General features: G+C 40.1%; 1 protein-coding gene and 1 non-coding gene across 2 annotated transcripts; both read left to right on the top strand.

Annotated features, from left to right (window-relative positions):
• Window positions 1-6,768: 6,768 nt before the first annotated feature.
• On the top strand, window positions 6,769-8,721 carry LOC116753915 (protein FAM200B-like). The gene is given in 4 exon segments (XM_032631957.1): window positions 6,769-7,300; window positions 7,303-7,680; window positions 7,683-8,000; window positions 8,003-8,721. Coding segments are annotated over 4 exon segments (1,947 nt in total).
• Window positions 8,722-30,041: 21,320 nt separating this feature from the next.
• Window positions 30,042-30,114, top strand: TRNAK-CUU. The gene has a single exon. It is a non-coding gene; the product is annotated as a tRNA-Lys (tRNA).
• The last annotated feature ends 41,975 nt before the right edge of the window (window positions 30,115-72,089 follow it).

The raw sequence follows: 72,089 nt of genomic DNA, 5'->3' as shown, positions 1-72,089 counted from the left end.
GCCCCTAGGACCCCCAGCTTCACAACCCTCCGCACCAGTAGGGCCACCTGTTATGGCGGAAAGGGGGGGTCCCTCGGCGGGCACCAGAAGCCGGAGGGCTGTTTTCCCGGATTCTACTGCTTTACCCCTTAGAGAATATGGCCCCCCCGATAACCACGGGAATAGGCCCCTTCAATACTGGCCCTTTTCCTCTGCAAATCTTTATAATTGGAAGATGCATAACCCTACTTTCTCTGAAAACCCACAGGCTCTTACTGCTTTAATAGAGTCTCTTGTCTTCTCCCACCAACCCACCTGGGATGATTGTCAACAGCTCCTCCAGACTCTCCTCACAACTGAGGAGAGGCAACGGGTTCTCCTGGAGGCTAAAAAGAATGTGTTAGGCGCCAATGGACAACCTACCCAGTTGCCTAACGAGATTGATGCCGGGTTTCCACTCGTCAGGCCGAATTGGGACTTTAATACCCCGGAAGGTAAGGAGCACCTGAAAATGTATCGCCAGGCTCCGGTGGCGGGTCTCCATGGAGCGGCCAGGCGCCCCACGAATTTGGCTAAGGTAAGAGAGGTAACTCAGGGGCCCCAGGAATCGCCAACCGTGTTCCTAGAACGCTTAATGGAGGCTTTTAGACGATTCACTCCTTATGATCCAACCTCTGAGGAACATAAGGCCACCATAGCAATGGCCTTTATTGACCAGGCGGCCCCTGATATTAGAAAGAAGTTACAAAGGCTGGATGGCCTACAAGGTTTCTCCCTTCAGGACTTAGTAAAAGAGGCAGATAAGGTATATAATAAGAGGGAGACAGAAGAAGAAAGAGAAGAAAGAAAGCAGAAGGAACAAGAGGCTCGTGAGGTAAGATGAGATAAGAGGCAAGAAAGACATTTGAGTAAGATACTGGCCACTGTAGTCAGAGGAGGAAACAGTAGAGACAGAAATAGACAGGAAGGGCGAACAACGGATAGAAGGCGGCCATTAGACAAGGACCAATGTGCCTACTGTAAAGAAAAAGGTCATTGGGCAAGAGAATGCCCTAAAAAAAGGAACGGGGGAAGGATCACTAAGCCTTTTCATCTGTACGTGGCCGAGAATAAAGGTATTGCAAAGGGAGTACTAACTCAGAAACTGGGCCCCTGGAATCGCCCGGTTGCGTACCTATCAAAGAAATTGGATCCTGTGGCAGCAGGATGGCCCGCCTGTTTAAAAATAATCGCCGCGGTGGCCGCTTTGGTCAAAGATGCTGACAAACTGACTTTGGGGCAGAACCTAACGATAACAGCCCCCCATGCATTAGAAAGTGTAATTCGCCAGCCACCCGACAGATGGCTAACAAATGCCAGGATGACTCATTACCAAGCCCTGCTGCTAAACTTAGATCGTATTAAGTTTACCTCAGCCACAGGACTCAACCCGGCCACCTTGCTACCCGACCCTGACCTGAAAAGCACTACCGTCATCCATGATTGTCAGGAAGTACTGGCTGCAGCACACGGTAGCAGACCAGACTTGATGGATCAGCCCCTCCCCAACGCCGACGTTACCTGGTTTACTGACGGAAGCAGTTTCCTAGAGGAAGGTAAGCGTCGGGCGGGAGCAGCCGTGGTAGACGGGAAAGAGGTCATCTGGGCAGCCGCATTACCGCAAGGGACATCGGCCCAACGGGCTGAACTAATCGCCATGACTAGAGCATTGGAACTAGCAGAAAACAAAAAGGTAAACATCTATACGGACAGTAGATACGCATGTGCTACCGCCCAGGTCCATGGGGCCATTTACCAACAAAGAGGGTTGCTCACCTCGGCGGGCAAAGAAATTAAAAACAAAGAAGAAATAGTGGCACTGCTAGCTGCCCTCATGCTCCCCACTAAAGTCAGCATCATTCATTGCCCCGGACACCAGAAGGACAATACCCCGGTGACAAGAGGCAACAACATGGCAGATAGGGTGGCACGAGAAGTGGCTCTACGGGAAATCATACTAGAACTATCAGATGAGAGTCCTGGGAAACCAAATGATAGGGGAACAATTACCCCAGCCATAACTAAAGTAACATTATCTCCTCAACAAGCAAAATCCATGCTACAACAGATTCACAGATGGACACGCTTGGGAACCAAAAAGATGGTGTCCCTACTACACAAGACAGGTTATGATACCCCTGGACTAACTAAATTAGCTGAGCAGATTGCACGAGAGTGCATTCCATGCCAACAGGTAAACTCCCATAAAGGAAAACTTGAGGTCGGAAAAAGGCTCAGAGGAGACCGCCCAGGAGCCTATTGGGAGGTCGACTTCACTGAAATACGCCCTGGAAGGTACGGTAACAGGTATCTTCTAGTTTTTATAGATACCTTCTCAGGATGGGTAGAAGCTTTCCCGACGAAGAAGGAGACAGCTAGTGTGGTGGCCAAAAAGATCTTAAAAGAAATTTTCCCCCGGTTCGGGGCACCAAAGGTAATAGGATCAGATAATGGTCCCGCCTTCGTCACCCAGGTAAGTCAGGGTGTGGCCAAATACCTGGGGACTGATTGGAAATTGTGCCTATAGACCCCAGAGTTCAGGACAGGTAGAGAGAATGAATAGAACTCTAAAAGAGACCCTAACTAAATTGTCCATAGAGACTGGCGGTACAGATTGGACGGTGCTCCTTCCCTTAGCCCTGTTCCGGGCTAGAAATACCCCCTCCCGCTATTATCTTACTCCATTTGAAATACTATACGGGGCCCCACCTCCTCTTTTTACGCTAAGGGGAAAATTAAGTCCTGACTGCCAGAATAACACTGACTTATATGCTAGGCTGTTGGGACTCCAGTTGGTCCAAAAGGAGGTGTGGTCCCAGCTGGCAGAGGCTTACCGACCAGGAACACCAGCAGAGGCTCATCCCTTCCAAGTCGGAGATTCCGTGTACGTCCGTCGGCACCGAACCCAGACTCTAGAGCCTCGGTGGAAAGGACCATACATCGTCCTGCTCACCACCCCCACGGCTATAAAGGTAGACGGCATCGCTGCGTGGATCCACGCTTCACACGTGAAGGCCGCACCAGCATCTGCAACATCGGAATGGCGAGCCCAAAAGACCAGCAACCCGCTCAAGCTCAAGCTTCTGCGATCATCAGACTTATAACTTTAACTTTGTTACCCCTACTGACTGTGAGTAATTTTAGTCCTCACCTGCCCCAGCGTTTAACCTGGCAGGTAATTTCCCAGACTGGAGATGTAATATGGTCTGTTAGCAATATCGCTCCCCCATGGACCTGGTGGCCAAACCTTTTTCCTGATGTTTGTAAACTGGCCATAGGGGCTCCCGGTTGGGATTTAGAAGACTATTATGATCAACATAATGTTCCAAAAATTTTATCAACTAGAGCTGATTCCTCCGGAAAGGGTTGCAAAAACGGGATTCGGAGGACTGGGCTCAGAGCTCCTGCTTTCTACATATGCCCCGGGTTCCATCGCCACAGGTCCCTTAATTATAAATGTGGAGGAACTGAAAACTTTTATTGCAAAAGCTGGGGATATGAAACCACAGGAGACACCTATTGGAAGCCCACCTCTGGCTGGGACTTTATTAAGGTGACAGCCAATTATACACACCCAACCAACCCCTTAACTTATAGGCCTGAATGTACTAAATGGTGCCATCCCCTTAAGATTTCTTTTAGTGAACCAGGAAAAAAAGATAAAAAACTGGATAAATGGCCATTCATGGGGAATCAGGTTTTATAAAGAAGGATATGATGATGGATTACTAATGACCATCAAACTAAAAATTGAAACCCCTACGCCAGTTCCTATAGGCCCCAACCCTGAGATAGGGCACTCTTTGCTACCTTTGGCCCCTCCCACAGCGTTACCAGAGATAAGAAACCAAACTTTTGAGCCAAAAGGAATGACAATCAAGCCCAAGACCCCCCGGGACCGAATGCTCTCATTGGTCCAGGCGGCTTTTGAGGTTTTAAATGCCACAAACCCGGAGGCTACCAAATCATGTTGGCTTTGCTATGCTGCTCCTCCCCCTTATTATGATGCTATAGGATATAATTCTAATTATAATAATGTTAACACTCCAGATCAATGTCGATGGAAACAAGAAGGAAATAGTAAATTGATCCTGGCCTCAGTATTAGGAAACGGTACATGTGTAGGAACGCCCCCCTCGTCCCACCGACATCTTTGTGCCAATTTAAGCCTCCCACAGGGCTCAGGGTATCTCCTCCCTCCTCTGGATGGATGGTGGGCATGTAACACAGGATTGACCCCCTGCATTTCTTTAGAGGTCCTTAAAGCTTCAACCGATTTTTGTGTGTTAGTTCAGCTAGTCCCCAGACTCATTTATCATTCAGATTCATCCTTTCTAGATGAATATGAGGGCAGAGGAAGGTTTAAGAGGAAACCGATAACACTCACCCTGGCTGTACTCCTAGGACTAGAAATGGCAGCCGGGGTAAGAACAGGTACAACAGCCCTCATTCAACAACCCCACTATTATGATGCCTTAAGACAAGCTGTAGATGTTGACCTCCGGGCGTTAGAAAGTTCCATAACTCAGTTAAAAGAATCCCTCACCTCGCTTTCAGAGGTGGTAATGCAAAACAGGAGGGGATTAGATCTGCTGTTCCTTAAGAAGGGCGGACTATGTGCTGCACTAAAAGAAGAATGCTGTTTTTATATTGATCATTCTGGGGCTATTACCAAAACTATGGACAAACTTAGGGAGCGCCTGGACAAAAGACAACAGAAAAGGGAAAATCAAAAAGGGTGGTTCCAATCATGGTTTGATAAATCTCCCTGGCTTACTACTTTAGTTTCCACCTTGTTAGGGCCCCTCATTATTTTATTGTTGCTCTTAACTTTTGGACCATGCATTCTGAATCGCCTGATAGCCTTTATTAGAGAACGCATTAGTACGGTACAAGTTTTAATGCTAAGGCAACAATACCAAAACTCGCAAAAAGAAACTGAAATTCCATGATTGAAATTAGTTACAAAAAAAAAAGGGGGGGAATGTGGGGCCTTTAGGGACTTTCCACCCCCTCACTTGTTCCCGTAAACCAATTCTTCTCCCTATCGTGCGCCACTCCTTCTCCCTATCGAAACCAATTCTTCTCCCTATCGTGCGCCACTCCTTCTCCCTATCGAAACCAATTCTTGGAGTTTTTCAGTTGACGGGGACTTTCCAGACAGCGGGTAATTTTCCAGTTGCCCGTAGCAGGTATACGCCCTAACCGCCACAATGAACAAACAACTATAACGGCCAGAAGGTGGGACAAAAGTTCCTAAGCCAATGAATTCAAAAGTCACCACATTTACCCAATCATTGTGAGAATATACCCGCCCTATGAGTAAATAAACCTATAAAAAGTATGTGATTCCGCTTTTAGGGGTTCCCCATCGGCCTCCTGCGTGAGGTTCAGGGAACCCCGGTGCATCGGCTCCTAATAAACCTCTTGCGTGTTGCAGCGGCTCTCGACTCTTGGCGGTTCTTGGGCGAGTTGGAATCCCTCGTAGACCGTTTGGGTCTAACAATAGTAAGCATATTTGACTGTGTTCCTGTTTCATAATTATATCATTTGAATTTAATGCTCAGTTAATGTCAACTTTGAGATTATGATAGTTTCATTAAACATATTTTATGCTATAGTATGTGTTGGTCACTGGTTAAGGCTACGGCAATAAGGACACTAAAGAAACAAAAAAAATTTTAGTTTTATATGAGGTAAATCATTATGCAAACATTCAACTTTATTTTATGGTCTGTTTATATTTCATAATTCCCTTCCATGATGTCAATGGTTTTCATTTAAGTGTATGAATGCAACATACAATATGCAAATTGTTTTGTGTGGCTGTTTCAATAACAAGAAAACAAATAAAATGAAAGTAAAAGGGGCTTTTCCGGCTGGAAGTGGGATTTCTGTGGGTGCCGAGGCTAGACTGGAAGTGGTGCTGTATAGGGAATGGGGGCAGAGGCGCACCCGCGGGTCGGCAGGCGAGGCGTGAGGCTCGTGGCACTGGGCTGGAGGTCAAGGATGCATTCCAAGACAGTTCTAAAAATATGTCACCAGCTCCACCAGCTTATAGTTGATCTAGCCATGGAAAACCTCATTGGAACCTCATGAGACCAGACCATACGGGCACTCTTAAAAACCCTTCCCATCAAAAAGTATCAGGAATCGGGAATGATACATACCTACCACTTCAAGAAAGTTCCTATATCAGCCAACAGTTTAGCAAATCAGCTAGTTTCTTTGATCATCAAGCAGACGTAGTCAAACCACTAACACAAAAGAAAGTGTCTCTATGTCAGTGTTTTTCACATTATGTATGTGACCCATTAAGTAGGTCATGAAATCAATTTTGTGAGTCACGACGAACATTTTTAAAAACAAAATAAAATATAAAATATCAGAGTGCTTTGCATGAATCCTTTGCCAGAAGTATATACCTTGCAAGGAATACTAAAGTCAGTTTCAATATGTGGAAAGATATTTGATGGAGGCAATATGATGAATAGAATGTACATTGATTGCCTAAGAAATGGTTTTTCAATCATATGCCCACTGATGTCTTATTTGGTTTTCATAATAACAAAGTTGATGTGCAGTCTAGTTGTATATTATCATGACTTGCAAGTGGATATAAAGTCTGAGATGTTCCACTGAGATTCAGTTGCAAACTGCATTTTTTGGAAAGATGTTATCTAGCCTATAAATATATATATATATATATATAAGTGACAATTATAATTTTTATTCAAAATTGCTTTTAAAATGGATCATTTCTTTTTTAAAAGAAAGAGGAATAATGAAGCGAAATATGCAGAAGCATGTTCAAGTTCTACTGCTGGATCTGGAAGTGTGAATAGTGACAATATTGAGAATAATATTGACTCTAATCTGCAAACATCAACTTCGTTTGAGCCACATTTCAAAAAGAAAAAAGTAGCTGCAATGCGTTATAATGAAGATTATTTTAAATACGGTTTTATCAAATGTGAAAAACCCTTTGAAAATGACAGGCCTCAGTGTGTTATTTGTAATAAGATTCTTGCAAATGAAAGCTTAAAACCTTCAAAATTAAAAAGGCACTTAGAAACACAGCATGCTGAACTTATGGATAAGCCTCTTGAATATCTTCAAAGAAATAAAATAGAGGTAAAGTCATCAACACCATTTCTTAGCTGCTCTACTACTGTTAGTGAGAAAACCTTATTATCATCATATTTAGTTGCATATCATGTGGCAAAAGAGAAAATGGTTCACACAGCTGCTGAAAAAATTATTCTTCCAGCATGTTTGGATATGTGCGTACAAGTTTTGATGATAAATCTGCTGAGAAATTAAAAACTATTCCTAGTGATAACACAATATCTCTTCGAATTTGTACGATTGCCGAACAGTTAGAGGCAATGCTTATTACTCGGTTACAGTCGGGAACAGATTTTGCAATCCAGCTTGATGAAAGCACAGATACTGGAAGCCACACAGCACTTTTAGTCTATGTCAGATATGCGTGGCAAGGTGATTTCATGGAGGATTTTTTGTGTTGTTTAAACTTAACCTCACACCTAAGTGGATTAGATATTTTCACAGAATTAGAAAAGTGCATTGTTGGTCAGTATAAATTAAACTGGAAAAACTGCAAAGGAATTAAAAGTGACGGAACAGCAAACATAACTGGAAAACAGCAATTTAAAAATTGCTAGAAGTTACTAGTGCTGCATGGAATCATTGTTTTATACATCGTGCAGCGTTAGCATCCAGAGAGATTCCACAGAAGCTCACGGAAGTATTGAAAAAGGCAGTGAAAGTTCTTAATTTTATTAAAGGAAGCTCACTAAATAGCCGACTTTTTGAAACATTTTGTTCAGAAATTGGAGCTAATTATACCCACTCACTGTATCATACCAAAGTTCGTTGGTTGTCTCAAGGGAAAATACTAAGCAGGGTTTATGAACTCAGGGATGAGATCCACGTTTTTCTCGTTGAAAAGAAATCTCATTTGGTTTTGAGGATGATATTTGGGTAACGAAACTGGCATATTTAACTGATATTTTTGGCATCCTTAATGAACTAAGTTTAAAACTACAGGGGGAAAACAGTGACATATTCCAACAGGCCGAACATACCCAAGGATTCCAAAAGACATTATTGTGGCAAGCAAGTCTTAAAAGCAACTGTCCTAGCTACTACATGTTTCCAATGTTTTTGCAGCACATTGAAGAGAATGTTATCAATGAAAACATTTGGGAAGAAATAAAACTAGAGATATTGTTGCATCTCACTTCTCTCTGTCAAACCTTTAACCATTTATCCCCAGAAGAGAAATTTGAAACATTAAGACAAAATTGTTGGGTAAAAGATCCATTTGCTTTCTGAAACCCAGAATCAATAATTGAGTTAAACTTGGTGCCTGAAGAAGAAAATGAATTACTGCAGCTCAGTTCTTCATATACATTGAAGAATGATTATGAAACATTAAGTTTATCAGCATTTTGGATTAAGATAAAGGAAGACTTTCCTTTTATAAGTAGAAAGAGTATCCTGCTATTATTACCATTCACAACAACTAGTTTGTGTGAACTAGGGTTTTCAGTCTTAACCCAGTTAAAAGCAAAGGAAAGGAATGGATTAAATGGTGCAGCAGATATACGAGTAGCATTATCCTCCTGTGTTCCAGACTGGAATGAACTTATGAACAGGCAAGCACACCTACCACGTTAAATAAATCTTTTTTTTTTAATTGGAGTATAGTTACTTTACAATGTCATATAAATAAATCTTACCTGGTTTTTATTTTTGCATTTCTTATTTTGTGATTTTTTTATGTGTTGTATTTAAATGTTAATAAAGCACTGTATGTGATACCTTTGTTTTTATTTTGTTATGTTTTAATACTAATAAAATCATAATGTAATTTTTTTAAAAAAAGGAAGTAAAAGGGAAAAATTTGCCATCTACAACTTCAAAGGAATATTATCATATCAATATGCTTAATCTAATTAGTGCATAACTATGTGATTCTCTGCCTCTTTATTACTTTTTTACCTTTGGAGTAAAAATTCTTTTTAAAATCCTAGCTTCAAAGAGCTTTAATATGTCCTCCATTCTAGGAGCTTCAGTGTACTTCAGTAAGTCTGTCTTACATCCTCAATTCCAATGGCTTCAATACACTTGAGTAAATCTCTCCCACAGCCCCACTTTGAACCTTGTCTTCAACTCCAACATTTAACCTAAAAATACCTCTCTCTGGGCCTCCCTGGTGGCGCAGTGATTGAGAGTCCACCTGCCGATGGCAGGGGACACAGGTTCGTGCCCCAGTCCGGGAGGATCCCACATGCCGCGGAGCGGCTGGGCCTGTGAGCCATGGCTGCTGGGCCTGCGCGTCCGGAGCCTGTGCTCCGCGGCGGGAGAGGCCACAGCAGTGAGAGGCCCGCATACCGCAAAAAATAAAAAAAATAAAAAAATAAAAAAATAAAAAATACCTCTCTCTGACTAAAGTTTCTATCACGCTAGCTCTCTCTTTCCTACACCCCACTTTTAGACTTGGACTACATGCCACTGACTCCTCCAATGATCCATGCTAGCCTCATGTCCTTCCCTGTCTAACCGGGACACTGTGCTTTACCACTTGATGTATCATCTCTCTCCAAGTTTACCTCCCTAGACTTCTGCCCAGTTTCACAAGAACTTCAACACAATTTATTAAATTTTTTGTTGGTCTTCTCCCTCATTATTCACTTAACATTCACCTCGAGTTCCCAATCTGACCCTAAACTCAGTCTCAGCAGATGGTCTTGTCTTAAACACCACTGCATAAATTGTTAAGTCTCAACAACTTTCCTCCCTTTGTCCATGCTCAGAGAAAGAAACATGCCTCCATTCCTTCACAATCAATTCTCTACCGTTTCATCATCTCATGCCTCCCCAATCTTCTACTACCTTGGAGACCTTGCCCTATTTCTATCTCTCCTATAGGTTCAACCTCTCTCTCTCTACTAAATCCTTCCTTTCAGATTACAAGCATGCCCATCTTTCACCCATTTTTTTTTAAAAAAGCACAATAAAAAAACATCTTCTCGTGCCATAGTGGCTCACTCTCATCTCTACCTACTATATGAGTTTACATTGCACATCATATTTTTCCCACCTTACCCTCACTCTATCTCCCTTCAGCCAGTTAAACTCAACTCACATTCTGGGCATCAGTACATGTATCATTTTCTTGGGGAAATCATTCTTGCTGCCCAAGATGGATCAACGTCCTTTGTCAAACACGTTCAATAATCTGTGTTCCCTTCTTTCAGAGATTTATCCCAATTTGTAATTATATGTAATTACCATGATTCATTTATTAATTTTCTCCCCACTACTCTTACAGCTTTGGGAGAGGAGGCACTATGTCTGTCTTTGATCAACAATGTCCCTTCAGTGTATTACATAGATCCTAGAACATATTTGGTGTTCAATAAATGTTTGTAAGTGAATGAATAGGTTCATTGATTATTTCTCTTAGATACATCTTTTAAAAGTTTATTGTAGCTCTTAAATCTAGACAAACAAATATGAGTCTTTTAGGAAAAATAAAACACCTACTTTTTTCTTCATAGTAGTGATGCTAAAAGGGGGAAAGCAGGAGGAAGCAAGATGGCGGAGTAGAAGGACGTGCTCTCACTCCCTCTTGCAAGAACACCAGAATCACAACCAGCTGCTGGACAACCATCGACAGGAAGACACTGGAACTCGCCAAAAAAAATACCCCACATCCAAAGACAAAGGAGAAGCCACAATGAGATGGTAGGAGCGGCACAATCACAGTAAAATCAAATCCCATAACTGCTGGGTGGGTGACTCACAAACTGGAGAACACTTATACCACAGAAGTCTACCCACTGGAGTGAAGATTCTGAGCCCCATGTCAGGTTCCCAACCTGGGGATCCGGCAAAGGGAGGATGAATTCCTAGAGGATCAGACTTTGAAAGCTAGTGGGATTTGACTGCAGGACTCTGACAGGACTGGGGGAAAAAGATTCCACTCTTGGAGGGCACACACAAAGTAGTGTGCACATCAGAACTCAGGGGAAGGAGCAGTGACCCCAGGGGAGACTGAACCAGACCTACCTGCTAATGTTGGAGGGTCTCCTATAGAGGCAGGCGGTGGCTGTGGCTCACCATGGGGACAAGGACACTGCAGCAGAAGTTCTGGGAAGTACTCCTTGGCGTGAGCCCTCCCAGAGTCCGCCAATAGCCCCACCAAACAGCACAGGTAGGGTCCAGTGTTGGGTTGCCTCAGGCCAAACAACCAACAGGGAGGGAACCCAGCCCCACCTATCAGCAGTCAAGTGGATTAAAGTTTTACTGAGCTCTGCCCACCAGAGAAACAGTCAGCTGTACCCACCACCAGTCCCTCCCATCAGGAAACTTGCACAAGTCTCTTAGATAGCCTCATCCACCAGAGGGCAGACAGCAGAAGCAAGAAGGACTACAATCCTGCAGCCTGTGGAACAAAAACCACATTCACAAAAAGACAGAAAAGATGAAAAGGCAGAGGGCTATGTACCAGATGAACGAACAAGATAAAACCCAGAAAAACAGCTAAATGAAATGGAGATAGGCAACCTTCCAGAAAAAGAATTCAGAATAATGATAGTGAAGATGATCCAGGACCTCAGAAAAAGAATGGATGCAAAGATAAAGAAGATGCAAGAAATGTTGAAAAAAGACCTAGAAGAATTAAAGAACAAACAAACAGAGATGAACAATACAATAACTGAAATGAAAACTATACTACAAGGAATCAATAGCAGAATAACTGAGGCAGAAGAACAGATAAGTGACCTGGAAGACAGAATGGTGGAATTCACTGCTGCAGAACAGAATTTAAAAAGAATGAAAAGAAATGAAGACAGCCTAAGGGACCTCTGGCACAACATTAAACGCAACAACATTCACATTATAGAGGTCCCAGAAGGAGAAGAGACAGAGAAAGGACCCGAGAAAATATTTGAAGAGATTATAGTCCAAAACTTCCCTAACATGGGAAAGGAAATAGCTATGCAAGTCCAGTAAGTGCAGAGAGTCCCATACAGGATAAACCCAAGGAGACACATGCCAAGAAACACAGTAATCAAACTGGCAAAAATTAAAGACAAAGAAAAATTACTGAAAGCAGCAAGGGAAAAATGACAAATAACATACAATGGAACTCCCATACGGTTAACAGCTGATTTCTCAGCAGAAACTCTACAAACCAGAAGGGAGTGGCATGATATACTTAAAGTGATGAAAGGGACTAACCTACAACCAAGATTACTCTAACTGGCAAGGATCTCATTCAGATTTGATGGAGAAATCAAAAGCTTTACAGACAAGCAAAGGCTAATGGAATTCAGCACCAGAAAACCAGCTCTACAACAAATACTAAAGGAACTTCTCTACATGGGAAACACAAGAGAAGAAAAGGACCTACAAAAACAAACCCAAAACAATTAAGAAAATGGTCATAGGAACATACATATCGATAATTACCTTAAATGTGAATGGATTAAATGCTCCAACCAAAAGACACAGGCGAGCTGAATGGATACAAAAACAAGACCCATCTATATGCTGTCTACAAGAGACCCACTTCAGACCTAGGGACACATACAGACTGAAAGTGAGGGGATGGAAAAAGATATTCCATGCAAATGGAAATCAAAAGAAAGCTGGAGTAGCAATACTCATATCAGATAAAATGGGCTTTAAAATAAAGAATCTTACAAGTGACAAGGAAGGCCACTACATAATGATGAGGGGATCAATCCAAGAAGAAGATATAACAATTAAAATTTTTATGCACCCAACATAGGAGCACCTCAATACATAAGGCAACTGCTAACAGCTATAAAAGAGGAAATTGACAGTAATACTGTAATAGTGGGGGACCTTAACACCTCACTTACACCAATGGACAGATCATCCAAAATGAAAATAAATAAGGAAACTGAAGCTTTAAATGACACAGTAGACCAGCTAGATTGAATTGATAATTATAGGATGTTCCATCCAAAAACAGCAGATTACACTTTCTTCTCAAGTGGACACGGAACATTCTCCAGGATAGATCATACCTTGGGTCACAAATCAAGCCTCAGTAAATTTAAGAAAATTGAAATCATATCAAGCATCTTTTCTGACCACAATGCTATGAGATTAGAAATTAATCACAAGGAAAACAAAAGTAAAAAACACAAACACATGGAGGCTAAACAATACGTTACTAAATAACCAAGAGATCACTGAAGAAATCAAAGAGGAAATAACAAAATACCTAGAGACAAGTGACAATGAAAACATGATGATCCATAACCTTTGGGACGCAGCAAAAGCAGTTCTAAGAGGGAAGTGTATAGCTATACAACCTTACCTCAAGAAACAAGAAAAAGCTCAAATAAAAAATTTAACCTTATACCTAAAGGAACTAGAGAAAGAAGAACAAACAAAACCCAAAGTTAGCAGGAGGAAAGAAATCATAAAGATGAGAGCAGAAATAAATGAAATAGAAACAAAGAAAACAATAGCAAAGATCAATAAAACTAAAAGCTGGTTCTTTGAGAAGATAAACAAAATTGATAAACCATTAGCCAGACTCATCAAGAAAAAGAGAGAGAGGACTCAAATCAATAACATTAGAAATGAAAAAGAAGAAGTTACAACAGACACCACAGAAATACAAAGCATCCTAAGAGACTACTACAAGCAACTCTATGCCAATAAAATGGACAACCTGGAAGAAATGGACACATTCTTAGAAAGGTATAGCCTTGCAAGACTGAACCAGGAAGAAATAGAAAATATGTACAGACCAATCACAAGTAATGAAATTGAAACTGTGATTAAAAATCTTCCAACAAACAAAAGCCCAGGATTAGATGGCTTCACAGGTGAATTCTATCAAACATTTAGAGAAGAGTTAACACCCATCCTTCTCAAACTCTTCCAAAAATTGCAGAGGAAGGAACACTCCCAAACTCATTCTATGAGGCCACATCACCCTGATACCAAAACCAGACAAAGATATTACAAAAAAAGAATATTCCAGACCAATATCACTGATGAATATAGATGCAAAAATCCTCAACAAAATACTAGCAAACAGAATCCAACAACACATTAAAAAAGGATCATACACCATGATCAAGTGAGATTTATCCCCGTGATGCAAGGATTCTTCATATATGTAAATCAATCAATGTGATATACCATATTAACAAATTGAAAAATAAAAACCATATGATCATCTCAATAGATGCAGAAAAAGCTTCTGACAAAATTCAACACCCATTTATGATAAAAACTCTCCAGAAAGTGGGCATAGAGGGAACCTACCTCAACATAATAAAGGCCATATATGACAAACCCACAGCCAACATCATTCTCAATGGTGAAAAACTGAAAGCATTTCCTCTAAGATCAGGAACAAGACAAGGATGTCCACTCTCACCACTATTATTCAACATAGTTTTGGAAGTCCTAGCCACGGCAAACAGAGAAGAAAAAGAAATAAAAGAAAGAAAAAGAAATAAAAATTGGAAAAGAAGAAGTAAAACTGTCACTGTTTGCAGATGACATGATACTCTACAAAGAGAATCCTAAAGCTGCCAGCAGAAAATGACTAGAGCTAATCAACGAATTTGGTAAAGTTGCAGGATACAACGTTAATGAACAGAAATCTCTTGCATTCCTATACACTAATGATGAAAAATCTGAAAGAGAAATTAAGGAAAAACTCCCATTTACCATTGCAACAAAAAGAATTAAATACCTAGGAAAAAACCTACCTAAGGAGACAAAAGCCCTGTATGCAGAAAACTATAAGACACTGATGAAAGAAATTAAAGATGATACCACAGATGGAGCGATATACCATGTTCCTGGATTGGAAGAATCAATATTGTGAAAATGACTCTACTACACCAAGCAATCTACAGATTCAATGTAGTCCCTATCAAATTACCGATGGCATTTTTTATGGAACTAGAACAGAAAATATTAAAATTTGTATGAAGACACAAAAGACCCCGAATAGCCAAAGCAGTCTTGAGGGAGAAAAACGGAGCTGGAGGAATCAGACTCCCTAACTTCAGACTATACTACAAAGCTACAGTAATCAAGACAGTATGGTACTGGCACAAAAACAAAAACATAGATCAATGGAACAAGATAGAAAGCCCAGAGATAAACCCACACACCTATGGTCAACTAATCTATGACAAAGGAGGCAAGGATAGACAATGGAGAAAAGACAGTCTCTTCAATAAGTGGTGCTGAGAAAACTGGACAGCTACATGTAAAAGAATGAAATTAAAACACTCCCTAACACCATACACAAGAATAAACTCAAAATGGATTCGAGACCTAAATATAAGACCAGACACTATAAAACTCTTAGAGGAAATATAGGAAGAACACTCTTTGACATAAATCACAGCAAGATCTTTTTTGATCCACCTCCTAGAGTAATGGAAATAAAAACAAAAATAAACAAATCGGACCTAATGAAACTTCAAAGCTTTTGAACAGCAAAGGAAACCATAAACAAGACGAAAAGACAACACTCAGAATGGGATAAAATATTTGCAAATGAATCAACAGACAAAGGATTAATCTCCAAAATATATAAACAGCTCATGCAGCTCAATATTTAAAAACAAACAGGGCTTCCCTGGTGGCTCAGTGGTTGAGAGTCCGCCTGCCGATGCAGGGGACACAGGTTCGTGCCCTGGTCCGGGAAGATTCCATATGCCGCGGAGCGGCTGCGCCCGTGAGCCATGGCCGCTGAGCCTGCGCGTCCGGAGCCTGTGCTCCGCAACGGGAGATGCCACAGCAGTGAGAGGCCCACTTACTGCAAAAAAAATAAATAAATAAAATAAAATAAAATAAAAAACAAACAACCCCATCCAAAAATGGGCAGAAGACCTAAATAGACATTTCTCCAAAGAAGACATACAGATGGCCAAGAAGCACATGAAAAGCTGCTCAACATCACTAATTATTAGAGAAATGCAAATCAAAACTACAGTGAGGTATCACCTCACACCAGTTAGAATGGGCATCATCAGAACATCTACAAACAACAAATGCTGGAGAAGGTGTGGAGAAAAGGGAGCCCTCTTGCACTGTTGGTGGGGATGTAAATTGATACAGCCACTATGGAGAACAGTATGGAGGTTCCTTAAAAAACTAAAAATAGAATTACCATATGATCCAGCAATCCCACTACTGGGCATATACCCAGAGAAAACCATAATGCAAAAAGACACATGAACCCCAATGTTCGTTGCAGCACTCTTTACAATAGCCAGGTCATAGAAGCAACGTAATTGCCCATCAACAGACAAATGGATAAAGAAGATGTGGTACATATATACAATGGAATATTATCAGCCATAAAAAGGAATGAAATTGGGTCATTTGTTGAGACTTGGATGGATCTAGAGACTGTCATACAGCGTGAAGTAAGTCAGAAAGAGAAAAACAAATATTGTATATTAATACATGTATATAGAACCTAGAAAAATGGTACAGATGAACCGGTTTGCAGGGCAGAAGTTGAGACACAGATGTAGAGAACAAATGTATGGACACCAAGGGGGGAAAGCTGTGTGGGGGTGGGGGTGGGGGTGTGATGAATTGGGCTATTGGGATTGACGTGTATACACTGGTGTGTATAATATTGATGACTAATAAGAACCTGCTGTGTCAAAAAATAAATTAAATAAAATTCAAAAATTAAAAAAAAAAAGTAAAGGCAACCCAAATACCCTCAAAGGATGAATGGGTAAACAAAATGTGATGCATCTATACAATGGAATATTGTTCAGCCATAAAAAGGAATGAAGTGCTGATTCCTGCTACAACATTGATGAACCTCAAAAACATTATGCTAAGTGAAAGAAGCCCGACTATAAGGGCCAAGTATTATATGATTCCACTCATATGAGTTATCCAGAATAGGCAAATCCTTAGAGACAAAAGCTAATTGGTTGTTGCCAGAAGCTGAGGGGCAGCAGGGGGAAGAAAGAGTGACTGCTTAATGGGTACAGGGTTTCCTTTAGGGATAAAAAAATGTTTTGGAACTAGAGACGGGTGGTGGTTGTACAACATGTGAATGTACTAAATTCTACTGAATCGTAAAAAAGAATTATAAAAATAAAAGGGAGAAAGCATGTGTAGAGAGAGAAAAAAAGGATTAGCTTGGGAATTGGGAAACCAATTCTCTGCCTCTGTCTCCCTATTCACTGTGAGAAATAAATGTGAATTTCTTGAAGCTTATTTCTTCCACTGAAATTGTCTAATTTTCAAATTATTGTCCACTAAAGCAATTAATGGGCTATTCCTAGAAGGAAACTTTGAAAAAAGTTTTATATATCTACACATATTTTGAAGTTCCTTTCACTTATCAAGCACCTATGAAACAAATGTTAATTTGACCTATTGACTTGTTTTAAAATAAGATACTATGTAATAGATCATACATCCATGGTGACCTTCATTCCTGAATATAACTACTTTAATATGCTACAGAAAAAGTTTTCTTTAGCAGCCCAACTTCAAGTACACATTGAAACTAGGGACTTCAATACCATTTAATTTCTCTGATGAAAAGATGATGAATGTGGTGTAAAAATATGATAAGAGAGTGTCTATTTCTAGTTGGAAATTTTAACAATCTATTAGTAATTAATTTTCCATGGATTTTCCATTTTTCTTTTTCCTAGAAGATATGGTTTCATTTTTTTTCCCAAGTAAGTTTCAAAGTGTGTCTTTTTCAATACTTTTATATTCTTATAATGCATCTCCCAACAAACTGTGTCTGCCTTGGATTTGTCTAAAATAAAGGATAAAAAATTAAAAACTAACACTTTAAAAAAATTTTATTATGAGTTTACCAAAATGAAACTCTCATCAAAGAAAACTGTATCTCTCTCCCTCTCTTACTATTTTTTTCTTTTGTGAATATTAAGTAATAGACTGGCTGGTACTCCAATAGTTCTACCACAGAATAAATTTAAGTTAAATTCCTGAGGTAGGTTTCATCTGGTACTCCTATTTCTAAAGACACCACCATGTGGAAAGATGTTCTAAACTAATAAATGTAAACCTGAAGGAAAACACTTGGCTGAACATACATAGCTGGTCTTTAGACAAAGAGTTCAATTGTGCTTTATGAAAGTAATGCCACTAAGCAAAAAAGACAGAGCCCTTTTTAAAGTCCTCATAAGTAACTGTGTTAAGTCTCATATCCAGAGGACTGAGATTTCCAAATGACATTTAGCAACAATGCTGACTATAAGAAAAGAGACATACCTCAGCAAAATATTTAGGTTGTAAACGTTTAGGGAATTAAAGAGCTTATAAGTGGTCATTAACACAAAGGGATGCATAGCTAAAGAAATAGAAAATGAAGCAGGAACTGTTAATGTTTTTCATAGTCAGCATATAAACCAAAGAATGTGGTTTGTAATGATCATGTATGCATAGATTTGTCTTTAAAGACACTGTGGTAAAGCCAATGTCAAAGTAAGCTCAGCGTGCTGGAACAAACACTTCTGTACACCACCGACCTACTAACAAAGGTATCGACCTCAATTTGCCTTGAAACTCTTAGCCTGTGCCAAACGAGAGTCATCTTTGAAGATTAAAACTAGGCAGCATTCACCAGTCCAGCTGATGCTCAAAACTAATATTGAGCATGGTGGTTCCTCAAAATATTAAACATAGAATTATCATATGGTTTCAGTAATTCTACTTCTGGAATTGGGTTTATACCCAAAAGAATTGAAAACAAGGACTCAAACAGATATTTGTACACCAAAGTTCATGGCAGCATAATTCACAGCAACCAAAAGGTAGAAAGAACCCAAATGTCCATTAAATGGATAAACAGAAAAATGTGGTATACACATACAATGGAATATCATTCAGCCTTAAAGGGGAAGGAAATTCTGACACATGCTACAACATGGATGAAACATAGACATTATGCTAAGTGAAATAAGAAGCCAGTCACAAAAGGACAGATACTACATGATTTCATTTTTATGAGGTACCTAGAGCAGGCAAATTCATAGAAACAGAAAGTGGAATGGTAGATGCTAGGGACTGAGAGAAAGGAATGGGAGTTGTTGTTTAATGGGTACAGAGTTTCAGTTTGGGAAGATGAAAAAGTTCTGAAGATGGACAGTGGTGGTGGATGCCAACGATATGAGTGTACTGAAATGTGACTGAATATTACACTTAAAAATTATTAAAATGGTAAATTTTATGTTATGGATATTTTACTATTGTTTTAATCTCATATAAGAAATAGCCATATAAAATTTAGAAAATACTGATAAGCAAAAAGTTCTCATAATTTTACAAGCCTCATGTAACTACTGTTAACTGTTAATGTAGGAGGAAAAAACCCTAAAACCAATGATTATGCTAAATTGACACACCTATTCACATCCCTCAAGGAAAAAAAAAAAGTGGAATAGTTTAAGCAACAGTTTTAAACCAAGTTTAAAGGATCTTAAAACTCATCTTTTACATATGGAAAAAAAGAAATAAAAAAGAGTTCCAGAGGGGTTAAGGAACCTCCTCAACTTCATAAAACTGAAAATATATCTTGACTCTTATCTAGTACTCATTAACAAAATATCTATTTTATAAATATTTTATCCTACCTGGGAAAAAGCTGAGTCCTAAACAAATTAAGTCTATCCATGTAGCCAATGTGTTTCACATTTAAAGCCTTGCTGAAGAGATATAAATAGTCCAAGGCTGTAGCACTTTAATAATTAGCAGATAGAAAGGAGGTGGAGAGGACCATTTAGATGACAGCAGATCTTCTATTAGGTATACAAGTACCGGAAATGATGTAAATTTGAGTCAAACATTATTGTTACTGCTTTGTGTTTTCATCTCTTTTTTTCCCATATATATAGATTACTCATTGTCATATGGTTTCTTGAAAGCCTGAAAGTTAATCTTTAATGTGGAAAGGAAAATTGGTTAACACACTGAGAGCTTGTGCCGTGGCTCTTAATACTTCACGTGCTCTCACTGCAATAAGAGGGAAAGAATCCACTTGATCTGGAATATGGCCCCTGGAAATTGAACTTGACTTGAGCTTTAAACAAATATACACACTTTATGTGCACTGTTCAAAATTGAGGTTTATCAAGAGTATATGTCTATTAACCACGTGCTAAAAAGAAGAGTTGGGAGGTCTTTAAAATACACATATCTGCATTTATCACACAAACTCGATCCAACTTATTTTTGTCTGTGTGGATTCTTCCATTCACACTTCATATCCCAGAGAAAGGCTAAGTAATTTGTTACTTAAAAACAAAACAAAACAAAAAATCTTGATGACACTTCTTGGTTAGGTCCCAACATTATTAAGGTATGAGAGGACAGTGTAGTAACCGATTCGGGAAGGGAATGTGCTCTCTTCTCAGTGACCCTTGGCCTCATTTGTGACCATGTTTGCTCCTCCCCTGAATGCTTATCACTCCCGTGACCCGAGAGGAGAAATGATTCATCTCCTCAAAGATGAACTTTCCAGGGTGTTTATTATTTGGCATTTGGCTGACTCACACATACAGCAGAATTTTTTATTACTCTTCCTTTGATTTCTGTTTAATGCTTAGGTTCCCGAACATGACCTTTTTCGCCTCCCATGAATTGTACATGCATTTCCTTAGGAAGAAATGCCCTTCCTCAAACACTACTCTCCTGGTGAGCACCCTCAAGTCCAGCTTAGTAAGGAACCTCCTCTGGGAAGCTTTGCAGGCACCTCCCTCCTATCTCTCATTGGATTGATCACACACAGCCCTGTGTTACAGGGGTGCCCTGACACGGACGTCTATTGTTCCATTTATTCCACTACATTGCAATGTTCTTACACTCATAAAAGAAGAAATATGGGCTAATTTTTGTCTCTGTATTACCTGCACCTAAAACAGTATGAAGTACTAACAGATCCCAATTAATTTTTGTTAAATGTTGATTATTTGAACTCTAAAAAGTAGTCTATTACTTTACCAGAGAAGCTGAGATTTAAATCTAGGTGTGTGTCCAAAGCCAGTATTTCCTCTCCAGCATGCTATCTGTGTATCTGTTCACTAAACCCCATTTCTTCTGCCTTCTGACGACACAGCTAGATTTCATTTCCCAGCCTTATATAAGTAGAAGTGACATATGCCCCTTCAGGGTCTGGCCCCTCAAAATAAGTTCCTGCCAATCTTCTACCACTATTTCACCTCTTGTTTGCTGGCTAGATTCAGTAGATCCAATAGAGGGATCTAAGACCCTAGAAAATGGCAGAGCCACCCGATAGAGAAAGCCTAGGAGACCAGGAATACCCAAGTAGAACTATTATGTGAGCAACAAATAATTTCATCTGGCTGTAAGCTCCTAAAATTTTTGAGGCTTTTTTCAGCAGTTTGCCTACCCTGATTAATACAATTCCAGAATTGTAATTTTCATACCTTTTTTGTTTTCATTTTTTAAAGCTATATGTACACTGTGGAAATTTTAAGATATAAAAAGAATAAAGAAGAAAAATAGTTCTCATCACTCAGAGATAAACCCTGTTTTATTTTTCTTATATATCTTCTCAGTCTTCTTTCGGGGAGTGGGGGAGTGGGGCAGTGGGAGGTATAGATATAATAAAGAGAACAAAGAGATGTTATTTAAAAGATGGAAGCAGAGGTTTTCTTGAAGAGAACTTTTCATTTTGTTCCTTAATGGATTCTTTTATTTTGAAGTGATGGGCCCCAGGGCATAGTATGGAATGATTAAATTAGATTGCTTTGCATAATAAGTAAAAGGGTTTTGAGATTCCCTGGGCCATGCAGGAGCTTAAGAGAAGAGTGAAGGAGCCAAGAGGAGGAGAAAGGAAAGGAGGCTGGTGAGGAAGAGAAAGGTTCCATCAGGACAGGAGAAGGCTAGGACCTGGACCTGGGAGAGCAATACCAATGAGAACTTCCCAGCACTGGGAATTCCCGAAACACATTTAAGAATAAGAGTGTGTATTATTTGGTCCTAACATTTTTGCCATGGTGTGTCCTGCTGGCCCATGATGCAAATCCTTTGCCATTTATACCCCTGAGTGTTTAATAAAGTCTCATCTCTATGAATGTTTATATGAGTGGTGTTTTAAGAAAGAAAATCAAGGGAAATGGCAAGAAGTGAGACGTAATAGAAATTACAATCTCAGAGGGGGCAGGATGTCAGAGAAAGAGATGACGAAGAAAAACTTGGCACTGGGGACTTCCCTGGTGGCGCAATGGTTAAGAAGCCACCTGCCAATGCAGGGGACATGGGTTTGAGCCCTGGTCCGGGAAGATCCCACATGCCAGAACAACTAAGCCCATGCGCCACAACTACTGAACCTGTGGTCTAGAGCCTGCGAACCACAACTACTGAGCCCTCGTGCCACAACTACTGAAGCCCACGGGCCTAGAGCCCATGCTCTGCAACGAGAGAAGCCACCGCAATGAGAAGCCCACGCACCACAACGAAGACTAGCCCCTGCTCGCCACAACTAGAGAAAGCCTGAGCACAGCAACAAAGACCCAAAGCAGCCAAAATTAATTAATTAATTAATTAGTTAGTTAAAAAAAAACTTGAGACTGCTTCATCAAATAACATGTCATGTACATTTGCCCAATCTTTAATGTCTCTGAAAATATGCTTTTTAATGGCTGCCTGCCATTCCAGTGTATGAACGCACCATCACTTACTTAACCTTTCCCTATTTGGTGCATTTAGATCGTTTCCAGTTTTCCACTGTTAAACATACTTCCTCACGAAACACACGCATGTATAAAATCTGGGTCCAGATTTTCTGGTTTAGCCAAGGTTTGGTTTGTTGTAATGAACAAAAAGTCACTCAGATCTGCTTAAGTAGAGAAGTGCAACTTCATATAAGGATCCAGCATTACTGCACAAAACCCACAAGCTCATGTATTCAGTCTCATGAGGAACCGGTACAGGAGGTACTGCAAAATCACCAGAAATTGCCATCTCATTGCTTCTTTCAGAGGATACCCATTTTCTCTGCCTCTACACATGTGTATGAGAGAGAGAATTTACAATTGATGTTCATATTAAATAATGTATAAAAGATACACAGTAAGTTCTAATAGCAATCTCCAATTCCTTCTAAGAAACTTCTAGATGTCATATAACTAATGTGACTAGGCTACTTTCCTTACCTGTCCTGTATCCTATACTTATGTCTCTTTTTCTCATGTGTATTCTTATTCCATGTGTTTTCAATGGGAGTCCTGTTTCTCACTTCAGGCCCAAGAGGCCCTGAAGTCTTATTCATTCACTGTTTATCAGCTCCAGAAATGGCTACTTAATACTTCCAACCCAGTTGTCTCTCTCACTTGAGGGCTCTGTCCCTGTGGAATGACTGCTACATTCTCTCTGCAGAAGGAGCCTTCTTTGGTATGAGTGGTGGGGGCAGTGACAGTGGTCTGTGTCTCCTCCATAACCTCAGTCAACTTCTGCTGTCTTTGTGTCCACATTGGCATCTAATGTCTGGCAGGCTTTTGACTTCATCCCTGTTCACTACTATGGTTTTCCATTTGTGGTCCATGGAGGTGTTTACCTTGTTTTTGAGTTGGCAAGATCCTCACAGATATCTCCTTATAAAGATTATCTATCATTGCTCTTTGAAGCAGAGAGGATGTGTTCTTAGCCTGGAAGTCCTCTTTGCTTAATTCTTCTCATCCTTGTACGTATTGACTTTCCTCAAGCACTATGACATGGGGTCTTCCCCCAGTGTCCAGAGAAGGAGGGCATGGGCTGGGCAGATACCACAAAAGATGTCTATACACATCCTTAGGATAAATTCTTAGAAGTGGGATTTTTGTTTGAAAGGTATGACACATAGCTTTTGATATGTATTGTAAAATCACCCTTTAGAATGGTTAAATCAAGTTATGCTTCTACTAGCAGTATGAGAGAGCAGCCAGCCCTAGGCATTCTCAGGAGCTGTAATTGAAATCGGCATTTATTCAACATTACTTCTGATGAGGTCAAAATCACGCATCACCTTTCCCTTTCATCAGGGTCATACTTCAGGGAAAGCCACACTGAGATAATAGTTTGGCACTTCCTAGATGGGGATCACAGAGTTCTCTTCCTGTCACTTTGCATCTTTGGACTACCTTCACATTCTTACATAAACGCAACTGGGCATATGGGATGTATAATATTGTGTTTTATAATAAGAAATATGTATTTGATCTTTGTTTCTGGCATAGAACTCCTAAAACTCTTGGAATTTCCTAAATGATAAAAGTCATAAAAAGTGTTTTGATATTCACAACAAACCCCTTTTAACCACACCTGAATTTATGTTAATGAGGTGACTTTTGGAAAGCACCTAAGGATGGGGGCCCATTGTCAGGAGAACCAACCATGTGATCAGAGGGTTGGAATTTTCAGCCCCACCCCCTGACCTTAAAGGGGAGAAGGGCTGAAGGTTGAATCAACTGCCAACACCAATGATTTCATCAATCGTGCCTATGTAATGAAGACTCCATAAGAACACAATAGGACTGGGTTCAGAGAGATTCTGGGTTGGTAAGCATGTAGAGATTAGGGGAGAATGGCAAACCCACAGAGCCCCTTCCCACATACCTTGCCCTATACATCTCTTCTATCTGGCTCTCCCTGAGTTATGTCCTATTATAATAAACTGGTAATATAGTCGTAAAAGGTTTCTCTGAGTTCTGTGAGCCACTCTAGCCTATTAATAGAACTCAAGGAGTGTGTCATGGGAACTTCAGATCTATAGACGGTCGATCAGAAGCACAGGTGAAAACTTGAACTTGCGATTGGCATCTGAAGTGGAAGCAGCGGGCAGTCTCGTGAGACTGAGCCCTTAACCTGTGGGATTGGATGCTATCTCCAGGTAGGTGGTGTCAGAGTTGAATTAATTACTTGGTGGTGTTGGAAAAAACATATACCAAAGAATGCATAGTTATTATTACATAGAATCTGTGGACTAAGCATTAGTAGTTTAGTACAAATTTTACCAGAATATATGATGCTAGATCCAGGTCACATAACACTCTAAAGGCATATAGGCATATGCTTATAAATTTTTATTATTCATAATTTCTAGACTAAGCTTTCTTTTTTTTTTTTTTTTTATGCGTTACGCGGGCCTCTCACTGTTGTGGCCTCTCCCGTTGTGAAGCACAGGCTCCGGACGCGCAGGCTCAGCGGCCATGGCTCACGGGCCCAGCCGCTCCGCGGCATGTGGGATCTTCCCAGACCGGGGCACGAACCCGTGTCCCCTGCATCGGCAGGCGGACTCTCAACCACTGCGCCACCAGGGAAGCCCTAGACTAAGCTTTCTAAAGGCTATGTTTACAACCATCCAAAGCAATTATGCTGGAATTTTAGGAGATTTTATTGAGTATAAGACACTGCCTCTGGCATTTCCTCCAACCTGGCTGGGTCTCCTCCTGGAGGGCATGGCCACATAACCCCACATTTGACCTTAAGGAGCTGGGAAGTTAGGCTCACTAAGCATACCCAGTTGATAACTCCTGTTTTGTTTTCATTTGGTTTTGGTTTGTTGGTTTTTCTTTTTTTCTGAGCATGTGTTCTTTGCATTTTTCTCAATAAATCATAATTTTATACGACTTAGGGTCAAAGGGCTCCCTTCCACCGAGCCCCCATGGGACCACCATAGTGCTTTTACACACATTGTCTCACCAAATCCTCATAATAACACTTGAATAGATATTGTTATTCTTCCCATTTCACAAATGAGAAAGCTCAGGGTGCTCACCTTATAGAAACAACCAACATAAATTATGTAGTGGGAGTTTGTTGTTTCTGCCTCAGGCTCAGGTTCCCCGTTCGTGGTATTTGCATCCGGATTTTGTTTTGCAGCAAGTTCTTGTCAGTCCGTGGAATGCAAGTGTGTAGACTCCACATTACATTTGGGGGTGTCCACGTGACTCAGACAGGCCACTCCACTGTCTTCTGGATGCAGAGAATGGTTCAGGGTTGGACACCATTAGGAAGGAGTAACTTCTTCCTCACTCTTGATAGTTCCCTTGTGTCTTAAGGACATTCAAATATTGTAACCAGCCCTCTTTTCCCCCTTTCCTCACTCCACCCAAGGAGAGGTGAAGAGACTTACCTGATTGTTACAGTTGGGAAGAGAACACTGGACATGTTCATCTCCACAACTCCAGGTATTCTCTTAAGAGCCAGGTCTGTGGAAACAAGGGGTCTGCTTTGCCTCCCAAGGGACAGGCTGAGCCCTTACAGGGGGAAGAAAGGCTGCAAGAAAGGCTTGGGCCAATTTACTATTGTCATGGCCTGGTGGCTAATCTGCAGTAGTCTCGGGTTCAGTTGTTAAACCCATTTTGTTCTCACACTAAGATAAATTTTAAGGTTTTTGGAGAAGACCTATAGTTTAATAAATCAATAAGGTGCTGAGGGCTTCGCTGGTGGTGCAGTGATTAACAATCCGCCTGCCAATGCAGGGGACATGGGTTTGGTCCCTGGCCTGGAAGGATCCTACATGCTGCGGAGCAGCTGGGCCCGCACCGCAGCTGCTGAGCCTACACTCTAGAGCCCATGCTCTGACACAAGAGAAGCCACGACAATGAGAAGCCCACGCACCGCAATGAAGAGTAGCCCCCGCTTGGCTTGCCTCAGCTAGAGAAAGTCCATGCACAGCAACGAAGACCCAACACAGCCAAAAATTAAAACAAATAAATTAATTAATTTAAAGTAAAATATGCTGCTCACAAGCATATCTTCTTTTATCTCACTTTTTTTTTTTTTATCAGGAGGCCTGATTAAAAGCAAATCAGGGCTTCCCTGGTGGCGCAGTGGTTGAGAGTCCGCCTGACGATGCAGCGGACACGGGTTCATGCCCCGGTCCGGGAAGATCCCACATGCCGGGGAGCGGCTGGGCCTGTGAGCCATGGCCACTGAGCCTTCGGGTTTGGAGCCTATGCTCCGCAACGGGAGAGGCCACAACAGTGAGAGACCCGTGTACCACAAAAAAAAAAAAAAAAAAAAAAAAAAGCAAATCAATATAGGGGGAAAAAAGGGAAGCACCTGTACCACCACCGTTAACTGCAACACTGATCACTGAAGCCAAACCCTCAGCCTTTCTGCGGATAAAGCTCTGAGTGCTCCTGACCTCCTGGCATATCTTGTCGACTAATGCAGTTCATGGATGGATTGCCACTTCAGCTGATGTCTTGAGTTTCTGCAGCTGATAGAGCAGTGGTTCTCAAACTTTAATGGATACAAGATACTCAGCTGTACTATTTGTTTTACTGGTTGCAGACTGTACCCCCAGAGATTCTGAGTCAATAAATCTGGGGTAGGAACCTTTCATTGATCACACACCCTAGATGATTCTGAGGCAGGAGGAGCTCCACGTACCTTGTTTTAAAAATAACAGGCTAGGGCTTCCCTGGTGGTGCAGTGGTTGAGACTCTGCCTGCTATTGCAGGGGACGCAGGTTTGAGCCCTGGTCTGGGAAGATGCCACATGCCATGAAGCAACTAGGCCCGTGAGCCACAACTACTGAGCCTGCGCGTCTGGAGCCTGTGCTCCGCAGCAAGAGAGGCTGCGACAGTGAGAGGCCCACGCACCGTGATGAAGAGTGGCCCCTGCTCGCCACAACTGGAGAAAGCCCTCGCACAGAAACGAAGACCCAACACAGCCAAAAATAAATAAATAAATTTATTATAAAAATAACTTGCTATCTTACTATGTTGTAAATATCTGGTTCAGGCTGTGAATCTGACAATGTGATATGGGCTCTAATTGGGGAATAGTGGCACAGATGAGAGACTAATTTTGCTCAGTGAAAAGGAAAGGCAAGAGGAGGGTAAGAGAGACTCCCAAATATTTGACCTCTAATTTAAAAGATGAGAAGAAATTTTACAGCTAGGAAGGGGCAAGAAGAGAAAGAATGAGGAGGGAGGAAAGTGCATACAGAAGAATGACAAGTACGATAGCAAAATACGAGACTATCCTGTGGGCTTGTGGTTCCCAAATACAACAGCTGCACCAGAAATCTCCTAAGATATTTATCAAAATGCACATTCCCAGAGCCTCCAACAGACTGACTCAATCGAATCTCTTAGGCAAAGACCTGGGTATCTGGACTTGTAACAAAGGTCACCAGACATTCCGATAAGCAGACAGTATGGGAACTATTGGTAGACCAAGAACTGGTCCAACCTGAAACTCTAGGTCCTTAAGAGAATACAGCATCTGAGAGTTAATGTCAGGAAATATCCAGCCAGGGGATAAAAATATAGCCAAGAAGAAATTCCAAAGCCAGTAATAGGTCAGTCAGAAATTTTCCACAGAGAAAGGGATAGATTACAAAAATGGGAGTTAGGTAAATGAGCTGAACTTCAAAAACCAGAAGATGTAGACAAAGAAGGCAGTTTCTAGAAATAAAGACAAAGTGAGACTGAAAATCACCCTGTGAGAGATCAGGCAGAGGTAGACTTCCTGAACTCTACAAGGTACTGTGCAAGGAGATGGCTTAACAGCAGCCTTAATGTAACTGACCACTTCCACCTGGAGTTGAAAAGACATCCAGTTCAATTAGCTGCTGAAAAGACAAATCTGAGGAAAAATCAGGATTTTCAGAGATTAGAGATTACGGAGTTCCGAGATTATGGTTCAGTAGATACCTGACTTTTAAAAGACAGAGTGAAGAGACACTCAATCATCAAGAGGAGAAAAGGGTAGTGTGAGCTGTCTCTCTTCATTTTATAAATTACCAGAGCCACAGGATTCAACTCCTAGTTCCCCTTAATCTATGCATATAGAACTGTTCTTTAAACTACCAGTAGGTGGCACTGTGGTTTTGGTTTAAAAAAAAGCGTATTACCAATGATAGTAAATTTAGTACCCTGTTTTAAAAAAAAGAACAAGACAAACTTGTGTTAAGGAAAGACTAAAACCAAATTAAAATACCAGATCAATATCTGAAGGCTTATGTATTGTCCTTACTCAGAATTCTACACACTACGCTAGTTTTAATTTATGACCAATAAATTGCATAATTTAGCCAGAAATGGAACAGATCATCAAATCGACAAACATAAAAATCTGAAGGATGTCAAATATGGTTGTAAGTTAAGAGATGTTTATTTGCAGTAAAGCAGCTAGCAAATTTCCATGTGTATTCTGATTTTTGTGAACCTTAGGTTCTATTGCCTTCATGGGCTCTTTCCTCCAGAAAACATATAAACTATAAAATATTTTATGATTGCTTTGATATAAAGACACATATACTCCAGGCTAGATTAATCATTAAATGTTTTCCTTTTTTTTTTTTTTTACTGAACTTAAAACAGTTAAAATATTTTTGTGGGCCCCTATACCCTGTGTCTACTATGTCCAATGAATAAGTCCACCCTGGCTCCTTTAAGTTATCCTAAGAAATGAAACCTAGAGAATAAAACTAGGAGAGAATGAGGGTGAGCATGAACATAGCCTAAGTTGTCCACAGCAAAAGTGAAATTTCTTTGAAGCTTTGAGCATTAGCTTAAAGTTATATTCAAATATTGCAAGAAGTATGCTTAAAGTTACTTCCCATCAGGGAAAACTAAGGAAAACAAAACTTCTTACCTGAGTCACTGGTCAGTGGATAAGATGCAATTGCAATGAGTTGATTCTTCTCTGAGAGTTGTTACTCAGGAATTCCCTGCTGAGGGAAGCAGAATTAAGTGTACACACAAGACACTGATCAAGGGCAGTTGCAACAGGAAAGTCGAACCAATTTATGAGAAAGAATATTTTCATTCTGAGAGTTCTAGGTTTCTATTTTGTCAAGGGGGGAAGAGTGAAAGCAGAAGGGAGCTGCTGTTATTTTTCTCAGGATCTAATTCTGAAAAAGAAAGTATATGAATTTGAGAGTCTACAGTTTTAAGTAAGGGTCCACACAGTATAATAATAGCAACTTTAAATAGAATCCAGGGAATTCCCTGGTGGTCCAGTGGTTAGGACTCGGTGCTCTTACTGCCGAGGGCCCAGGTTCAATCCCTGGTCAGAGAACTAAGATCCTACAAGCCGCACGCAGTGTAGAATGAATAAATAAATAAAATCCAAAATCCAAGAGTCAGAGACCCCGAGAATAGGAGGGGCTGATAACAGAGATTCTTGGGGAAGCAAAGAGAGCCATTCTAGGGCATTCTGAGAGACAACAAAATAAGGTGAAGCGGTGTTGGGTGTCTGGAGCCAGGGATCCCTATCAGGGATCAAGGGTCAGGAGTGTGGAGCAACTCTCCTAGGGCAGTGATAACTTTGAACACCATCCTTGAGGTGGAGATTACTTCAACTGAACCTAACTCTCATGATATTTTGCTAGACTTTGGGTACAAGTATTTGATGGATAATGTTTTAGTTTTTCATTTGTGCTTAATATTTTACATATTAAAATAATAATTCATCAAAAACTTTCCATATTGTCAAACAAAAAAGTCCTTCATTCAGTTTGGAATGACATGATTTGCTTCATTTGAACTCTAATTTTCTTTCAATGTTCACACTTCACAAAGATTATGGGGGAAACACTTATATAATTAATCCTCACCATGACCATTTTCAAATATTTAGAGCTACCAAAAAGGAAAAATCTTAAGAATGGAAATAGTGGATTTCTGGATTTCCTGTTGTAATAAGAAGTTAAAGTCAAATTGGGATGTACTCAAATTCCAAAACAAATACTCAATTATTTATACTCAACTTAAAGACTGTTGGCACTGAAGCACTTGTGTAGGCAAAGACTTCCCAGAACCTGCGGCATTAATGATTCAGAGAAAAAAAAAAAACTTAAAGAATGATGGTCTTCTATTCAGGAGTAATTCTCAGGGGATTTGAGTCAATGCAAGGTCTCAAAGAGAAGATGGTGAAAGAGTAGCCCGCTGTACTCTCTATTTTTCTCAGAGCGTGTACCGTTCCCCCCCTCCCAAGCTTTACCCCATGAGAGGTGGAGAAGGAGGGAAATAATAGTCAGTCTACCAGTTCCTGCTCTTTCAGACACCTGAGGAACAAGGCGACCTAATGACTTTAGCAGCAGTCCTCCAGTTCCAATACACAAGTCTGAACGTTGGATCTGGGGAGATTGGAGTGGCTGCAGGGTTCTTAGGGAGTACTTTGCACATGAAGGACAAGCAGTATAGATTGTTTATGCCAAACATTCCTGACCTGTGGCAGTTTCACTCTCACCTGCATAAGTCTAATGTAGGTCACATAGCATTAAACATTCATCTACAATTCTAGCCATTAAGCTTGCACTACATCCATCACAGAGAGTGAATTCTCTGATGACCAGCCATTAAGCGAGGCAGTACAGGGTTTAGGATCAAACCACCTGGGTTCAGACCTTGTCTCTGTTACTTATTAGTTGTACAGCCTTAGGTAAGTGGCTTAGCTTCCTTAAGCCTCCAGTTTATATCTATAAAATGGAGATGACGATAATAATACCTACATCAGAAATATCTAATGAGGATTAAATGAAATAACCCATATCAAAGTTCTTAGCTCATAGCACCTGGCAAGAATAAGAGTTCAAAGTTGGATATTAGCCATACTGCTTGTTATTCCAGGAAACGGCACTTCAGGACACGTCTGTTATAGATGGCTGAGGCCATCTGGATATTACACAGAAAGAGCAGGGACAAAGGAGAGTTCCCCCATGCCCCTGCCAAAAGCAACTTGAAAGTTCAACGTTCAGTGGCAGTGAACAAGATGTAAAGATCAACAGCCGTTTCCTCTGGAACCTGGCCAGTAATCTGACGTCTGGAAATTGGCTCAATTTGTGGGTAGAAATAAACAAATTTTCTTCCCTGTGACCTTACAAACCAAACTTCATTCTAACCCTCGTTTCTTCCTAATCCCACTTACCCAAAATTTATAAAATAATTTCCTCACATAAGCCCATGTGGTACTTTTTGGGTATATCCTAAATCGCAAGGTTATGAATCATTGTGTGAATGCTAAATATTTCTATTCCATTACAGGATTTAATAACAATGATAAAGAAATGCTCTATATTAAAAATAAAATTAACCTCTTGATTTCAAATTCTGGCCTTTTTTTCCTGTCACAGACCACTTCTTATTCCACAGCATGTTACTATACTACTATTTATAAAGCATTCTTAGTCAATATTTATTCGATTCAAAATCATTATAAAGGCTAGAGTTGTTGCGCCCTAATTTCAGTTCTACATGTTTTCCACCATACGCAATTTGTTTCAAACAAAATAGAAAGATCCCTACCCCCACAATCACTTTGCTTTTTCTTGTTTACAATAGGTCATTTCATAAGTGTCCTTTAAGGCCTCTCAGAGATGTAGAATCAAGGAGCATAAGAAATGAAGTCTGTTTCACAAGTGGTATCCAGCTCTATTCATTGAGGCTACTTGAAGAATTTTTTTTAAATCCCTTGCCTCAAGCCTGTGCTTCTATCCTTTAATTTATGCTGCACACCACCTAAACTGAAGTTGCCCAGCCTGGTCACAGAAATACTGTGAAAGTTTTAGCATAATCAAGCAAACACTTTGATCTATTCCTATTTCAAAAAAAAAAAGTCATTGAATACTTTCTGTTTCCAGCGTTCTGCTAGGTGTTGCTTATATAGTGATGAATAAAACAATTATAGTCTCACCTTCATGAGGCTTATCATTTAGTTGTGAAGTCAGACATGAGACAAATGAACACAAAAGTAAATATATAATTACAAATTATAGTGAGCCAGAAAGAAAGAAAGAAAGAAAAGACAGAGGGAACATATGTGATTATAACAAGGGGGCACCCAATTTACGCTGAGGGAGTCAGAGAAGATCTCTCTAAAAACAGAATATGTTATTTGAAAGCTAAAGGATTCACAGAGTTTAGCTAGGAGAAGATTTGGCCGGGGGGGGGCGGTCTTCTAAGCAGAACACATGCAAAGGCCCTAGGACAACAAAGAACTTGCCACGTTAAGAAACTGAGGAAGTCTAACATGGTGGAGCTTAGTGAGCAATGGGAAAAATTCTATAATATGGACTTGACCTCATATACCTCTTCTGAAATCAATTTTTTTCTTTAATCCGGAATGTCTATTCAAAAAACCATATTGCTAGATAATTTACAGTGTGGTTCCAAATTTCAAATTCTCATCAAAATTATATTACAAATAAACCTGTACTCAAACCTGCCAACTTCCACACTTCCATTCACCACTCCCCTACGGTCTGTCCCTGTTAAATGATGCTTACATTTTTAAAATTATTTATCGAATGATCTAAAATTAGTGGAGTAGAAACATGAAACAATTTTTGTTTTACTCCTTTTCACCATGCACTATAAAATCTCTCTTTCCTATATTTTAACATCTTAAGCAGATTTCATAGGTTGGTGGTCACATCCAGCTGTTAATGTCTAACCTTACCTAATCCAAAATTTAAAGCGTCAATCTCAGTCCAATTCTGTGTTGGTTCCTTTCCCTCCTGGCACCTGCCATATTTGGCCGGAGTGATCAGGGAAGGAGAAGGATAATTCTGATCATTCCTTCATCCTATCCCACGCCTGGGTTCTTTCTTCCTCCAGTGTATTGGTGAGAGCTAGGGCTTCAAAGATTGCCACGGGCTAGATCCTGAAGAATCTTCTATGTCAAACTAAAGAACTTGGCCTTTATTTTTAAGGAGATACAGAAAACATTAAAGGAGAATTACACAAATAGATTTTCACTTTAGAATGACCCCTTCACCACACTGTAAAGAGTAGATTAGAGGAGACAAACAAGGATTTGGGTTACAAAGAGAACACAGGCCTCTTGAAATCTCTGCCAAAGCTCCCTTCATATGTTTCTTCTCACAAACTTGTCTCAAAATGCCATGTGACCTCCACTGGCTTTGAAATTCTCCTGAAAAATCCTTCCTCTAAACTTGGGCAAGTCTGACCAACCATTTTTAGGACTTATTAAACCCCACTATGAGGAAAAGGGCATTCTGCTTTATTAATCTTAGCTGAAGGGTAGTAAGATATTCAAATAGAGCTCTTTTGTCTTGGAGTTTCACCAGTGGCCCTAAAGTCTAAGCATAATGTCCAAATTAAGAAGCAAGACCTCCGAAGCAATACATCCTAAGGACTGTGAAACTGAGTCTACCAACATTGCTTAATCTCCCACCTCCACTTCTGTAAATATTGAAACTGAAAAAGCCTATAAAGGGAGGGCCTTTGGAAATTGTTCTGGGTGCTACGGAGGGGAGGAGATGGGGAAGGAGGGGAAAAAGTACTTTCCTTCACCTTAATCCAGGTGACAGGAGCTTCTCTGAACCTCTCAAAAAACTTGGCCTACAGCCTCTGAAGATTGGGAGACCAGAGACTGGACTCTGCCTCTGTTGCAGGAAGTCCAAAGATGCAAGGCTGTAAATATTATTAGTCTGTAAATAGCAGAGAGAGCTGCGTTAGCAATATTTACAGTTCCAATGACAGTAGGCAAAGGAGTTTGTCTCCTGGGACCCAGATGTGGATCCAGGGTCAGAAAGGCAGCCTGGTGTGTGAGAGGTGAGCCTGGAGAAGCCAAAGGCCCCCAGTAGGGAGACATATTGCTGGAAGCTTATGGCTAAAGGGGGACTCAAAAGGAGCCAGATATGGGAACATTACTTGTTTAAAGGGAACTGCAGTCACAGGTCCTTTAGCAGGAGGGTCCCAGGAAAAAAAAGCACCCCAAGAGAATAAGAGTCAATAACTGTCTAGCTGTCATCTTTGACACACGTCTTATCTATGTCCCCTGTCCTTAACCCTGGGTATCCTTGTGACTCTCTTTTAACCAGCTGGATGTGGCAGAAATGACATTGCAGGACTTTTGAGGCTAGGTTAGAGAAGGCAATGCCGCTCCCACTTTATTGCCAGATACAACTATATCAGACAAGTAAAACTTTCTTACCTCTTATCTTTCTTCTCCAGAGAAATGGGAAATCATACCTAGGAGTGGAAGAGGAAGTAGAATTACAAAATTTTAAAGAGGTAGAGCATGCTTCCCCCATTCCTGGTCAGGCCTAAGCTGGGGGACAGGAGAACCCTAAATTAGATAAGAATCCTAAATTTTGATACTATACTTGACAACAATTTTTATTTGCTAAAATGAGACTTTCTTGTGATTGAAGGAACCAGAAAGCCCTTCTACCTACCAAATATTTCATCCAGGGCAGGAAAGAGTAAGTCCAAAAGCAGATTTGAAAGGAAAGAATAAAAATAATTCACACACTACTGAGTCCAGTTTATTTGATAAAATGTGTACACGATTTATGATATGTTTTGAAGCAGACGTAAAACAAGAGCTATGGAGTCAACAGAGAGCTGGAATTACATAGAAAGCAAAGGCCATAGAGTGACTATATCAAGGCCAGCTAAAATCCCTGGCCTGCTCAGGGTTAGGACTTTTTATGAAATAAATAAATTAGCTAGTGTAATTGTTTGGACAAGTCATAAAAACAGAAGAAAGCAAAACTGGGTTATACTTGCTCTTCTTTATTTTATACTTTTCTGTTAAAACTTTTTGTTTTTTTTTTTTTTTTTTTTTTTTTGGAGGGGGGTAGGTAATTCCTGGAAGCCCAGTGGATGTTGAGTAATATGGGATTAATTTTAAAAGCATAAATTATTCTATGTTGTGGGAAGACACACATGACCAGTAGATGAAGTGGCATTTCTGCATGCAATCTGTTTTCTATTTCTTTCCAAAAGCAAGACAAAAAGCTTGTTTTTCCCTTATGCGGTCTTTTACAATATGTCCTATAATTTAAATTTCCTCTAAAGAGATATGTGTTCCTTTTTTCTTTTAATGATCAGAAATTTTCATGTCAAGAAAGATATAGTGCCTATATCCCCTCCTCAAAATCTGGGTGGGCATGTGACCCATTTTTAACCAATAGAATGTGGCAGAAGTGACATTGCATGACTCCCAAGACTAGGTCGGAAAAGGCAATACAGCCCCCACTTTGTTTGCTGAGATAATGACTTTGGGACCCCTGATGCTACAGAAAGGGGATTACCCTGCGACTGCCATACTTTGAGGAAGCCAAGGCAACAAGGAGAGTCCAAGTGGAGGTGGTCCACTTGACACCCCTGTTGATGTCACAATTGACAAATAATGTCAACCACCAGGGAACTGAGAGAAGACACCCAAGTGACTCCAGCCCTCACCCCTTGAGCCATCTCTAGCTACCAAGTCTTCTCAACCGAGGCCCCAAAGTATGAGCCTCTGCTTTCAAGCCATTGAACTATGCCTCATCCACATTTCTGAACCTCAGAATCTGTGAGCATAATAAAATGTTTATTTTAAGCTGCTAATTTGGGAGTAATATGTTACACAGCAGTAGTAAGTACAACAATAGAAATTTTGCAAAATATTGACTGACCTGGGCAATTTCTAGAATTCACAAGCTCCACCAGTTGCTTTATCCTATAGTTCCAACTTTCCCTTATACATCTGTCATGCATTGAGTTCTGTCCCCCAAAATTTCATATGAAGTCCCAGCCCCAGTACATCACCTTACAGAGGATGGTCCTTTACAAATTCTCAGACAGCTGTCTGTCTCCCCTGAGTATACTCTTCAACAAAAGAAGCTTCCCCAGGCTCATGCAGACATTCCTTATATGATATGATTCCTTGTCCCTTCACCACCATGATTATTCTCCTCTGAATTTACGTCCATTTATGCCAAAACAAGAAATAAATTTCCTATAATAAAAACTGTACAGTTGGGCTTCCCTGGTGGTGCAGTGGTTGACAGTCCGCCTGCCGATGCAGGGGACACAGGTTCGTGCCCCGGTCCAGGAGGACCCCACATGCTGCGGAGCGGCTGGGCCCGTGAGCCATGGCCGCTGAGCCTGTGCGTCCAGAGCCTGTGCTCCGCAACGGGAGAGGCCACAGCAGTGAGAGGCCCGCGTACCGCAAAAAAAAAAAACCCAAAAAACTGTACAGTAAAACCACAGACTACCTCACAAAGCAGTGAGTTTACTGTCATTGAAAGAAGAGCTTTGAAGACCCACAGGTGCTGTAGAGCAATTACTAAATCAGAGAACATATTAGACTCTGTCCTCAAGGATACCTTTTGATTTTATGATTTAATAACGTATTAGACACCTGAGATTCAGTTTATATTCTCTCGTGAACTGAGTAATAAATGAAGTACAAAAGGGGCACACAATTAAAAATTCTGATGATAGTATATTTTAGTAAGGCTTCACAAAAGAGGAAAACTGCAGAACTAGAAATGAGGACATTCTGAACGATAAACAGCAAGCTAGTTATTTATCATAGCATCTCATTTACCTTCCCTTTGGATAAGCTAGGTCTTTAATCCTACCACCAATGCTCATGAGAACATTTTTACAAAAGCAGGTTTATGGAATTAGATCTAATTGCTTGATTCTTTTTATTGATGTTGAAATCAGAAAGCTCAGAGGAAGATTTCTTTCACACGGTTAGCCCCGTGGCATTTTCATACAAACCTATCTATAGATCAATCTCTAAAATATGGTACCTTTTAGTAAAACATATTTGAATAAAGCCTTTACCTTTGAACAAAAAATGAAAAGGCTGAAAGGAAGTTATTGTGTGCCTGACCCAATGCACAACTAGGCTGTGAATGGTTCTAAGCCGTCCAGCTTCCTGCATTCCTTAACAATGCTGCTGAGCAAGAGAACTTGTCTACAGATAGAGAATTCCTAAGATTCTGTGTGCCTACGTTCAAACTCCTATTCTGCTCATAAAGCTAAATGAGCTTCAACTGTGACACTTGCTATAAAATAGCAAATACAGAATATCATACCCTCAGGATACCAATATTTCTGTCATGATCCCATCTTTGCTCTGGAGATAGGGGCTTTTTCCAATTCACAAGCTCTTCACTCCTTGAAAATACTCCAGAAAAGAGCAGGGTAGGGGTCAGGGGAAAGAGTTGCCTAAGGAGAGTGAAGGGGCCTTGTACTTTTGTATGATTTCTCAAAAAAGTGGCTTCATTCCTTAGCCCAAAATAAATTTAAATTTAACGTCAAAGATTTAAACAAAACAAAACAGAAACCACAAAATATCCAGGAAAAAAAAATGAGGGATTCTTTTTTAATCTTGAAATATGACCCTTATAAACATGACCCCAAACACAAAATCCATAAAAGTAAACTGTTTAACATCATAAATTTCTAAACTCTCTGAATGACAATAAATAATCAAACAAAACAAAACCACTGGCAACAGTTTCTATATGAATAGAAACTAATATAAACAAACAAAAAATGCTTAATTTCATTCATAATTTTTTAAATGGAACTCAAAGTGAGGAAATTGCATATTTTACCTATCAGATTAGTATTCATTTTAAAATTAAAAGCCAGTGTTGTCACGAGTGGAAACAAATAGGCCTTTTCATACACTGTTAATGAAGCAGTAAATTGTTGCAAAAATTTCGAAGGGCAATTTGGCAATATCTATCTCTGATGCTTTTCATCAGTTTTGGAAAATATTGGCCATTATCTATTTGAATATTGCTTCTGTCCCATTATCAATCTTCTTTTAATACTCCTATTATGTATATGCTACCTAAAATAATCTTGAAGAACAGAGCTGAACAACTTACACAACCACAGATCAAAAACTATTATAAAATTATAGTAATTAAGACTGTGATAATAATGCAAGTATAGACAAACCAACTATGGTAGGCAGAATTCTAAAGATACCAACTTCCACTTCAAGATCACTATTCACTGTTATTTAACCAAACCTAATCAAAATACTGCTGTGAAGGAACTTTGCAATATTATTATGGTTACTAACCACCTGACTTTAAAATGGAGAGATTATCCTGGATTCTCCAGGTGGGCCCAATATAATCACATGAACCCACAAAAGCAAAAGAGGAAGGCAGAAGAGCGAGTCAGAGTTACAGCAGAAGGGGTAGTAAGAGAGATTCTAAGTGTGAGAGGAACTTGACTTGCTGTTTCTGGAGGGCCACACAGAAAGCATGAAAAGGAATGCACAGCCTTGAGAAGCAAAAACTAAACCCCAGCTGACAGCCAACAAGGAATTGGGGAACTCAGTCCTACAACCACAAGGAATTTAATTCCACCAACAATCTGAATGACCTAAGAAGCAGATTCACCTCCAGAGCTTCCAGATAAGAGGCCAGCCCTGCCAACACCTTGATTTCAGCCTTGTTAGACTTTAAACAGAGGACCCAGAAGAGCCACACTGTCCCTAGGCTTCTGACTCACAGAGCTGTGAAACTTAAAATAGGTGCTGTTTTGAGCCACTAAATTCATGGTAATTTTCAATGACAATGTAATATATTCTCAACATGGAATACTATATAAAAAATGAAAATGAATGATCTACTACTATATCTAATGATACAGATGAATCTCAAGAGCAATGAGTGAAAGAAGCCAAATACAAAAACAGCGTATAATGTATGATTCTCTTAAGAAAAATATAAAAGCTGATAAAACTAATGTATGATGTTTAGAAGGACAATAGTCACCTGTGGGAAGATGGTGAGGGTTTGGTTAGTGACTTTGGAACACAAGGAGAGCTTCTGCAATAGCAGTAATATTCTGTGTCTTGATCTGGGTTTCATGACACGGAAGTGTTCAGTATGTGAAAATTCATCGAGTTTTACAATTACAATATCACTTTTCTGTATGTTTATCATACATCCATAAAATATTTAAACAATAGTGGAAGCTAATGTTTGCAGTCCAATTGGACATTCTCAGTAACTTTACATCATAAAAATATTTTATATATGCAAAAAAGTGGTAGAGTCATGAGTAATTTACATTTTTTTAATTAAAATTGTTTAAAATTAAAATATACAAAAATAGGCACTGTACTTTTTCTTAACAGTCTTTTTACATCACGTTTGTTTTTGTACTCTTATCTCATTTCTTTTATAAACTGTAGTGTACTAACTAAAACATTAGTCACGCCTTTAGAGCACTCAAGCTAGGTTCATCATCATGGTTTTATAAGGATATGAGAAAACTGGAGATGATTTAAGTAATGAATCATAATTTATTCTTGAAAACCTGCCAAATGTTTTAGATCTTGGTTCCTGTCTTCCCTTTCAGGTTGTAGTCCCTAATATCTACAAATAATCTACAACTGCTTTTTATTTGCTTTAGTTCTAGCTTTTTATATTCCTTTCCCACACTCCATCTGATTGACTATATTTGTTACATCTTCAATCTCCCTGATACAATTCACACCACTGGGCTGGACTGTTTTCTGCATCAGTGCCTCTGGATGCCTTCTATCTGATTGCAGGCCAGACTTTCCACAACATACCCTGAAGGATCGTCATCAACTCAATATTTTCCTCATCCCCATATGCAAGTCCTGGCCCTTCTCTATCTCCTAGGTTCTGCCCTTTCATGAGATAAGATTCATCTGAAAGAAGACTTTTGATAAATGAGCACACTATAAAATGAGAACCCAGATCAAGACACAGAATATTACCAGCATGTCTGATAGGACAGTTCACTAAAAGTTTGGATGAGAATCTATTAAAATCATTTATTCATTTAATCAGTATTTATAGTACATCTACAGTTCCAGTCAGGCTTCCAGGTGCTGGTACTACCCTAGAAAATCATAAGGCCCAATTTTTGGTCCTAGCTCTGCCACTTTCTAGCTATCTGATCTTAAATGCATTATTTAACGTTTCTGAGCCTTAATTTCTTTACATCTAAAAATGTGTTAAAACATTTCTAAGATTCCATAACTATCTAAGGAAAATCAGATAAGGCTTACTTAGAAAATATGGGTTGGTTTGGGGGTGGGGAGAGGCGTGGGGCAAAGACTTCCAGTTAAGCAGAGTTAATTGACCAGGTTTTTTTTTTAATTTTATTCTCTTTTCATAACCCCCACAAAAAAAAAAGAAGAAGAATTAAAAGGAGATAAACTATGAGAAAAAAAAAGAATGGACGACAGCAGACAGAAAATATTTTAACAAATTTAGTGGAAAAGAAGATGGAGAAGGGATAAGTAACTTAGCAGTGTGACCTAAGTGTCTGCAGAGAGGTATACCAGTAAACCAGTCAGTTTGTAGGCTAGAGGCTCAGGGCTAAGACAGTCCAATTCACATGGAAAAGGGTGGGGGTGGGGGAGTGGGAGTGGGGGGAGGGGGGTGTCAAGCTGAAGCCAGAGCCCAGCTGAAGGTCTGTATGTTTGTACATTAAGCAGTTGGCAGTCTAGATCTCCTTCCCACCTCACCCATCAAGGACTAGAAATGGACTCAGAGAAGCACTGGACTCTCATGAAACCAGAGAACAGTGTGGCGGGTGGAAGGCTGAAAACAGAGGAGAGGATTAAGAGAAAATCTGAATACCAGAAGCGGAGACTTTTTTCTATCCTACTCTCTACACTACTTTTTTCCACCCTATTTTCAACAGCAGCTGGACATGCAAGCCAACTCCCTCACATTTACCCCTCCTCCCCAGTTCATGCTGCATTTAAATATATTCAAAACGTTGTTGCCGTGCATGTGACAGAGATGTAATATTTGGAAAAATTAGCAAGGAAATCTGACAAATGAAAAGATGAGAGAATTATTAACTGCAGGGAAAAGTATTATATAAGAAAGAGGAGTGATGTCATATACAATGTGGCTTACATTTGCACAGTCATAATAATGTAAACACTGAGTTGATTTAACCCAAATTTATTGTGTTACTACATCGAGCAATGTAGTAGAAGGGAAGGAGAGTGGTGGGACTTGGGAGTGTGCTAGGTATGATCGTTTGATCTTCAACATACATTCTCACCCTTTCAATGTACCCCCTTAATCACAGAGGCTAGGAAGATAAAAATGACTACATTTCCCAATTGGTCTTGACGCTACAGTTCTGCATATAATTTAAGCTCTGTCATAAGATGCACTTGCTTAAGACTTGGAAGGCAGAAGTGAGGCAAAGCCCATTTCCTTGTAGCTGTGGTTACTGGTAAACAAGGTTGGACAGATAAGAATGTTTGCAGTGGGCAGACTTCACATTCCAATGTCTATTCAGGACTTAATGGGTGTGTCATGCACTCTGCAAGGTACACCATTGAACCCAACAGTCCTGTGTGGTCTTTGCCTCCACTCAGTTGTTGCCTGCCCACCCCCATAACAATTTGGTAATCACCTAATTCCCTGCTCTGAATCCCTAGCCCAAACCAAACACTGAGAAAACTTAAGTCCTAAATGACAAATTGAGAAATAGCAGTATGAGCACATTATTGAGAAATCTAGAATTTCTTTTTTTTAATTGATTTACTTATTTGTTTTTGCCTGCGTTGGGTCTTTGTTGCTATGCGTGGGCTTTCTCTAGTTGCAGCGAACGGGGGCTACTCTTCATTGGGGTGTGTGGGCTTCTCATTGACGTGGCTTCTCTTGTGGAGCACAGTCTCTAGGCGCCCGGGCTTCAGTAGTTGTGGTTCATGGGCTCTAGAGCACAGGCTCAGTAGTTGTGGCGCACGGGCTTAGTTGTTCTGAGGCATGTGGGATCTTCCCTTACCAGGGTTCGAACCCATGTCCCCTGCGTTGGCAGGCAGATTCTTAACCACTGCACCACCACGGAAGTCCTGAGAAATCTAGAATTTCTTACCAGGGAAATCAGTTAGCAGAGTGAGAGTGAGTAGAGTAGCATTGGAGAGCAGACCTGGGGATACACAGAAGTGAATATAATTTATAGATTATACTGCAGGTATCCTAAAAGCATAAACTATGTCTGGCTTCATTCCCCTAATATTGTTGCAAGGTTAAAGGTAATACTGAAACAGGAGGGAAGGAGGCAGGGCACAGCCTTTGAAAGAATGACATAGCCCGAGGACATGACATAAACTGATTAGAGCCAAATGGATCCAAGATGGCAGACGAGTCAACTTCCATTAGACCTTGAGCCTCAGTATACATTCACTGTGACACATCATCAACTAAATGACACACCCACAGGCGCCATGACAGTTCCAAGGTCAACCATAAGGATCAAAAAGTGGGCAGTGGCCCAATTCCTGGAAATCCCCACCCCTTCCTGAAATAGTTGGAATACTCCTCCCACTCATTAGCCTATGAAATTACCCACCCCTATAAAAACTGACAACCCCATATCCTGGTGCCTTTCTCACCTTCTGAGATGGCCCACTCTCTGTCAGTGCAGTGTGCTTCTCTCTAAATAAATCCACTTCTTACCTACCACTTTATCTCTCACTGAATTCTTTCTGTGATGTGACATCAAGAACCTGAGCTTCATTAAACCCTGAAACCAGGTGTGTGATCTCACTTGGAAGACTGTGGGTTTTGGCCGGGTTCCAGTCCCAGTACACGGGTTCAAGTCCCAATCTGAGGGTGCATGGTTTCAATATTACTATAGGGCAGTTTTAAACACCTACACAGATGCCAATTCTCTTCTCCAAAAATTTTTCTTGTGTCAGGTTTATAGTATTCATACAGCCAAAGGAGGAGGTACATCCAAGTATTTCACAATATATACGTCTCACCATACATCTCTTCATTGTCCTCTGAAAACAAAAGAAATAGTATGTGTTAATACAAACAAAATGTTTTGATGCTTTCTTTTTACCCCATTAACAAGGAGTTTTACTCTCTCCCAAATCTCTAAGAATTTTCAGGAAGCTTAAGGTCCTATGATCATTTCTGGTTCTGCATCTACTGAATTACCACTTTGCATTTGCTAATTCTTCAGCCCAAATGGGTTCACACAAGGAACTCACCTTCTGTTTTTGCTTTCTCTGTCTCATCCCTTCAACCACCCAAAACAAACATTTATGTACACACTTTCACACATGCTTTTGAGAAGAGCTGACTTTGTCAAGTTCTGGGGAATATAGAGGGAATTTACCCTGGAGAAATATAAACATCTGAAAAATAAAGTTTTAAATTCTTGTTCCTAAAAAGCCCTGTGATCATTTCTACAACTGCCTCCTGCTTTTAGCTCTTCTCTTCCTGGTACCAACCCACATAGGAAAAAAAAAATTCATATTTTCTTATGTGGAAAAACTGAAGTCACTCCAATTCTCTATTTCAAACTCATCTCAGGGCCTCCCATTACACAGCCCAGGAGTCAGTAGAAACTTAGAAATTACCGCTGTCCGTTCAGCCACAGCACATTTTCAGAACAGAGCCAAAGCTTTTCCCTATTTTTGTCCCAAGGTAAGGTGTAGAAGGTTTTTAATTCAAATGGTGCAAAGGATGACTTTCTGATTATCAGGACAGTAAAATAACAAGAGGAATGCCAAAAGGAAATCATAATGTACCATACTTGAAAATACTATAAAAAAGATAAATAGTAATCTCTCCCGGATGGTTTATGTCAGGTTTTGACGGTCTTTTTGCCATTGGGTGGTAAATCTTCATTCACTGCCTCCTTCAGGAGCCCACAGAATAAGATTAGGTAAAGAAAGCCCAAGTTATCCTTGAAAATAAATCCCTTCCTCTGTGTCTGTGTGTGAGTGTTTTTATTTAATCATGTCTTCATATCGTTAACATTTTTTCTGCATGGCAAACATGTCATAGGCACTATCTCTCAGTTTTCTTATTTTGATTTCTGCATAAGTAGTCATTGGATTATAACGTAACTCAAAAGTATTTTCATTCAGGAAGCCAGTTTCTGAAACTGCAAAGTGGTAAATATTTTATTCTTTAGACAAGTACACTTATTGAATGTTTCTAGACCCACTTTCCTCATTAAAGATTGAAAGAATCTGAAGACTGAAAGGTTAAATACCTTGAATACTTATTTATTACTTTCATTTATTAATGAGAAATATATAAGTGAACTTGTGATTTTCAGGCTTTTAAAACACCTTGAGTCATAATTAACATATTCTAAAATTTGCCCATTGTAAGTATACAATGATTATTAGTAAATTTATAGACCTGTACAATCACCATCAAAATCTAATTTAAAAACATTTCCATCACCCCCCAAAATTCCCTGGTGCCTCTTTGCAGTCACTCCCATTCCTACTCTCAGGCCCAGGCAATAACTGATTTATTTTTTGTCTCTGTAGATTTATCATTTCTTAAGATTTCTTATAAATAAAAGGATGCAATATGTAGTCTTCTGTGTTTGGCTTCTTTCACTTAACATAGTGTTTTAAGGTTCACCCATATTGTGGCATGTATCAGTAACTATTCCCATTTATTACTGAATGTACAGGTAGATATACCACATTTTGTTTATCCATTCATCACTTAATGGACTTCTGGGTTGTTTCCACTTTTTTGGCTAATATAAATAACGCTGCCATGAACAGTCATGTGCAAATTTTTGTGTGAACACATTTCCAGTTCTCTAACAGCTGGGTCATATGGTAATTCTATGTTTAACTTTTTGAAGAACCACCAAACTGTTTCCAAAGTAGCTGCACTATTTTTGCATTCCTACCAGCAACACATAAGAATTCCAATTTTTACACATCCTCACAAAAACTTGATATTGTTAATCTTTTCTATTATAGCTATTTTAGTGGGTAAGTAGTAATATCTCATTGCGGTCTTATGTTGCGTCTTCCTAATGACTTAATAATGTTGAGCATCTCTTCATGAGCTTATTAGACATTTATATATCTTCTTTGTAAAATGTCTAGTCATATCTTTTCCCCATTTTTAAGTAGGGTGGTTTGTCTTCTGGTTACTGAGTAGTTGTGTTCTTTATATAGTCCAGATGCAAATACTTTACCAGATGTATTATTTGCAAATACGTTCCCCCAATCTGTGGCTTGTCTTTTTAAGACTTTCAGGTTTTGAAATAGGGGGAAAAATGTAATGGACTCAATATTATATAAGAAAGATACTTAATCTCCTAATAATTTTATTCTTTTAAATCCTCAAATGCAAATTTTAGAGCTTCTGGGTAATAATGCAGACCAAATTTTCTAACTGGAATTAAAGTCTACCCCCTAGAGGATGAACTGTAACACAAGAAAAACCTTTTATAATATGTTTTGATATAAGACTAGTAGCATACTAGCCTCAACTGGCTAACTGTCTTGTGGAGGGTAGGGGCAGGGGGGATTGCGGGGGGGACAGGGGGGGCGGGGACGGGGCGGGGGGCTGGGTGGGCAGAAGGAGATCCTAAGTTGTATCATTGCCAATTTCCATGGTGTAAATACTTCCCCTTGGACCTTTCAAGGTACTAATGGTTTAACAACCAGCTCACAAATTCCTGAATATTCAGCTATTGACTCTAGAGAGCCAGAAAGAGCTAGCCCTAGCACACTACTGAAAATCCATGATTAGACTGACAATAAGAAGTCTTGAAGAGAAATCCCTTTAAAATTTGAAACAAACAAACAACAACAACAAAAAAAACTACTGCTCTGAAGGAATTTACAGATTACCAATAAAGAAGTCACTGATCCTTTACATAAGAATGAAAGGGGGGCTTCCCTGGTGGCGCAGTGGTTGGGAATCTGCCTGCCGATGCAGGAGACACGGGTTCATGCCCCGGTCCGGGAGGATCCCACATGCCGCAGAGCAGCTGGGCCCGTGAGCCATGGCCGCTGAGCCTGCAAAAGTTCTACAAAGGATGAAAATGAATATAGAAATATTCTCTAAAGCAGAAAATGGAGAACATTTTATAACAATGGTATCACTCCATTAATCAGGCAAACTGACTGGAGCAAACTATGGTAGCTATGGGGAATTCATTCCATATGGTTTGGGTAGTGCTGACCTGTCCCATCTTTCTACAGCTGCAAACACACAACCCTGGCCCTCCAATCAGAATATTTCACCCCCTTATCCTCTGAGATTAGTTCAGAAAAGGCAAATGAACCAATCCAGAGACCTACCTAGAACTTTCACTGGAAGGAGGTGTACAGGTATGCCCTGCTTTTGGAAGGTTTGCTTTATGCCACTTCACTTCTACTAAAGACCTACATTAGTACCTGTTTTTACTAACCAAAAGAAATCCAAAGAGGACTTCTGCTTTTACGAAAAAAGGCAAAAAGTGAAAATAGCATTCAGGGTTTGTTTTGCAGCGAGCTGTTACAAAGGAAGTTGTGCACTCTGAGCAGTGACAGTGGCACTGCCAAGCTCCCTCCCTAGGAACTACATTCAGTATCTCATCTAGCCGCCAAAGCTTTGAACTGTGTATGTGAGCATCTGTGCCTTATGGAGATTTATTTTGTGCATTCACTAGCAAGAGGTGTCCTAAAATAATTGCTTCTTTGCTTTACACTACATCAGCTCACGAAACGTTTCATAGGAATGCTCTACTATTGGATAGCAAGGGAAACCTGTATTCTGTTAGCTGAGGTCACTAGGCAGGAGGACAATGAAGCCTGGAGTTGTAGTTTCTCAAATGGTGAACCATTTTTCTCCCACTATTTAGTCATCAGATTTGAAAGGGAATTTTTTAAAAATCAATTATCCCATCCCTCTTTCTACAGTGCAAAGCGTTCCCCCTAGCTACTGGTCTAGAAGTGATCCAGTCAGGGCAAAGGCCAGAACTTTCAGTCAGTGGTTAAGGAATTTAAATGCTCTCTTTTCCAGAAAGTGACCCAGTGGCCTCTAGCAGTCATGAGAAAAGTCAAGCTGAGGATAAACCAAACACAGGGAGGATGGCAAAGCCTAGAGAATTTCAGAGAAAGATCCAGAATCCTGGTGAAGCCTTTCTTGAAGAAGTTGTGTGGACAAATCTTTTTTGTTTTAGTTTTTGCTTTTCAGCCAGTTTATATTCAATTTTCTATTACTTGCAACAAAAGCAACTTATCTGGTTGAACATCTTTCTGTCCTGGTTTGTTTTGTTTTTTAACTTTTCTGTATTATTTGACTCTGCCAGTCACTTTTTGGAATTTTGTCCTCCTGGGGCTTCAATCTTTCACTCGTCTTCTGCTCTTTAAAGGCAATCAGCACATCCCTGGAAACAAGCATGGAAAGACATGTACAGCACAGCACATTGTTGTTGATCCAGGTTCATCTCTCTTTTTTCACCAGCAACCTCATTTCACACAGGTCTATGTGACCCAGTTTTGGACTGTATCCTCACTCTAACATTTACTGACCTAAAACAAATAGAGTGCCAGTTATTTCTCCAGCAAAAATGAGTTTATTCAGGGTCAACAAAGAATTGCATGAGCAACCACAGTGAGCTACATTTGAGTACCCTACCCCCACTCCTCAGCAAAAAGGAAAGGAAAACTATTTTAGAGAGGGGGAAGGGAAGTTGGGAGGTCTATAGTACACAAAGAGTCTATTGGAGGAATTGAGAGTTCAAAGTATAGTGGCTTTTCATTAGCTAACTCGTGACAATCTCTCATTCGTTGAGCTCTCGCCAGGCAAGAAGAGGAAGTCTTTCTTCTTCCTGTTGGTCTCCACTATCACCCTAGGGTTTGAGCGCTCCCGCTTCTGGACTCCCAACACTATTTTAACTGAAGTTTCAGTTGATTAATTTTTACTTGCCCCCCTTTTGATCAAGATTTCTCTCTCTCTCTCTCTCTCTCTCTCTCTCTCTCTCTCTCTCTTTCTCTCTGAAAGCATTGCTCATTGAGAGTTAGGTTTTCCAGTTTTTAGCAGTTTTTTGTCCCTTGATGCCAAGAAGGACCTTTTCTGGGTATAGTGTCCCATGTCAGAGGAAAAGTGAATAGACTGGAAACTTCTTGAGGTTACATGTGAGTAACAATGAGGGATAGGAGGGAGAATTTTCAGGTATTTTTTATCTAAAGTTTATATGGGATCAAGATCATAGACATTGAAGATCATCTGAAACATTATGTCATCATCAATGGTTTGGCAGACAAACTTCAAACAGGCCTGGTCTGGATAGCTTGGAAAAGCTGTATCATCAGATGCCATCTGCTTTAATTCCAGAAAATCTTTACTTTCAGGTCACCAGATGATATGCAGGTCCAGTCATCGTTCAGCATTTTCTTTAGGTATGTCACATGAATCCAAGAATCTGTTCCCTGGAGTTTGACAGCACAAGGATTGGTTTAGCAGTATCTGATAGGGGTCTTTCCAGTGAGACTGAAGAGTCCTTCTGAAGGTATCCTTTCCAATAGGCAAAATCTCCAGGTTGCAAAGTGTGATGCTTAAGGTCTTCGTCTCCTGAGATCACACCATGATAAGATTGCTCTACCAAAACATGGTTATTTTTAATAGAAGCAATTAGGCCTTTGCATTATTAAAGTATCTCTCCATTTACCTGTTGGGGGGTTAAAAGAGGCAGGAGCCAAGAGACTGTGGGGCATCCTGTGACTGTCTCAAAGGGTAAGAGTTTATAAGTTCCAAAAGGGGTGAGTCTCAGATTTAAAAGGACCAATGGCAATGCTTTTGGCTGTGGTGTTTAGAGGGCATCTACAAATTTTGCCAGTTGAGTTTTAATAATGCCGTTAGTGTATTCAACTAAACCAGAGGATTGAGGGTGGCAAGCACAGTGAAAGTGTTGTAAAACCAGACAAACAGTACAGATGTGAAAAAGTACCTGACCAGTAAAATGGGTTCCTAGATCATGAAATTCAAGAGGAGTTCCCCAGGTAAGGATAATCTTTTCCAAAAGGATTTTAGCCACAGAAGAGGTAGTAGCCTGTCTGCAAAGGAAGGCTTCAGTCCAGTGTGAAAACATACAGACATGACTAAAATATATTTATATCCATGAGACAGACACAGTTGTATGAAATCCATCTGCTAGATCTTTAATGTTCCATTAGACAGTTTGAAATTTTGGGAGCAGTACAAACATGCTTCCCTGGGTTGTACTTCAGACAAATGGGATAAGTGAGGTAGGCAGTTTTTGCAGCCTTGTTAATGGTTCCCAACCAATATTGATTTATGAATGCTACCATTTTGTCAGTAGACCAATGGTTTAATGCATGTACAATGGTTAGGAGTGGGAATGACAGAGTCTCTGATAGGACTGGGTTGTTATTTTGTCCAAACCAGAGCTTTCTCTCTCTCTTTTGTTTTAACTCCATATCCCCTTCTAATTGCCACCCATTTTTTCTGCTTGCTTTTTTTTTTAAGAGGCATTGAAAAAAATTTTTTAATTGAGATATAGTTGATGTACAATATTGTATAAATTTCAAGTGTACAACATAGTGATTCACAATTTTAAAAGGTTATGTTCCATTTATAGTTATTATAAAATATTGGCTATATTCCCTGTGTTGTACAATATAGCCTTATAGCTTATTTATTTTATATATAGTAGTATGTACCTCCTAATCTCCTACCCCATCTTGCCGTTCCCCCTTTCCTTCTCCCCACTGGTAATAACTAGTTTCTTCTCTCTGTGAGTCTGTTTCTTTTTTGTTATATTCAATAGTTAGTTTTACTTTTTAGATTCTACATATAAGTGATATCATACAGTATTTGTCTTTCTCTGACTTATTTCACTTAGCACAATACTCTCCAAGTCCATCCATGTTGTTGCAAATGGCAAAATTTCATTCTTTTTTATGTCTGAGTAGTATTCCATTTTGTGTGTGTGTGTGTGTGTGTGTGTGTATACATAGAGAGAGAGAGAGAGAGAGATGTGTGTGTGTGTGTGTTGTGTATACCACATCTTTATCCATGCATCTGTTGATGGACACTTAACATTGCTTCCATATCTTGACAATTGTAAATAATGCTGCTGAACATCGGGGTGCATGCATCTTTTCAAATTAGTGTTTTCTTTGTGTGTGTGTGTGTGTGTGTGTGTGTGTATGTGTGTGAGAGAGAGAGAGAGAGAGAGAGTGTATGCGATAAATACCCAGGAGTGGAATTGCTGGGTCATGTGGTAGTTCTACTTCTAGTTTTTTAAGAAACCTCCATACTGTTTTCCATAGTGGCTGTACCAATTTACATTCCCACCAACAGTGCAAGAGGGTTCCCTTTTCTCCACATCCTCACCAATATTTGTTATTTGTGCTCTTTTTGATGATAGTCATTCTGACATCTGTGAGGTGATATCTCATTGTGGTTTTAATTTGCGTTTCTCTGATGATTAACAATGTTGAGCATCTTTTCATGTAGCTGTTGGCCATCTGTATGTTTTCTTTGGAAATATGTTGACAAAATTCAATATTCATTTATGATAAAAACTCTCCAGAATGTGGGCATAGAGGGACCATACCTCAACATAATAAATGCCATATAATAAACACACAACTAACATAATAATCAACAGTGAAAAGCTGAAAGCATTTCCTCTAGGATTAGGAAAAAGACAAGGATGCCCACTCTCATCACTTTTTTTCAACACAGTATTGGAAATCCTAGCTGTCAGACAAGAAAAAGAAATAAAAGGAATCCAAATTGGAAAGGAAGAAGCAAAACTATCAACTGTTTGCAGATGACATGATATTATACATAGATAATCCTAAAGATGCCACCAAAAAACTACTAGAGCTAATCAATGAATTTGGTAAAGTTACAGGATAAAAAATTAATATACAGAAATCTGTTGCATTTCTATACACTAACAATGAACTATCAGAGTGAAAATTAAGGAAACAATCTCATTTACAGTTACATCAAAAAGAATAAAATACCTAGGAATAAACCTAACTAAGGAGGTAAAAGACCTGTACTCAGAAAACTATAAGACACTGATGAAAGAAATTGAAGATGATATAAACAGATGGGAAGATGTACTGTGTTCAGGGATTGGAAGAATTAATGTTGTTAAAATGACCATACTACCCAAGATGATCTACAGATTCAATGCAATCCCTATCAAAACACCAATGGCATTTTTCACAGAACTGGAACAAATAATTTTTAAATTTGTATGGAAACACAAAAGACCCCAAATAGCCAAAACAATCTTGATAAAGAACAGAGCTGGAGCAATCACACTCCTTGACTTCATACTATACTACAAAGCTACACATCAAAATAGTATGGTACTGGCACAAAAAGAGACAAAGATCAATGGAACAGAATAGAGAGGCCAGAAATAAACCCACACACTTATGGTAAATTAATCTATGACAAAGGGCGGCAAAAATACACAGTGGCGAAAAGACAGTGAGACTTATCTCTTCAATAAGTGGTGTCGGGAAAACTGAACAGCTGCATGTAAAAGAATGAAATTAGAACATTCTCTGATGCCATATACAAAAATAAAATCAAAATGGATCCAAGACCTAAATGCAAGACTGGAAACCATAAAATTCCTAGAGGAAAACATAGGTAGAATACTCTTTGCCATAAATTCTGGCAATATTTTTGGACTGTCTCCTAAAACAAAGGAAATAAAAGCAAAAATAAACAAATGGGACCTAATTAACCTTAAAGGCTTTGGCACAACAAAGAAAATCATCAACAAAATGAAAAGAAAACCTACTGAATGGGAGAAAATATTTGCAAATGATATGACCAATGAGGGGTGAATATCCAAAATATATAAACAGTTCATACAACTCAACATCAAAGAAACCCCAAGCAACCCAGTTTTAAAATGGGCAGAAGACCAGAGCTTTATCTCTTTTATCAAACAATTGTTGAATTTCCAATCTTATTTTTCCCTTTCTGAGGCCAATTGTTGGGCTTCTCTAGCCAGTTTTTCTAAGTTATCTTTTGGGGAAATATGCCTTTGGACCACAGCAGAAGTTTGGCTTCTGTTGGTTCCTTTATAGGCAGCATAACTTGTGGAAATGTCAGCAAGGTTATTTCCCTTAGCTTCCAGAGAGTCAAGTTTAGAATGCCTCAGAATATTAATAACAATTAAAGTATTGCATCCAATAATTCCTGAACATAGGGGCCATTTTAAATTTTATTTCCACTGGAAGTAAGGAAGCCACATTGCTTCCACAACATTCCAAAACCATAAAATATTCCAGAAACATACCTACTATCAGTATAAATATTGGTAATTTTGCCCTTGGCTAAAGTACAAGCCTGTGTAAGAGTGTATAATTTAGCCTCTTAAGCCACAGTAACCACAGGTAAAGATGTTGTCTCTACAATATTGAAAGAAGTTGCAATAGCATACCCAGCACAATATTTAAATGAGAACCATCAGTGAACCATGAGAAATCAGCATTACCCAAAAGAATTTCTTACAGGTTATCACAAGGAGTCAAGTGGTCATAAGTCAGTGTTAAGCAGTCATGAGGGACTTCATCACACAGAGAAGAGTATCAGGGTTAAGTTGCCAACAATGTAAAGAGTTATGTAAGTGCAGTTATGTGAAGTGCAAACGGCCTTCATAGGAGTGAGCTGGCTAAGAACTGTTGCATGTGATGAGAATTCAGGAGGGCTTCTACTGCATGAGGTACAAAAATAAAGGGATCCCATAATGATTTTCTCAGTGGCCTTAACCAAAAGGGCAGTGGCAGTAATGGCTCTAAGGCAAGGGGGTTATCCCTGTGCCACAGGGTCAGTTGCTGGCCATAATACCCTCTAGGTCAATGGTAGTCCCTGTGTTTTTGAGTGAGTACCCCAAGGGCGTTCCCTTCATTATCATTACAAAGAGGAAAAAGGGAATCTGATCATTGGGATGCCAAAGGATAGGTGGGTTCATCAAGCTTTGCTTTAAGGTCTTAAAGGCCATGTCATCCAGTTCTTCCCATAAAATTGGGTTGTTGTTCTTAGTAAAACAGAGATTTGGCCATAAGAGATTAAGATTTGGCCAATAGATTGGCCAATCTTACGGCCATAAGGTTTGGCCTATTTCAGCAATAACTAAGTAGCCCAAGAAAACCTTGCAGTTGGCACTTAATTTGGGGTTTTGGGAAACTTAGGACACCGTGAAGTCTATCTCAGTTTAGGTGTAGCCCTTGTTCTGATATCAGATGTCCTAAATGTCAGTCAAACCCAGGTTTGGGCAAATGGCAATTTTTCCTTGGTGAATTTATGTCCCTTTAAGACTAAAAGCTTTAGCAAATGGATGCTATCTTCTTGTGACGAGGCTTGAGAAGGAGAGCAAAGAAGAAAATCAGCCACGTATTTCAACAAAGTAGAAAACCTAGGGAACTTTATATCATCCAGGTCAGCCTTCAGGATTACTGAGAAATACTCAGTAAAACCCTGAGGCATTACTGTTCAGGTGAATTTTTTTTTTCCCCAAGTGAGCACAAAGAGGTACTGGTCAACTTTATCAACTGGAATACTAAAGAATACACTGCATAAGTCAGTTACAGTTAAGAATTTGCTGGGACTTTCCTGGTGGCACAGTGGTTAAGAATCTGCCTGCTAATGCAGGGGACAGGGGTTCTATCCCTGGCCCGGGAAGATCCCACATGCTGTGGAGCAACTAAGCCCGTGTGCCACAACTACTGAGCCCATGTGCCACAACTACTGAAGTCCGTGCACCTAGAGCCCGTGCTCCATAACAAGAGAAGCCACCACAATGAGAAGCCCGCACACCACAGTGAAGAGTAGCCCCCCGCTCACCACAACTAGAGAAAGCCTGCGCACAGCAACAAAGACCCAACGCAGCCAAAATAAATAAATAAATTTTTAAAAGCCAACGCTGTCCCAAGAATTTGCTTTTGGTGGAAGTGGGTGTTAGTAAGAGTGTGAGGGTTAGAAACAGCAGGGTGTGAAGGCAAACCTCCACCCTTTGCCCTTAGGTTTTCTGAGCAGTAAAACAGAAGAATTACAGGAACTAGTACAAGGGATAATGAGGCCTTGAGCTTTGCAATTTTCTATTATGGGCTTTATATCTCCAAAGGCTTCTTTACTTATAGGATATTGATTATTTCTGGGGAGAGGTTCTGAGGGACCTATTTGAATCTTGATGGGAGGTGTGCCGTGAATTTTGCCAGGATCACTTGGAGATTTTGTCCATGAGGAGGGTGATAGATTATTCAATAGGGACAAATTGATCAGTGTTTCCAAAATCAGCTATAGTACTGCAAGAGATGGAATGGATAAAAGACATCAAAGGGTCATTTAATTCCCTTGGTTGGCTGCTTTGACGACTATTGTCAAATCCTAGAATTATTTCCTCCTTTTGGGAGAAAGAAATTCTGGCATGATACTGTTCTAAGAAGTCTCGGCATCATAAATGAATGGGGTGGTGGAACTAAGGAGAAAGGGGTGTGTATTTCTCAAAGGGCCTTAATAAAAGGGAATAGGTTCAGAGACAGGAATCTTTTGAGGTTTGTTAGAGATCCCCCACTATCTGAACTCTTTTAGTACTCTGAGGCAGGGACTCTTTATAGTAGTGGGATGGAGCACCAAGAGTGTGGCTACAGTGTCAGTTAGGTCTGGAAGAGATTCATCCCCAGTCCGGAGACATGTTCTTGCAAGCCAGTTAAGAGAGAGGCCTGGGAAGAGCCCCGGCGGTTCTTCAAGGCTCTGTCATTGAGAATTGGTAGGGCGTTGAAAAGACTGGTTCAAGGGCTGAAGGAGCTTGAAGTACTTACATTTATAGCAATCTCTTTTCCAATGTCCTGGCTCTTTGTAATAATACCAGAAACTAGGAGGACTTTGTTTTTGTTTAGGGGCCTTCATTTGCTGGAGTTGAAGAATTTTAGCGGTCTTCTTTTAGAGGACTCATCTAGGTTGTGAGAGAGCTTGTTAGCCAGATTAACTAAATCTGGAGTGGACATAGTTTTCCATTGCATTCTGGTCCTTTTTACTAGGAGGGAAAGGCCCTGGTTGAGCTCATTAATGAACAGAGTTAAAAGCTATCCAGGTGGAATGAAGGAAGGAAGACCAGAATTCTCTTTAAAAATAATTTGAAGTCTATTGTAACAACTACGAACAGTTTCATCAGATTTTTGTGTGCAAGCCTGAATTTTGCTCCAGTCAACAGGCTTTGGAGAAGTCTAGGAATTGCCCAATGAAGTTGCCTACTGATTGCATAAGCCTGATCACATAGTAAGTTAACAGACTGGTCTTCTGGTTATAATTCTAGAGGCTTTCAAAGTTTTTCCAATTAGTGGTTTTCATGCAATGCCGGGCCTGGCCTTCATTAACAAGTATATGAACTAGCAGATATAAGAGAAACCAGGTTGAAGAGTTTGAATGACTATATTAAATTCCTCAGCAAATCTGTGAGGATCTTCAATTACTTTGAGAAAATCTTTGACTATGGCTTGCAGTTCAGCTTTAGTCCAGGGCATGTAAGAAATTAAGGGTTTAGCCTCTAGATCCTCAGAAGGCTTAATTTTAATGGGATAGTTCTGATAGGTTGAAAGGGAAAGGTAACAGGGAGAGTTTCAGAGAAAAGGGGAGGTTTGACAAGGGAATTAGTATGGGAGAACTGAGGGTAGAGAGGAGATGTAGGTGGTATAGAATGGAAGGAGGAAGATGGCACCAGAGTTCGGGGCTGAGCAAGAAGAACCAAGGGAGATGAAGAAGATGGCACTGGAGGCAGAGCCTGAGAAAAGCAGCAGGGGAAGAGGAGCATGAGGCTTCAGAAGCCACCTTACCTTTCTTTAACCGTTTGTTTGCCTCAGTTAATCTTAAAACCTTAATTTGAAGGGCTTCCCTGGTGGCGCAGTGGTTGAGGGTCCGCCTGCCGATGCAGGGGACACGGGTTCGTGCCCCGGTCCGGGAAGATCCCACATGCCACGGAGCGGCTGGGCCCATGAGCCATGGCCGCTGAGCCTGCGCGTCCGCAGCCTATGCTCCGCAATGGGAGAGGCCACAACAGTGAGAGGTCGCGTACCGCAAAAAAAAAAAAAAATCTTATTTTGCAGAGAAGTAATTTTAGGCTCCTGATAACACTTGGAAGCCTCAAAAACCAATCAAAATAAGCATTCTGTTCAGTTTTGGAAATTTTAGAGCTATAGTGTCAAATTTTGTTTTAAGAAAAGTAAGTTTGGGGGTTTCAAAAGTTCCCCATGATAGCCAATAATGTTCTAAGCTGCCTTTGGTTAGGTAAGTTAGAAATTTAGTTAGAAATGTACATGAGGGAGGGTCGTGGTTTTTAAACATAAAATTGGCCAGGGTCCATGTAGGGGAGGGCGCCCTCAAAATATTTAGATAATTGGGATCTCGTTTCTCAGAAGTTTTTCTCTAAAGAATAATTTTCAAACAGTTTAAACAGATCAAACAGTTCAAATAGTCTGCAGGCCTAATACAAGCCAGTCCTAAGGAACAGTCTGGTCCCAAAAAAGCCAGGCTAAAGGCTGCACAGCACAGTTCATATGAAATAGTCTAATTTCAAGGGGGTCAGGCGAAAAGCTTAACAAGCACAGTTCCAATAAAACAGCCCCTACTGCAAAGAGAATTGGGCTGAAGGCTGAAATGGCACAGTTCCAATGAAATAGCCCATGTTCCAAAAGGAATAGGCCAAAGGCTAGCCAGTTCCAGGAGGAACAGCTCCTGTTTCAAAAGGAATCAGGCTGAAGGTTAACACAGTTTTGAAACAGGAGGGAAGGGGGTCAGGGCACAACCTTTGAAAGAATGACATAGCCCAAGGACATGACATAAACTGATTAGAGCCAAATGGATCCAAGATGGCAGATGAGTCAACTTCCACTAGAACTTGAGCCTCAATATACACTCACTGTGACACATCATCAACTAAATGACACACCCACAGGTGCCATGACAGTTCCAAGGCCAACCATAAGGATCAAAAAGTGGGCAGTGGGGCTTCCCTAGTGGCGCAGTGGTTGAGAGTCCGCCTGCTGATGCAGGGGACATGGGTTCGTGCCCCGGTCTGGGAGGATCCCACATGCCGCGGAGCGGCTGGGCCCATGAGCCATGGCCGCTGAGCCTGCACGTCCGGAGCCTGTGCTCCGCAACAGGAGAGGCCACAACAGTGAGAGGCCCGCGTACTGCAAAAAAAAAAAAAAAAAAAAGTTTGGGCTTCCCTGGTGGCACGGTGGTTGAGAGTCCGCCTGCCGATGCAGGGGACACGGGTTTGTGCCCCAGTCCAGGAGGATCCCACATGCCATGGAGTGGCTGGGCCCGTAAGCCATGGCCACTGAGCCTGTGCGTCCAGAGCCTGTGCTCTGTAACGGGAGAGGCCACAACAGTGAGAGGCCCACGTACCACAAAAAAAAAAAAAAAGTGGGCAGTGGCCCAACTCCTGGAAATCCCCGCCCCTTCCTGAAATAGTTGGAATACTCCTCCCACTCATCAGCCTATGAAATTACCCAACCCTATAAAAACTGACAACCCCATATCCTGGTGCCTTTCTCACCTTCTGAGATGGCCCACGCTCTGTATGTAGAAAGTGTTTCTCCCAAGGCTGCTCTCGCCTTCTGAGATGGCCCACACTCTATCAGTGCAGTGTGTTTCTCTCTAAATAAATCCACTTCTTACCTATCACTTTATCTCTCACTGAATTATTTCTGCGATGAGACATCAAGAACCTGAGCTTCATTAAATCCTGAAACCAGGTGTGTGATCTCAGTTGGAAGACCGTGGGTTTTGGCTGGGTTTGAGTCCCAGCCACGTGCACTCAAGTCTGTCAGGGTTTAGGCTGGGTTAAAGTCCCAGCACGTGGGTTCAAGCTCCAGTCTGAGGTGCACGGTTTCAGCTTCAGTTGGAACCACCTATTGCCAAAGTGCCAAATGAGTACCTGTATACAGAATAAGGCCTTAATAAGAAAGGGTGAAGTCTTAAAATAGATTCCAAATAAAACCTGAAGAGTTTCAAAACACAAAAAAGCAGAGGCTGGAAACCAGGCTCACTCTCAAACCCCAGGGTCTTCAAGAAAAGCAGCAACAAAAATGTACTCAATGTAAGTACCATACCTGTTTGCTTACCAGCATTGAAGTCATGAAGGGTCTTCTCTGGATCCCCATATGGGCCACCAAAATGTTGACCTAAAACAAATAGACTACCAGGTATTTCTCCAGCAAAAATGGGTTTAATTGGGATCAACAAGGAATTGAAATTTGGGGTCTATAACCACGGTGAGCCACATGCAAGTCTCCCCCCACTGCAACAAAGAGAGGAGAACTCTTTTAAAGAAGAGAAAAAGAAGTTGGGGGGTCTATAGTAAACAATGACTCCGTTGAGGAATTGAGAGTTCAAAGTATAGGGGCTTTTCAGTGGCTGAGTTGTGAGAGTTTCTCATTGGCTGAGCTCTTGCCAGGCAAGAATAGGAAGTCATTTTCCTTCCTGCTGAGCTCTGCTTTCCTCATAGAGTGTGAGAGCTTCCCCTTCTGGCCTCCTGACTCTATTTTAATTGAAGTTTCTGTTTATTAATTTTTACACCTTGCACACCATTGGAACACTGCATGTCCTAATTACCCACTGACTCCCTACAGAGATCTCTTGTCCCTCGTGTAAGAAACATCCTGCCTTGGAGCCCAGCCCAGGTTCCTACGACTTGTCCAAGCTGAGCTCATAGGATACACCTGTCAAGAGAGGGAATCAGATATGTGTCAGCTCTTTCTACTGGTTCCCTTCCTGCTTTTTTGCCAACTCCACTTCAATTCTTTTCAATAGCCATGCCTACTCCCTAAGCTTCAGCATTTCCTCAGGTTCAAGTGCCACATAGTATTCCCAATACATATTGTTAAATAAAACTGAATCCACAGAAACTGCATAATCTGTCCATATCCATTATGACAAAATTGGGCTTGGTATTCAACTTTCTAAAGCCCAAGAGAGTGGTTTACTTTCTACAGCATATAGGGCAGTCTCGTAATTGCCTTCATGGGACAAACTCCACGAAACACTTTATATTTGATTCTGGAGGTGACATTTTAAGCAGCATATTGATATGTAAGTCATTCTAAGAGGGAAGGATCCAAAAGGTATTATCAAGTACAGAAAGTAAAGGGACTAAGAACGTTCTCTCTTGGGAAGAAAATTCTTAGGAGAGAGTAGACAGTGGTCTCAAGTATCTAAACATCTGGGCTGTATAAAGTAAACCAGATTTATTTCATGCTCCTCAGGAGGAAGACAAGGAACAATGAGCAAAAGATACAATTAGGGCTTCCCTGGTGGCGCAGTGGTTGAGAATCTGCCTGCTAGTGCAGGGGACACGGGTTCGAGCCCCGGTCTGGGAAGGTCCCACATGCCACGGAGCAACTAGATCCATGAACCACAACTACTGAGCCTGCGTGTCTGGAGCCTGTGCTCCGCAACAAGAGAGGCCGTGATAGTGAGAGGCCCGCGCACCATGATGAAGAGTGGCCCCTGCTTGCCACAACTAGAGAAAGCCCTCGCACAGAAACGAAGACCCAACACAGCAAAAATAAATAAATAAAATTTTATATTAAAAAAAGATACAATTAATTCAATCTGGGTTAAATGCATAATATGAGAAATTTCCAATAATTAGAATTGTCCCAAAATGTTGTTACCTTGTGTGGTAGTAAGCACCCATCAGTAAAAAATTTCAAGCCGAAGTTAGATAATGCTCCATCAGGGATGTTGGAGACACAAGCCTGATTTGAATTGATCAAATGGCTCTTAAGATTCCAGATCCTTTTTAAATTCTAGCATGTGTCTCAAGTGAAATGTAATCAGTCAAGTTTTAATTGGTGCTTCTCAAACTTCAGTATGTACAAGAATCACCTAGAGAGCTGGTTAAAACATATATTTGGGGCCCAATCCCCCAGAGATTCTGATTCAAGGTGGGGCCCAAGAATTTGTTTTTCTAATAAGCTCCCAAATGATGCCAAGTCTGTAGGTGCAGAGACCATGCTTTGAATAGCTCAGCACATCATAATTATTTATTAGATATTTGTGAAGAGATGAAGGAAAATTAAAAGGCTTTGGCAAGCAAAAAGGGAAATGAAAAGTAATGTATACTTGGCATTCATACAGGAAATAAAACAGTGTAATGACTACTTCAAAGGAAAGGATCCTTCCAAAACATAGGCCACATCTACCCAACAGTATAAAAATATTTGGAGAGGAAATTAATTGGTACATGTGGCTGTGGATGTTCATTTCTAACCATTCTAAACACTCCACCAAAGTCTTTCTTTTAAACATTTGGTTACGTAATTCTAATGAGATGATACCATTTAAAAACCTCCTGGTAGGGCGGTGGGGGGGGGGAGGGGAAGGGAGGGTACCCACTCAGGCCCAGGTATCTCTTCTGCACATCTCTAACACCTTCACTAGTAATTCCACCCAGACCAGCAATAAAACCTGGGGAGCTTGTCAGTTAGGAGTAAAGGGCAGCTGTTTGAGACAAATAGGACAATTCAGTTTGTAGATGTTTTTAACCCTTGAAATGGAGATCTGAGGTGACCACCTTAAAAATACAAGCTCCCTAATGGCAAATTCAAAGGAAATACTTATCCATCCTTCAAAATTCATCTCAAATTGCACTCCCTCATTAAATCTTTCCTGATCCCATCAACAGACTGTGAGCTACAAATCCTTATCTCACATTCAGATCTCTTAAGATACTACATACTTTATTCTGACTTGCAAGCAGTATTTGTTGTATTAGTGTAGGCCAGATCACACAGTGGGTTAAACAGAGAATGCATATATAAAGAATGATCAAATTCTGATAAATGAGTGCATAGGAACAAGTGTAAGGAAACTTCATGATACTCTAGGGCTGAGGGACAGTAGCCAGGGAAGAACAAAGTTGGAAGGGGTTCTCCTCCCCAGGGTTCAGACCTCATTAAAGAAGGTACAGTTCAGGCCACTAGATATCAGAAAAGTTCACTGGTTTGTTTTAGCCAGAGCTGACTGGGGTCACTGGGAGAGCAGGAGGCATCCCTCCACAGTGTGGGCCGAGGATAGTTAACCAGCAAAGAGATAGTTAACCCCTGTGCACACGGGATGGGAGCCCTGGGAGCAGGAAGCCCACAGGGCTTGGAAGAGGAAGTAATGGCTCAGTGAAACCTTCCAGGCTCCCAGCAATCCACACATGGTACTGCACAGGGAATGAGGGCCCTGATATGCGCAGGAAACCTGTGAAAAACCAGCTTCTATGTCAAAGATGGGAGTGCTGTGGGAAGCTTACTGCCAGGGTAGGCTGAGGCTACAAGGTCACCTAGTGACCACACATTAAATTCAAAACCTTTGTGCTTCAAAGGACATCATCAAAGAAGTAAAAGACAGCCCACAAAATGGGAGAAAATATTTACAAATCATATATCCGATGAAGTACTTGTATCCAGAATATATAAAGAACTTTTACAAATCAACAATTAAAAAATAATGACCCAATATTAAAAATGGGCAAAAAACGAACAGACATTTTTCCAAAGAACATATGCAAATGGCCAATAAGCACACACAAAGAAGCTCAATGTCATTAGTCATTATGAAATATGTATCAAAACCACAGTGATCTATTTACCTCACACCTACTAGGAAGGCTATAATCAAAAAGAGACTAATAAATGTTGGGGAAGATATGGAGAAATTATAACCCTCATGCATTGCTGGTGGGGATGCAAAATAGTGCTGTCACTTTGGCAGATCTGATAATTTCTCAAAATGTAAAACATAGGGTTACCATGTGATCATCAATTTCACTCCTAGGCATATACAACAAGAAAATTGAAGACCTATATCCATAACAAAAACCTACACACAAATATTTTTGCATTCACAATAACCAAAAAATGGAAACAACTCAAGTATCTATTAAATGATGAATGGCTAAACAAAATATACTATATCCCTGCAATGGAATACTAATACTACCATTAAAAGAGAAGAAGTATTGACACATGCTACCACATGAATAAACGTTGAAAACTATTCTTAGTGAAATAAGCCCCACACAAAAGGGTACGTATGATTCCATTTACATTAAATGTTCAGAATAGGAAAATGTCTAGAGATAGAGAGTAGGTTAGTGGTTGTCAGGGGCTGTGGGAGGGGGAAGAGAATGGGAAATAACTGCTAATGGATACAGGACTCTGTCAGGAAGTGATGAAAGCATTCTAGTATTAGATAATAGTGATGTAAGCACAATATAGTGCACAGACTAAAAACCATTGGATTGTACACTTTAGGGTGAACTTTGTGGTATGTAAATTATATCTCAATATAGCTGTTATTTATTTTGAGAACTAAGATTTTGATATTTGCCTCCATTTTCTTCTTTCCTTTCCAAGTACAGAGTTACATCCAAGGAACATGTACTGAAAAATTAAAATTTCTTTATTTTCTTGGAACAATTAAGATATATAGAGAATTGGAATGTAATAATCAGTGACTTCAATTTTCATATATTCTTACAAAATGTTTATTATTACTGGTTGCCATGAATGCTGAAAGCTCATGAAAATAAGTGAGATAGTGGAGAGGCTATGGGGCTGAATACCCAATGGAAGAGAAGACGAGCAAGCCACCTAGTCTCTCCCTGGGCCTCCAATTTCTCAACTGTGAAATGAGAAATTTGGGCGAGATGACCTCCAGCATCTGCATGCTGTTAACATTTGCCCTAGAAAATTAGCTTTAGAATCAAATTTTCAAAGATGTTTAATATTTATGAATTAAATAAATAGTAATAAGAATTATTTCCTGACACCCACCAAAATACTTATTATATATGGGTGGAAGTATATATTATGCTTTTCTTTTTCTCCTGATGGAAACTGTGTCTCTTTATTACTAAGCTAAAATATATAATTCTAACCCTCTGTGTGTGTGTGTGTGTTTGTGTGTATTATTATGCTTGAGTGTTTAAGTATGCTTTGAAGGAATCTTTACCCACTTAACAAATTAGGCCTTCTAATTCTATACATACTTGTGCATACTTTGCACAGATTCTATTTTCTTCTGTGTAAAATTAAAATTCAGACAGCTAAAAAAATCATGAGCCATTTCTGCCAGCCCTCTCCTGGGACTCTGTTCCCAAGATAGGCAGTTATTTAAAATTGAGCAATTGTACTGCCTTTTTTTCTAATAGCTATCATTTCAAAAGCTGAAAGCCTTTTTTTCTAATAGCTATCATTTCAAAAACTTTTTAAGAAAACAGAGAATAAAGCAAACCTTCTTCAACTGGTCAGTGTGTTCCCTTGAACACAGCAGATACTCTTCTATCCATCTATATTTGGATTTAAGTATATATTTAGACTCTTTATCCTAGGGAGCTGAGTGCTTGCACTCTAAAAGCATGTTCTCTTCTGTTCTTGGTCATCTTAAAAAATATCATTATTTTATCCTTTCCCATTTCAAGAAAAATTACGGGGGCTAATAAAAAAGAAAAAATTTGGGCTTCCCTGGTGGCGCAGTGGTTGAGGGTCCGCCTGCCGATGCAGGGGACACGGGTTCGTGCCCCGGTCCGGGAAGATGCCACATGCCGCGGAGTGGCTGGGCCCGTGAGCCGCTGGGCCCGTGAGCCATGGCCGCTGAGCCTGCACGTCCGGAGCCTGTGCTCCGCAACGGGAGAGGGCACAACAGTGAGAGGCCCGTGTACCGCAAAAAAAAAAAAAAATTGATTAAGAGCAGGAAAAGAGGATAAGCAGTAAGAACAAAAATCACAGCTAATCAAGTTCCTTGAATCTGTTATGTCCACCCATCTGCTCTCCACAAGGGACCATTGCCTGCTCGTGAAGCCCTTCCTGATCACTAAAGTCACAATTAACCCTGCCTTTCCTCTGTGGACCCTCAGCATGTTCCTTGAGACTCCATTTGATGCTTATTTGATTCTGCTGTATATTATGTGAGTTAGTTAAGTGTTTGTCTTCCCCATCAAAATTATTTTTCCTTGAGTGTTGTGTCAGAATATTCCTGAGTCACACTGAATAAAAAACTAGCCATTTCCCAATTTAAAGCTCTCCAAATTCTCCTAAAATGGGGAGGGATGTCTAAATGATACTTATATTGCTTGAACAGCTCTTTGTACAATGATTTCATAAAGTGTGTTCTCAATACAGTTCATTGAATTCAATTCACTTGTGAGATCATTCTGTTAAGCCTTATCAAATGGCCATTTCCTCAGGTTAAAAATTGGCAAGAATTCCATTTCCTGGCCCAAATGAATTTCATTTCATTTCAACGGTGGGCCCAAACCCACTGTTTGGTGTTATCTTCCTCCTTCCCTGTAAACGAGCTCTCCCATCAGGTACCTCACCTTCAAGTGATTTTTGTCAACATTTCATATGGCTCGATTTAATAATTTTCACTAAAGAGTTTTAAAGTTATAGAAGTATTTTAGTTATAAAAGCACTATTTGAAATTAATTTCCTCTTGTCTCTCACAAATTTGGTATTTAAAAAGTGAAGCAGGGCAACAACAGCCAGTAAGAATGGAACCTAAGGTGGAGCAATGTTTGTTAGTCTTTTGAGTTGTTGTAGAGCCTTTGAGACTCTGACAGAAAATATAGACACACTTCCCAGAAAAATGTACACACACACACACACACACACACACACACACACACACACCATTTTGCATATAATTACAGCTATTAATAGATCTTTCCATCCCTGTCAAGCTATCGTTTAATAACTTCTCTTCTAGAGGACTACACTCAGAAGATGAAGAAAGTATTGAGTAATTGTCCAGTAATTTCAACCGTTTCCCAATTTTAGATCAAGAAAAAAATAGTTTATTCTGGGATCTACCCAGTCCACAAATTACCAGATGGTTGCTACTTTTTGCCTGCATAAACACTACTAAACTGGAAGAGCATATGATATGTTGTCCAAACTGAGACACTTTTGAGGGTGAAAGGGGCACTAATAATTACACCAAGACAACAGAACCATGGTCTATAAAAATAAAATGTCATCATTAAATATTTGTAGAGTTTATTTTAAAAATGTATCAGACCTCTATTATCCAGGTGACCATCCTATTTCTCCTCTTTCCAAGAGGGGCTAATGTCTACCACCATAAAAGACAACGTTCAAATTTATGGTTTTTTCTTCCTTTTATATTTTAACTAGAGTAAGTCAGTTAAATTCTATAGGACTCAGCCTCCTCACTAGCAAATTAATAGGCAGAAGAGATGATCTCTTAATTATGGCTCTACCATCCTATAAATCCAATTTTAAAATAAAGTTTTTATCAGAAATGTTTCTAAGTAAAAAGGTTTTTAAGCCTTCTGCTTAGAAAAGAAAAAGCATTTACAATCACAGTATATTTGTTAAAGGCAAATAAACTTGACTGAAAGTAGCTAATACCTTACAAGCTTACAATCTACCATATAAATAATCAGTCTGTAATTTTGAAGTGTAAATTGTTAAAATGTCTTGTTATTGATTACCATATTAACTAACATTTACAGAGTATTTACTATGTGCCAAGCACTATGCTAAGTACATCATATATTTTCTCACATAATTATCACAATGAGGTAGGTACCTTAGTCCCACTCTAGAGACAAGGAAAACAGAAACTTGACTGAGGTCACATTGCTAGTGAATGACAGAATCAAAATTAAAACTCAGTCTGTCTACAGAGCCTCAGCTCTTCACTGATGCGCTAAAGCTAATGAATGCACCAAGTAATGTCCAGCTTTGAACTTAGCTGTCATTCTACTTGTAGCCCTGACATATATAAAAATGCCATATTTCCTAACTTCATAACAGATATCTCTTGCACAATTACTAATTGCTTATTATTACAATAAGTGATAATAGTCATGCTTTTGGTTTAGATGGGGGGGAAGTATATTCAATATTTGTTAGTACATTTTAAAAATATCAAGTCTATTGAGACCAGTTATCTAAGGAATAGTTCATAATGGACTATGTCCTTGAATACAAAATAGCTACAGTTGTGAGGGATATTATTCCACCTGAAAGAATTTTTTAAATGACAACCCAAAAACTATACTCTGTATTTTTACATGTGGTATTTAAAACCAACTTCCACAGGCGGAGTCAAGATGGTAGAGTGGGAGGATGTGGAGTTCGTGTCTCCCCACAACTAGGGCACCTACCAGATGCTGGTGGGGGAACTTGACATGCCAGGGGACAGGAGGAACCCCCGAGCAACTGGGCAGGATGTGGTGGGGAATGAGGGGAAGGAGGGGGGAGGAGAAGTGGAGGCCGGATGGGACCAGCACCCCTGAGGGGTGGCTGGGGGATGGGAGGAGTTCCCACACCTGGAAGGACCCTCGGGGGTTCAGAGGATGCGGGGGTGAACGCAGCTAGTGTTTCCCCTGCCCAATCCGGCCCCAGGAAGCTTGCTGGGCTCCCGGGTCAGGTCCTCCCCGCTCCAAGGCCCCCTCTGGCTGCATTGGTCCTAGGGGCATAGGAGGGAGGGAGGAGGGGGGAAGAGGAGGAAAGGTAGAGGGGGTGGGGAACCCTCTGGGACGGGAGGATCAGAGGAAGCAAAGCTATTTTCCCCTGCCCACTTGGGCCCTGGGGAGCCTGATGGGCTTCCAGGCCTGGTCCCCTGCCTTCCAGGGCCCCCTCTGGCCACATGGGTCCTAGGGGCATAGGAGCAGGGGGAGAAGAAGAGGAGAGGAGAATGGGGAGGGATCCTCTGGGATCAGAGGATGAGGCAGGGGAATGTGCCTGGCATTCCCGCCACCCACTGGGGCCCAGGGAGCCTGCTGGGGTCCTGGGCCTGGTCCTCCACTCTCCAAGGCTGTGCTGAACCTAAGCCCCCCAAACCCCCCCAGGGCCTTTTCTGGCTGCATGGGTCCTAAGCCTGGACCCCTCCTGCCACCTAAACCCTGCCCCTGCCTAAGCCCCATCCCCCACAGCCAAAGCCTTCTCTGGATTTTCTTTTTTTTTCCTCTTTTTTGCTATTGTGGTTCTGTTTTACCTTCCAGTTGTTGTTTCATCTATATTTTTATTTCTTCTAACATATCTGTTAGTTTTCTAATCTTATTTTATTTCTTACTCTTTGTTATTGTTCTGCTCCCTTTTTTACTTTTTTTTGCAGCCAAGCTTGGCTTGCAATATCTTGGTTCATGAGTTGGGGGTCGGGCCTGATCTCCTGTGGTGAGAGCTCCAGGTCCGAACCACTGGACAAACAGAGAATCTCAGATCCTAGGGAATGTTCATCAGAGTGAGGATTCCCAGAGGTCCTCATCTCAGCACCAAGACCCGGCTCTACCCCACAGCCTACAAACTCCAGTGCTGGAAGCCTCAGGCCAAACAACCAGTAAGATAGGAACACAATCCCACCCATCAAAAAAAAAAAAAAAATAAGGTGACAAAACAATATGTTACAGATAAAGGACAAAGGTAAAAATCTATGAGACCAAATATATGAAGAGGAAATAGGCAACCTACCTAAAAAAGAATTCAGAGTAAAGATAGTAAACATGATCCAGAATCTCAGAAATAGAATGGAGGCATGGATTGAGAAAATACAAGAAATGTTTTAAAAAGACCTAGAAAACCTAAAGAACAAACAGATATGAACAATACAATAATTGAAATGAAAAATACATTACAAGGAATCAATAACAGAATACCAGAGGCAGAAGAACCAGTAAGTGAGCTGGAAGACAGAAAAGTGGAAATAACTGCCAAGGAGCAGAATAAAGAAAAAAGAATGAAAAGAATTGAAGACAATCTCAGAGACTTCTCAGATGACAATAAGTGCACCAACATTCGAATTACAGGGGTCCCAGAAAAAGAAGAGAAAAAGAAGGGCCTGAGAAAATATTTGAAGGATTATATCCGAAAATTCCCCTAACATGGGAAAGGAAATAGCCACCCAAGTCCAGGAAGCACAGAGAGTCCCATACAGGATGAACCTTAGGAGAAACACACCAAGACACATATTAATCAAACTAAAAAAAATTAAAGACAAAGAAAAAATATTAAAAGCAGCAAGGGAAAAGCAAAAAATAACATATAAAGGAATCCCCATAAGCTTATCAGCAGATTTTTCAGCAGAAACTTTGCAGGCCAGAAGGGAGTGGCAGGATATACTTAAAGTGATGAAAGACAAAAACCTACAACCAAGATTACTCTACCCAGCAAGGATCTCATTCATATTCAACAGAGAAATCAAAAGCTTTACAGACAAGCAAAAGCTAAGAGAATTCACCACCACCAAACCAGCTTTACAGCAAATGCTAAAGGAATTTCTCTAGCTGGGAAACACAAGAGGAGGAAAAGACTCACAAAAAAACCCAATTAAGAAAATGGTAATAGGAGCATACATATCAATAATTGCCTTAAATGTAAATGAATTAAATGCCCCAACCAAAAGACACAGACTGGCTGAATGGATACAAAAACAAGACCCATATATATGCTGTCTACAAGAGACCCACTTCAGACCTAGGGACACATACAGACTGAAAGTGAGGGGATGGAAAAAGATATTCCATGCAAATGAAAATCAAAAGAAACCTGGAGTAGCAATATTCATATCAGATAAAACAGTCTTTACTTTTTTTATTATTATTATTTTTTCTTTGCGGTACGTGGGCCTCTCACTGTTGTGGTCTCTCCCATTACAGAGCACAGGCTCTGGACACGCAGGCTCAGCGGCCATGGCTCATGGGCCCAGCCGCGGCATGTGGGATCTTCTCGGACTGGGGCACGAACCCGTGTCCCCTGCATCGGCAGGCGGACTCTCAACAGCTGCGCCACCAGGAAAGCCCGATAAAATAGTCTTTAAAATAAAGATTGTTACAAGAGACAAGGAAGGACACTACATAATGATGAAGGGATCAATACAAGAAGAAGATATAACAATTATAAATATGTATGCACCCAACATAGGAGTACCTCAGTACATAAAGCAAATGCTAACAACCATAAAAGGGGAAATCAACAGTAACATAATAATAGTAGGGGACTTTAACACCTCACTTACACCAATGGACAGATCATCCAAACAGAAAATAAATAAGGAAACAGAAGCTTTAAATGACACAATAGACCAGGTAGATTGAATTGATATTTATAGGCCATTCTACCTGAAAGTGGCACAATATACTTTCTTCTCAAGTGCACACAGATAATTCTCCAGGGTAGATCACATCTTGGGTCACAAATCAAGCCTCAGAAAATTTAAGAAAAATGAAATTACATCAAGTATCTTTTCCACCCACAACGCTATAAGATTAGAAATCAATTACAGGAAAAAAAAAAACTGTAAAAAACACAAATTCACTGAGGCTAAACAGTGTGCTACTAAATAACCAAGATATCACTGAAGAAATCAAAGAAGAAATTAAAAAATACTTAGAAACAAATGACAATGAAAACACGATGACCCAAAACCTATGGGATGCAGCAAAAGCAGTTCTAAGAGGGAAGTTTATAGCGATTCAATCTCACCTCAAGAAACAAGAAAAATTTCAAATAAACAATCTAACCTTACACCTAAAGCAACTAGAGAAAGAAGAACAAAGAAAATCCACAGTCAGTAGAAGGAAAGAAATCATAAAGATCAGAGCAGAAATAAATGAAATAGAAACAAAAAAAACAATAGGAAAGATCAATAAAACTAAAAGTTGGTTCTTTGAGAAGATAAACAAAATTGAAAAAGGGAGAGGAATGAAAAAGGAGATATCACAACTGACACCACAGAAATACAAAGGATTGTAAGAGACTACTACAAAAAACTGTATGCCAATAAAATGGACAACCTCGAAGAAATGGGCAAATTTTTGGAAAGGTACGATTTTCCAAGACTGAACCAGGAAGAATTAGAAAATACAAACAGACCAAGCACAAGTACTGAAATTGAAACTGTGATTTAAAGACTTCCGACAGGGGCTTCCCTCGTAGTGCAGTAGTTAAGAATCCGCCTACCAATGCAGGGGACACAGGTTTGAGCCCTGGTCCAGGAAGATCCCACATGCCACGGAGCAACTAAGCCTGTGCACCACAACTACTGAGCCCACGTGCCACAACTGCTGAAGCCCACGTGCCTAGAGCCCATGCTCTGCAACAAGAGAAGCCACCACAATGAGAAGCCTGTGCACCGGAACGAAGAGTAGCCCCCGCTCGCCGCAACTAGAGAAAGCCTGCACACAGCGATGAAGACCCAATGCAGCCAAAAATAAATAAACAAAATAAATAAATTTATTAAATAAAAACTTCCGACAAACAAAAACTTCCGACAAAGTACAGGACCAGATGGCTTCACAGGCGAATTCTATCAAACATTTAGACTAGGGCTAACACCTATCCTTCTCAAATTCTTTGAAAAATTGCAGAGGGAGGAACACTCCCAAATCTGTTCTATGAGGCCACCACCACCCTGATACCAAAACCAGAGAAAGATATCACAAAAAAAGAAAATTACAGACCAATATCACTGATGAACACAGACGCAAAAATCCTCAACAAAATACTAGAAAACAGAATCCAACAACACGTTAAAAGGATCATACACCATGATCAAGTGGGATTTAACCCAGGGATGCAAGGATTCTTCAATATATGCAAATCAATCAATGTGATACACCATATTAACAAACTGAGGAATAAAGAGCATATGATCCTCTCAATAGATGCTTTTGACAAAATTCAACATGAACTTATGATAAAAACTCTCCTGAAAATGGGCATAGAGGGAACCTACCTCAACATAATAAAGGCCATATATGACAAACCCACAGCAAACATCATTCTCAATGGTGAAAAACTGAAACCATTTCCACTAAGATCAGGAACAAGACAAGGATGTTCACTCTTACCACTCTCATTCAACATAGTTCTGGAAGTCCTAGCCACAGCAATCAGAAACAAATAAAAGAAATAAAAGGAATACAAATGGGAAAAGAAAAAGTAAAACTGTCTCTGTTTGCAGATGACATGATACTATACATAGAGAATCCTAAAGATGCCACCAGAAAATTACTACCGCTAATCAATGAATTTGGTAAGGTTTCAGGACACAAAATTAATGCACAGAAATCTCTTGCATTCTTATACACTAACAATGAAAAATCAGAAAGAGAAATTAAGGAAACACTCCCATTTACCATCACAACAAAAAGAATAAAATACCTAGGAATAAACCTACCTAAGGAGGCAAAAGACCTGTACTCAGAAAACTGTAAAACACTGATGAAAGAAATCAAAGATGACATAAACAGATGGATAAATATACCATGTTCTTGGATTGGAAGAATCAATATTATGAAAATGACTATAATACCCAAAACAATCTACAGATTCAATGCAATCTCTATCAAATTACCAGTGGCATTCTTCACAGAATTAGAACAAAAAATTTTACAATTTGTATGGAAACACAAAAGACCCTAAATAGCCAAAGCAATCCTGAGAAAGCAAAACAAAGCTGGAGGAATCAGCCTCCC

The sequence above is a fragment of the Phocoena sinus genome, chromosome 5, assembly GCF_008692025.1.
Source record: "Phocoena sinus isolate mPhoSin1 chromosome 5, mPhoSin1.pri, whole genome shotgun sequence".
Taxonomy (NCBI): Eukaryota; Metazoa; Chordata; class Mammalia; order Artiodactyla; family Phocoenidae; genus Phocoena; species Phocoena sinus.
This window is presented reverse-complemented; position numbering and strand designations above follow the sequence as displayed.